Genomic DNA, 71,180 nt, shown 5'->3' with positions numbered 1-71,180 from the left:
TCATTAATAAAAAAAATATGATAATTAAACAAGAATCCTGATTCACCCACTTTAATCATGGGCGAGTCTCGATTACACAAATATCTTCGCCTTTAAAACTTGCCGTGGCCACACCAGTGTCGCTTTCCCTTTCCTCTTATCTGCTGGTTTTGTTGTCTTTACAGTCTCAGATCCTCGCAACAGGAAATGAAAAAATGGCTCTCCTGCGCATCCCATTTTCCAAGATTTTAGCTTCAGAACCCATCTCCGCGAATGACAAACAGAGCTTCATCCCCAACATGGCCGAAATAATGGAGTCCTCAAAAGCACAAAACCTCCACCTGCAGCTCCATACCTTGGGACCCTTTTTCAGAATTAGTGCGAAAAGCTTGGAAACGAAACAGGAGCTCGGACGTGCTGAAGGTCTGATAAGGGTCTGGCTTGGAGGAAGAATTCTACATTTGGACTCCATTAGAATGACAAAAGAGAGTTTGGGTATGGACAGATCGATCTTTGGACTCGGTTTATTCGTCGGAGCCGTCGCGATTCGGCACGGGTTGGATTCCGGATGCAGGAAAGCAGAACTTCTGGCCATCAATGACACCAATGTCTACCACTCCAAGGTCTTCTTTTTCTCTCTTCTCCGTATTTCATTCTTATTCTGTTTCTGTGAAAAAAAAATCTGATAGGAAATTGGTATTAGCTGGTGCGATTTTACGCGAGGATGGGATTCAAGGCCGTCCATGAAGTCGATGGTTCGTCAATGGGGGACCTTGCCCACATGCTGGTCTGGGGAGGCAAAGGGACTCGAATGGATGCTGACATAGAAGAACTTCTGGTTAAGTGGGGCAGAAGGTTTAAAGCGAGCGAATAAATCAAATTTGATTCCTGATCACTTCCACATGACGAACAACAGAAATCCAAGATGCCCCTCCAGCCTCCAGGTGACCAATTCTTACCTGAGTCCCATATACCTACAGAGGAAAGATATTTCAGATGCTGAAAAATTGGACTATAGCACCTGTGGAAGTTGGAAAATTCGGAGATAGACATAAGGATCAAAATACAAGTACTAGACCAAAAACTCAAACTCTGAAGAGTTGTAATCTTTTAGTCTTTGTTTTAAACTCTATATATAAATACTTCATTCTTCAATGAAAACCACGGCAAATAACCATTCATTCACTTCGAAATAGAGAAAGAACAAAATAAAAACAGAGATTAGCCTTTGGTTAGTCGACAAAAAGAAGGAAAATCTGGCCTCTTTCCCTTTCTCACAACTCTGTTTTGTGGAGTATTCATATTCTCTCCCTCTTCCTCTCCTTTCTAAGAAAGTATAAAAAATGCTCCCCTCGCTTTAGCTGTAAGGAGGCTGCTTCCTTTCACTATAATTTACTTTTAGGAATTAAAAAACTAACAAGCTTCATTAACTTCAATTCAAGTTATATGATATAATGTTTGACAGTACACTTGTCTAATTGGCCAAGATCATGAGTATTACGAGCAAAAGTGTTATTAGTGTTTTTTTCTTCTAAAACATCATCAGTGCCATAATAATACTCTCGGCCGCTGTCCATCAGATTTCTTTTAAATGTTGTACATACCCAAACAAGATACTATCCTACCACAAAAAAGTGAGCGAAAATCACAGAAAGTAGGAGAAGGGTTATCAATGCCCTAAATCAACCATCCACAGAACTGCAGAGCTTTAGGCAAAAATTTATCTGTGGCCATTTTATTGCCTTGTATGAAACCCAAGGGCAGAAGAAAAAATAAAAATAACGAGGTATGCCAATCTCTGGTTCCATTTAAACCATGAAAAAGAAACGAGTTCAAGACTTGAGAGCAAGGGCCAAGCCAAACCTGGGTTTTTTATCCAGGGCCAGGGTATCAAACTCACCTGAGATGGTGAGGATGGAATTTGGTTTCACCTCATGCTGGAGGAGGGCTCCTAACTGTCCATGATTATTAAGCCTTCCCTTCACGGTAGTAAAAGACTCTAGGGCATGGCATCCTCCCACTGTGATTGTGTTCTCATTTGTAGAGAATCTCCGGGTGAATTCTGCCACGATTGCACTCTTCTTTTCCTCACCCAAGTCATGCACGAATGACAATTTTAGCATGTCTGCTTTCTCAGCCCTGAGTGATGAGGGAATAGTAAAATGCTCAACCAAAAGGAACACAAACATCACTTCTGAGTATGGTCAACACAGCCTTCAGACAGATATAGCACTTATATTACTAGAATATAACCCAATAAAGGTAAACCTTGACTTTGCCTCACAAATAAAACAGTCAATGGTGAAGTTGGAAAGAGAACATACAGCACAATATCTGTAGTTGAATCAGGCATTTTGACACTAATCCCAGCATTATATTTTGTGAAAGAACTAGCAGTAGAGTCAAAAGCTGCCTCTCCACCAGCTGAAAAACTCGGAGTACCAAGAGTCAAAGAAAGGTCAACCACTGGAGACTGATTGTTCAGAGTAGTAGCTACTGTTGCTGCTGCTATGTCACGGAAATACTGCACCTCAACCTGTGAAAGAAAAGGTTTAAAAGAAAAGTTTATGAATAGCAACAATCAGGACTAATACCACCTACCATAGGCTGCTGTCATATTGAAGTAGATCATTGTATGCTACACGATTATGCACCAAAGTACCTTGCCAGAAGTATAATCAGGCAGCCTCAAGCTAGCAATGAATTTTGTAGACGGCAGAACATCAGAGAAAGTGAGAGTAGTCAAAATCTGCAAAAGGAGCAAACGGGAAGTTGCTCAGAAAGTTTTTCCTATTCTACCTCTTCTATAGAAATTAAAAATATCAAATCTGTTTCGACTCCAAAAAGTGAAAAATTTATAACACACTTTCGATTCTGTATCAACTTTGACATCAATGTTAGTGTTGTGGTACTTGTATGCAGCAGTGACATCACCTGTTGATAATCCACCCTTCTTTATCACAGCAGAAGTGAGGACCTGAAAAATGAGAAAGAGGTCAACAATTGTGTGTTAGCAAATGATTATGCACATTTAAAACACAAGGATAACTTATTGACCAAAAAGTGCCATGCACAAATTAATAAGATGATGATCAGACTGACCCAAAAAGTCCAAGTTGAGATATCCTACAGAGTAACAAATATCTATATTGGAAACATCACACAAATACTTCACAATATCGAAAAATTCAATAGAACCCTTTTCAAGCCATACTCATCTATTCTTTGTCCTGGAAAAAGAAGGACAATTTATGAGGCTATTAACTTATGCTTCGTTAAGTGCACTGGTCTCTTTGTGACAAAAGCCAGCTCTGGTAACCAGAGATGCGTACCTCCTTTCATTAGAAAACAATTCATGAACAGATAAACTGTGTTAGGCTGAACAAAATGAAAATTACCTTTCTCTTGATCCATTGAAAAAGTAAATTCTTTTCTTTTCACTGACTTTATCTCCAACCAAATGGGACCTTAAGGCAGGTCAAAGTACAAAAACAACAACACCTTTTTTAGCAGAAAACAAATTCAATATCTTCACACCTTAGAGATGTAGTTAACGGCCACATGTTATCTACATGACCCATTGCTTTGCCATATTAATAAAAACAGCCTATTTAATCAGGAGCAGAATTCTCACTTATGACCACCTATCCAAAACGGGAACCAATGTAACAGACTCTTTTTTCTGTCTTTGTGGATGAAAGAGTGGATTATCTTTTACCTCGCTGCCCATACTCTTCCAAGTTCTGTTCTGCATTCACTGAACTTTTCAACATTTATGTTTCCCAGCCACATGCTGAAATCATCACCAGATGCAGCTTCTGGCCCATATCAAATATGGTGCACCATGTTTGCTGTTACCCCATGGTGAACAGCCATGTGTTTCACAGCAAGTATGAGGAAGCTGGATTAGTGGTTGACTGGAATACACGGATCACACTTTCATGGCTTCACACACGTGAGGGCTTCTCTCACGTCCTAGTGCTTTTTTTCTTTGAGAAAATCAGTCTTAGCGTTTTTATTCCAGGAAAAACTGGGTCTCGATTGCCTCCTCTTAGTCATATTTGTCAAGACCATATTACTCCATAGACCCCACCACTTAGGTCTCTCAAGCTGAGTGAACAACAATCCAGATGTCAGAAACTGAGAGAAGAAATCTGCAAGAAAGGGTTTCTTCAAATTCCTGTCAAGGTAAACTAGGTTACTAGCTCTCTCAAGAGTTTTAAACCATGCAGTTTTCCAATTGAAAATGTACCACTGGCACCTGATCAGGTAGGATCATACATGGGCTAGAATCATCATTCCACTGGAAATATTTTGAAAAGGTCATAAAAAAGTTAAATTCTACAATAAATGATGAACATAAAATACATTTGATGCTTTGAAGATCTTTCCTAAAATTTTACATCAAGATGACAGGAGAAGGTCTAAATTGCAGAAATCAGAGATCTATCACTTCCACTGAAAGTCGTAAACATGCTATAACCAGCCAGGAAACTAACAGGTATCATCCCACATAATCTGATTAAAAGTGTTAAAATGGCAAAATGTACATATTTACAAAATCATACTGCAAAAACATCTGATAATGGAGCACTAACACATAAACACTCATCAGCCAGATCCTAACTCCATTTCACATTTAATCAAATACTCCAACTGAGCATAGAGTGCAAATATTCAGATAGCTCAACATACAATATTAACAGTTGAATGTCAACTGCTATTTATTTATTAATTATGTCTGCCACCATAGAGTTATTAAGTCGGAGAGTTTTGCATGGCATTTGGATGGACCATATAATCTGGACAAAATACAGCCCAAAGACTGAAAACTATTGCCACAAATAGACAATACAACCAAATGAATAGCCTAATTTTACAGTTCTAGTTTATTATATGCTCTGTAAGTGTGTGTGTGTGTGTGTGTGTGTGTGCATGCTGCACTTGAAAGAGAGAAAGAGACAATGCATCATACACTGTTAATGACAAAAACGAAATAAAAGCCATCCCAACATATTTCTTCAACCCATTAAGAACATATAATCATTTAAAAACACAAATCTTGTTCAAAGCATGGACACATGGACTTGAAAGGTACATACACAACAAGTCTACAGGAACTACTACATCACACATAGGGCTCTTAATAAACACAATGACCATACTCTTCAACAAAGAGTCAAGGACAGTTCCATATAGGACATTTCCATCACACCAAAGATGACTAGTGATACATGCCACCCATTGTATTCTCAGGAAGCTACCCCAAATCCATCACCTCCAAAAAAAAAGTAACAGATTGACAAAATAAAAACGAAAACATTATGAAACACTTTCAAGGAATATCTACTTTGCTCTAACCAAAGTGTAACAATAAGAAAAATCCTATTGAAGTCAGGAATTTATATTGCAAACAGCTCTCGAGAAGATCACAGATACTGAATGTGGTATCACGATACAAGTGTCATCAACCTTTTGTCTTGGAGAGTTCTTAATGGTTCACCTATGATCACAGTGAATGCATACTCTCACAAATTTAAACAAATGTTTGAACGGCAATAATATGCTGAGTAATTCCATTTCATGTATTTCCCAGAATTAAATAACGAACACAGGCTAAACGACCAGAAAAATTCAATAGATGAAAGTCAGGACAAATCTCAGGCGTCGAAAAAAAAAGAAGAAGCAATCAACAAAACACCTGCATCAATTCAGTATCAACCAATAAAAGTCAATGAGCATAAACGAAAGATTCCCAAGCAAAAATAGCTGCATATAGCTGCAAAATCAAGCAGCGGAGAATGCGGGGGAGAAGACAAAAAAGTAAATGAACAAGTACGTTAACGCAGAGAGCATCATGAATTTTACCACTCCGACATTGCTGTTGGTGGAAACGGTGAACTTCTGGTCGTAGCTATAGTCCTTGGTCAAGAGATCTGAAAAAACAATGACAGGAGATTAATGAAGAGCACATGAAAACTAGAAGAGCAGAATAATAAGTGTCATTGACGAAAAGAGGAGATTCAACCTCTGGCCTTTTTGCCAATATCGGTGAAGAGGCATGGACCCTTGCCCATGGTTAAGGAAATAGGGGTGAGAAATGGAGAAATGGAGACAGATATTCTCGTGGAAGCCCGAGAGGGTTTCAGAGAGCAACTAGGGCTTTCTGAAAGACTGAAAATTGAAAGAAAAGAAAAAGATGAAACAGGTGTAAGAGTGGGAGGAGGTCGATGCTACCTGGTGCTACCTGGTGCCCAGGAAATAGGAAGAGTACATTTCTTCTTTATATTTCTTAAAAAAAATACCATATTTTTATACTAACATCTGTCTATAACAGAGCAAACAAGTAAAATCTGATTACAATTAAACAACTTTTGTCTTAGTTACACCCAAATCAAACACCAAAAGATTTATGTCTTAGAATAATTAAACGATTTAATATAAATAGAAGACTAATATAATTAAAATTCATTTCAATTGAGACTCTTTTGTGAGGCATCTTTCTATGAAACTCTTCTTAGACTCTACTGTATTAATTTTGGTTTTATGAAACCTCTTGTTGTGAAGATCAAGTAAGATTTTTTTTATACCTGCTCTTCAACAATTCAATCAAATAGTTATGGATTTTTTTCCTCCGTATTGAATGCACAATGTCACGAGTGACCTAGTCATACAATAAATTGACATCAATTTTTTTCCCTCACAAATTGAACATTGTTAGAGATTGTCACGTAAATACAAAGGAAGTGGCACATAGGCCATGACACCTTTAAAAGCACACGAATAAAATGACATATGGACGGCAAACCCGGCCGTGACCCAGACGGTATGGTATGACCCGCCTGTCACTCACGCGAATTGGAGGATCCTTGGGCGTGCCCTAATTCCTGCCCTTCCACCCTTTTTCCTGTCTATCACTGAGGAAATTCGTGAGAGGGGCTGCCAATGTCTCATCGAGAAGGCCGCGATTCTCACAGCAAGCGCTCGCATCCGAAGACCGAAAAGGATCCCAGGTTTGCCCAACCCCGGACTCTGTCCTTCACGGCCTGCTACTTGTTCTTTTTATCGTTTTAACTATCGTCGTAGTAATTTTTTTCCCTGCGAAGAATTTGGCTGTTTCTTCTTTCTTTTAGGTCTTGCCAAATGAGTATTGTGAGGTCATACTGCATTCGCTTTAATAATGCAGGTCATATGATACACTGATGTGGATTAAGCTCATGGAGGCATTGATATATGTTATTCCTTTTCGTGGTGTTTGTGGCTTCTTTCATTGAGGTTTCAGGTTCTTGGTCAAAATTGGGTTTATATGGAACCTAGTTGAAGGGTTCAAATTCACTATGAAATCAAACTTCTTAACAGACTCCTGTAGCTGCATCATGATTCTTGAGGTCGGCAAAGATTGCATACGTCAGGGTTTCTACTTTTTTATCCTTTTTTTTGGGAAACGGAAGTTGCTGTGTACTGACACTAAAAACAATTTACTGCGGTTACGTGGATAGAAGCTCTTTCTCTTTCTGGTCGCCCCCTCACTGGATGCAAAATTACCTCCGAGGTGGCTGACCTTGGAAATGAAATCAGGGACATCTTTTTTTTTTTAATTAAACCGGTTTTCTGTAAGAAATAAGATACAAACTTAGCAATAAGAATGGAAATTTTTGTCTTCCATGTATCTTCCAGCATTTTTCTTCTACATGGTTAGATAGACCACAACTACGTGCATGATTTGAAGGGAACTGATTCATCACTACCATGATCTCTGCCACGGCCACCTCATCCTCCCCATTTCTGCTACTCCCCCTCCCTTGGGAAAGCATGGAAGAACTTTTGGATTGTCCATGCTGCGATTTTTTTTTTTTTTTTTTGGAATTCTAAGAATGTCAAAACAAATATTATCAAAAGAAGGTTTAGCTGTGGTGCTAAGAACCTGTGAATTTGCTTCAAAGTTGCGAGATAGATGACTAAAACAAGTGTTTCTCTTTGTTTTTCTTGTATTAAAGAGTCTGTAGAATAGGGCTGAGTTTTCTTTCTTGTAGAAGTCCCCTAAGCGGAGCAAAGCATTCATTGAAGTAGTCGCCTTGCTTAGGTATGTACATCTCCTGGAAAACATCATAGAGCTTTTGAAGATTGTCAAGAGAAAAATATAATTCAGGACAAGTTTTTCAAACATCTGAAGTTGTGACTAGATGAATAACATTATTAGCAATAGACTCTTCAATACTATTGATTAACCAGCTTATCACTAGTGTATCCTCCTCATCACTTTTGGTAGGAGGTGTCTTCTTCATTGGTAGATGGAGGTGGTTTTGTCAGGTGTCCAGCAAGATCTCTTGGAATAAAAAAAGTTTGATGACTGAGACCATGAAAGATAATTAGAGAGACCTTTGAGACCTCCAAGGATATTGACAAAATACCTTAAAAGAAGATTGCTTGTTGTTGTGAATCTGATGGAGCTTCAGGCTAATTGAGATTCAGGGCATGAGGAGCATGATTCGAGTTTTTCTTTGCTCACAAGCAGAGTTTCGACGCACTTGAAATTTGGAGAAGTTTATCCAGCAATTCTCCCCCAAACTTCTTCCAAAGGGTATGTCTCAAAGTTCTCCCCTAAAGAATACCTTTTATTTATAGGGTGGCTGGGGTAGTTTGTCTTTGACCATTGATCAATTGGCGATCAGGCTTTTCCAATCTCGACCGTTGATAGATGTCGATGATTTGAACTATTGATTGAGGTCCTAATTTTGGCCATTGAATTTTCCTATCAACAATACGAAAATCAAAAATCTCTTTACAAGGGTTTAAACTCAAGTATAGAATATGGGAACACCCTAAATTAGACTTTCAAGCAACATAAACTCAGATTTATAAAGAGATTCAATAAGCATGAATTAAGCAAGAAAGAGAGTTTCCAAACAAACTCAAAAAAAAAAAACAACTTGTAATATAGAGATGAGAATGGATTAAAATTTTGGATTTTCTCATCTCTAATCCTTGTTTGGCATGAAAAAACAATACATAACAAGGACTGAGTGAGTGTCTTGAATTCTGAACTCAAAAACTGAATATTTTTCTAAGAAATACCAAAGAAATTTTGCTGGAACTTAGCTAGCTAAGATTTGCAAAAATAAAAAATAAAAATTGCTGCTTGTTGGCTTCCATGCAGCCCCTTCTTTCAAGGTTGACATCCCTTCTTTTTTTTAAAGCAGCTTATTTGAAACCCTAGAACATCTGCTTTGATACCATGTTAGATTCTAGGTTTCATGATTTTAGTGAGGTTGTAGTGGAGAAGAGGAAAAAGGAAGAAGAGTAGAAGAAAATTTGAGGAATTGAGCTTGTAGTAGAGAAGAGGAAAAAGGAAGAAGAGCAGAAGAAAGTTAGAGGAAACTAGAAGAAGAAGTGGACGAGCGGAAAGAGGAGAAAGCTAGGGCAACCAAAGAGAGAAAGAGTTCTCCTTGAGAGGGTCGAGCCTTCTCTCGTTCTTTATTTATATTGATTTAAAAGATTTTAAAGGGACTAAAATACCCTTATACAACCATGTATGATTGAAGGCTGAAAATAACTATAAATTACAAGGTACACCATGTATGATTATATAAGGTTGTTTCATCTTCTTCATTATAGTTGCAGGAATCATTGGGAAACAATAGAGCTAAGTTTACACGTACAACTATTGACTATCGAAGAACAAGTTAAGATATTTTTGCATTATATTCTTAACCGATGTTAGAAAGGGTTTTCAAAAGCATGCAAGATGAGTTGTAATGAAATGAATAAAACTTAGATAATTTTATTAGTTGTCATCCTACAAGAGAAGATACATGTCCAGGTCTTGGTGAGGAATTTTTATAGCTTCTTCAACAATGAGGGGGCCGTGGTGATGGTCTCTGAAAGTGGCTAAACCATGATATAAGGCCCGGAGCTCTACAATTGTGGAGTTAGAAATTCCCATTGGCCCTGCGTATGAGAAGAGGATGTTACCCAGGGCATCCATGATCACTCCCCCAAAGCCGGCAAGTCCCGGACTGCCCGCCGCGCTACCATCGAAATTCAGTTTGAAGACTCCATGGGTAGGGGGGACCATGCAATGCATGCAGGAGGCCTCCGGCTTCCCTGCATATGGACAATACATCATCAGTTGGTCCGCAGAGAGGAGCCACTAAAAGAGCCGAAGTCCTTCTTGGTGTGAAGCCAAGCTGAGATCTGACCCACAATTATTTCCGTGATGGCCTCAATAGAGAGAAGTTTAGAGTTGAAACGTCTATTGTTTCTCTCCTGCCAAATCAGCCATGGGATGTACCCAAGGCAAGCCGACACAATCGTACACGCCAACTTGGGTATGGGGAGGTGCAGGAGAAACAGACTAGATTGTGAAACTTCTAAGAATAAAAAGAGACGAAATTAAGAAACTCTATGGAGGCTATGGCTGCATGTATCTACTCTTTTTGATAACTAAAGTTACATCCTGGAACCTGTTGGCAAAAAAATTATATATAATCTTGGAAGAAATGCCATTTCTTTCAAATTGTGGATCAGCCAACTCTCTGTCTTCAAAAAATTTGAATTGACACATTTCATTTGGGAAACAGAAGTATCTATTGTATGATTCCAGAATATAACTCAAGTATCACATCTTGTCATTAATAAAAATCTAAGGTATCAAATCTGCAGAAGATCAATTATAGTTTGGAGCAGGTGCTGGGTGGCCAATCTGTGCTGCTTTGTTGGAGGCATAAAGCATCAGACATCACTGGTGCCTTCTTCCTGTAGGCTAAGCTCATCAGAGCTACTTATAGTGTAGCTGTCTGAGCTATTTTTTATTAAGCCCTTGGTCATTCTAATGTGTTTGTCTTTTCTCCTTGGGGACTTCTCTTGGAGCTTTGTAGGAAATAATTATGGCCGATGAGAAATGAAAGGGCTGTTATTGTTATGTGAGAAATAGAAGCATCAAGTCAAATTTTGTGAGGGACGGTGTAAGTGAGATACAACACTTTCAAGTTTCCTGAGACTGAAAAACTTTCATGCAACTTTCTCTGTGATTCTGAAAAGTTGAAAAACTGCCATCTAAAAGAAAAAGAATAAAAAGGAGTTTTAAAAGTTTCTGAGATGTAAACATTTTTTTCTTTTGTGAAAGTATGACTCTTAACATTGGTGTTTTGAATTTTGTATTCAGTCAAATTGCAAGATGATGAAAAATTAGTTTGAGCTTTTTTTGTATTAGTGCCTAGCATGAACACCCTACTTATAAGTTGCTTTTAGTTAACTGTTCTAATTAGAGTGATTTTGCTTTAGAGTGATTAAAATGAATTATATTGTGATAGTAGTGGTGGCATAGAAATCTACAGTCTGAATGAGCCAGCCTGATATATTCCATCCCTTTGTGGTAGCCCGAAGAGACCAAGAAGAGATGGGAAACCAACTGAGAGAATATCTTCCACCAATCATGATATGGAAATCACAAATCCCACAAGTGAGGACCAAAAGCATCAGAGGCAATTACAAGATCCTTTGCTGCTAGAGCCTTCAGCGGCAATCGAATCTAAGGTAGAGAGAGATTTTGCAGAAAAAGGAGTGGATTTGAAGACCAATGGACCACTTGGCGACAACAAACATTCTTCAGATCTAACTGAAGTTACTCATTCTCGATCTTATTATCAGGTTTCGTATCTTTGTAAGCTAATAATTGAATCACTTTGTTTCTTGGATCCTTCTGTTCGGTTTACCTTTTACCATAGTCTCTAGTACCTGATAAAATGGTCCCTTCTTATTTTGCATTCCTACTGTACTAGTCCTCCTTCAAGCGTTTTAGTGTGTATAGTTATTAAATCTTTATGTTGTATTTAATTGATCAAAGGTTTCCATTTTACAGATCGATATTTTCTGGGTTGGGTGTACTCCCCCTATATTCTACCTGAACTATGAACTGCTTTCTAGGAATGCACTATGATTTATTCTCTAGACACCAGTGCTCTTGTTGAGTTTTAAAATTTTCTATTCAGCGGATACTAAAAGCCCTTTCTTTACCTGATGTTGTGGGACCTGTGCCATTCAAGTGTGCCTCAATGTATATAACAATCTTAGGCTACCTATGCATGTCTTGTACAGCACGATGAACGTGGAAGTGCTGGCCAAGGTGGTCAAAGCTTTGGACGTAGAGACACAGGTGAATTTTTTGTTTCTCCTGTAATTTTGCATTTCTTTTACTCATTCGTTGGGTTAGCTCCTTTAGTACTTGCCTTCTAATCTGTTTAGTTCCAGATCGTGGAAGATGGAGTGATCTGAAGGAGAGATCTGATGGCCGAGGAGACAGAGTGGGTCAGCGTGATTTACATAAGAAGGATGAGAGAGTTCGAGGTCAGCCAAATGACAAGAGTGCTTGGCACCATGATGGGTTCTTTGAATTGGATGCTGAGGTGCACCGTGCTAGAAAACGACTAGCATTTAGGGAGAAGAAGGACCCGCCAGAACAGGGAAATGCAGGGGCCAGGAGAGAGGAAAGAGGTGAATACGGCCAGATCGGTAATGACAAAGCCAAAGGTGATAGACCAGACGATAGACGTGTCAAAACTGTAGACCGGCCTTTGCGAAGACGAGATACTAATAGTGTTGGCTTTGCATCAAGGGATAGGCTTGGCAATGGAGGTGGCTTTAGGGGAAGAGACCGCTTCAGTGGGAGGTATGGTGAAAGAAACCAAAATCAGAGGGTAGGTTTTCAGGTGGAAAAATGGAAGCACGATCTGTTTGATGAGGCAAACAGGAGCTCCCCTCCGAAGAATGAAGAGGATCAGATTGCAAAGGTTGAAGCTTTATTAGCTTTGTGAGGCAACTGTCATTGTAATGGGTTTCATGTAATCTTCATGGTGATGGACTGTGTATGTTCATGGTCTAACCTATCTAGAGTGTGGCAAGAGATTTCTTTGAATAACTGAATAACAATGTTACAAGTTACCACTCTAATAAGCAATGGGTATACAGCCTTCCGTTTGTTCTTTAATTCCAAAGATTTGTACACCATTTTCCAACTTCAACCCAGCTACACCCTGGTGGCTCTTTCTTCATCTCTCTTTTTTTCTTATTTCACTTCGCAGCCTCCAGTCCTCTCATCGACTTACAAGTAACGCATCCTCATCCATGATTACCTCAATCAAATTTCCTAGATCCTGCTAAGAGATGCACCAAGCGGATATAGTGTTCTACTGTTCTTCCTGAGGTTTAATTTCGAAAGAATCAAACAAATTCTTCCCATATAGTATACCATTCCTGTAGTTTAATAATCACGGAGTGGCCATTGTTGTACATAAGTTGCTTGAAGTAGGTTCTGGATCTGGTCTGTGATTTTCCATTCTTCTGGAATTTGATTGTCATGATTAGAATGGGCAAGTCGGAGTTCAAATCTATGAAAATTCCAGTAGCACCCACTGTGGTTATTTTCATGAGTAGTGCGAGACATCAAACTGTTGCAGAAGAATCGCCACCCGCCAACCACCCACATTAGACGACTTAGTTTGTCGAGTTATATTCACATTTTCGGCATGGCCGCATATATTTGGTGGGAACCAGCTTGGGCCAGGAAGCCGACGAGCCCGCTACGGGTGTGCGAGTCGGGCCAGTCTACTCATCTCATCGTTTCGGCCGCTGTTTTGATTTTTTCGTCTCCGAAATATCGGGACCGTTACTTGCAGAACAAGGTTTTAGCTTTCCGCGGAGAGAAGATTAAAGATAACGTGTTTGGACTGGATGACAACGCGGGTCCACCATTTTATCACCAGTAAAAAACGTGGAAAAGGGAAGCTTCTCCGCACGCGTCATAAAGAAAGGTCATCCAGCACGTGTCTTCTAACCGGCTCGGCGACTCCGGTCCACTCCATACGTGCCGTCTCGAACCCCAACCCTCCTTTACTTTACTCGCCCGCTCTCTCTCTCTGCTTCCAAAACTTCTAAATCCCGAACAGAGGAGGCCAAGTACAACCTTCGCCACTTCGCTCTTCCCCGCTCCCTTTCCCGGAAGGAAATCGCGATTCGTGGTGGCACTTCTGGCCATGGGAATGGATGCTCCGGCGAGTTATAGCTACATGGGCCGAAACTTCTCCGATCTCAGCAACGGCGACTCTTCGTCATCGGCTTTCAGCGACTGCAACAGCGATCGATCCGGCGAGTTCAGTAATACCTCCTCGCAGACGCGCCGTCTTCTTCTCTCCTGCACGTCTGACAATTCAGATGAGTTGATTCAGCGGCTTGTCTCCGATCTCGAATCCTGCTCCATTGAGTCGCAGAGGCAGGCGGCTCTGGAGCTCCGCCTCCTCGCGAAGAACAAGCAGGAGAGCCGAATCAAGATTGCGCAATCCGGCGCCGTCAGGCCTCTCATCTCGCTTATCTCTTCATCCGATTTGCAGCTGCAGGAGTACGGCGTGACAGCGATCTTGAACCTCTCCCTCTGCGACGAAAATAAGGACCTCATCGCGGCCTCCGGCGCGATCAAGCCTTTGGTGAAGGCGTTAAGGACTGGCACGGCGACCGCGAAGGAGAACGCGGCCTGCGCGTTGCTGCGCCTCTCGCTGGTCGAGAACCACAAGATGGCGATCGGCCGGTCCGGTGCTATCTCCTGCCTCGTGAATTTGCTCGAGAACGGAGGATCCCGCGGGCAGAAAGATGCCTCCACCGCGCTCTACTCCATATGCTCCGTCAGGGAGAACAAAATCCGGGCGATTCAGGCAGAAATCATGAAGCCTCTAGTGGAGCTGATGGCCGATTTTCGATCTGGAATGGTGGACAAGGCGGCGACTGTAGTGAGCATCCTCGTCCCTGTACCGGAGGGCAAAACCTCTCTCGTTGAGGAAGGTGGTATTCCGGTACTGGTGGAAATCGTGGAGGTCGGGTCCCAGCGACAGAAGGAGATCGCCGTCGCGATTCTGCTGCAGATCTGCGAGGACAGCGTTACCTACCGGACCATGGTCGCCAGAGAAGGCGCCATCCCGCCGTTGGTTGCCCTTTCCCAATCCGGCACGACACGTGCCAAGCAGAAGGCAAGTATTTTTTTTCCCTAAATTATCTAGAAATCCCGGTTTCCAGTCGTGGCTTTGCGGTTTGCCGGTGGCATTCGTGGTTTTCAGTTTTAGCCGTTAATTTGGATATAAATCAATTTTTAATTGGGAAAAGCAAAGGTTCCTCCCTGTGGGTCCCGAAATGACGTGTATTCCTCTGGGCCTCCATTTTCCTCCCTGAGACTCGTACGATCACAAACTGTCAGTGGACCCCCGATAGAAATAAATGTCTGCTGTCACCACCTTTGGCCACACGTGTTTTCTGTGGGCATGTTCATGGCTCTATATTTCTTGCCAAGAACGCAAAATGGTTAAAGAGGAGAACTGACCCCTTGTTAATCCATTTTCTTGGCACATAAATTTTAATTTCACTAGTTTTAAAATATTATTTTTTGTTCTTCAAATTTATTTTTATTTACATCTCGTGCTAGACTGCAATGTAAGCTTGTAACGTAAGAACTGGAATTATACCCAACAGCGCTGGGCCCATGTTGGAATAATGTCCACGCCCAACAGTACTGGGCCCATTTTGGAATAATATCCACCCGACACGTGGTGCATTATGACGAAAAGATTCTTTTTGGCTTTCCTGCTTTTGCTTACGAGTTGAAAAACTATCATTTTAGCCTACATCTGTCGCTTTCATTGCCCCAAACGGCTCTGTTTTGATTGTTCTTTTGATGGGTTTTTCAGGCGGAGGCACTAATCAAGCTTCTACGGCAGCCGAGACAGGCGCCGATGTAGGGATGCCTGCCGTCGGATACCCAAATCGAGATAGAGGAAAAAACAAAAAACAAAAAAACAGAAAAAGAATAGAAAGACTTGCGCAGAAATCAACGGAGGGGGAGAGGGCGCAGGAAATGTAAATATGTAAAAGAGATTGTTGTAAATTCCGGTGATAACAGCCTCTTTCTTTCGGTTCCAGTTTTTTTTTTTTTTTGTTTATCTAAATCTGTTGGTCACCGGGTATTTGCCACATGAAAGCGAATTTTGAGATGTGATCTGTGATGAAGCTCAGTGGGACTGGATATTTTACTGAAGTCCACCCAGAACAGGGGATAACTCCATTGACGTGGACTCGGTGGCTCTACCATATTTTACTGACACTTTTGGCATTTCCATTTGGAGACCGGGATAAAAATCTGTAAACGCAATGCAATTCAGGAGAAAGTGATTGACAAACCTCCAACACTCTGGATGGTCTCTTTTTTCCTGAAAGGAGAAAAATCAGAGGGCCCTCCCTCATATAAGGACGAGGACTGGAGCATCAAATTCCAATTACCCCAAGCGCTTGCTGATTTCAGCTAATTGCCAGAATTGGATTGTAGCGAGCTCCAATAATCTTTGAGTCAAGTAAACGAATGGAAGATTGCCGGCCCGTTATTCAAAGAGGTCAATCTTTCTTTTATTTCTCCTTTTTCCAGTCAAGATTATTTGCTAAAAAACTAAACAAAGTTCGTGCCGTATTATTTCAGTCAATTAAAAATGAAACTACTACCATTTCATATATCCCGGATAGATCAAATCATCCACAAGACGTTTCTGCTTATAATTGACTTGACTTTTGTCCCACTCATTCTTATGGTTGGGTCTTTTTGGATCTAATCAAGTAGATCAATTTTTTAGTGTTTCTATACCATTTTTAGGGATCTATCAAACATTTTAGGCCCTCATGGCATGACCTTTAAAATTGAGATTATGCCCTTATTAAGGACATAAAAGGAGAATTTCATGAGATTGAGATGCCCCCCTTATAACCCAAGAAATGAATGTAAGCACTTAACCAATACAACCCAAAAAGACTAGTCGATTAAGGTGTAGAAAGCTAAGTCTTAACCCAGACCACAAACACTAACACCCATCCGCCAAATGCAAATGCAAAGTTCCCTCGCCAAACATGCGAACGCGGGACGTGGGACAAACCTGCTCTGATACCATGTAATCACCTAATCAATACAACCCAAAAAGACTAGTCGATTAAGGTGCGGAAAGCTAAATCTTAACACAGACCACAAACACTAACAATGAAAAGAATAATTAATAAAAATGAGATAATAATTAAATTCTTTTTTTTACCGATTATTTTTTGGAATAATAATGATCAAAATTCTCATTTACTTTTCCTTTTCATATCTTTTCATAGCAAATAACATAGTCTCAATTCCAACGTCGTAATGCCCACGTAGTGACAATTACCCCTGTGTAATAGCATGACCCACACACTAAAGCCCTTCCATGGTTCAAACACAAAAACAAAAGGCCATTAACATTGAATTAACGCCCATAGTGTGGTTGACTGAAGCAATAAATAGAGTTATGGGCAAGTCATATATGGTGTTGGATTGCTGTAGCATCATATCAAAGAGGTCAATTTTTGGGTCCTCCAATGTGGATAAGAGGGAGGGGATAGGATGGGACCTAAATTGGAACAGCTTTTGCATCGATGGTCTAACGCGTTTGGATGCCACTTTTATGATGGGGAACAAAAGATTAAAAGTGATAAAGCGTGCTAGAGACATACATGTGGTACAGATTAATTTAGATTCTTGAACTAGTTTGTCATTGAATTGACAAAATCTTAGAACTTGTAAATCACAAATTCGATGGAGAAATTCACAATAACACATCACCCATCTCCATAATCAGAGGAGGAAAAGCAGACAAAAGGGTTCAATCCTCAAGCAAGCAGTGGATCTAAGGATCGTTCAGTGGATGTGGAAGTGGAAAGTGTTTACTTTCTGGGCATGGATCTAAAGTGCTGTTAGTCAAAGTTATCCGCTCCTTATCATCCTTAAATCTTTCCGTAATGAAATGAGAACTGTCACCAACTTAATTGACGGAAACTGGGAGGAATTAACACCTGTATCAGCCCAACAAAAAAGGAGTGAAAGTGAAATCATCTTCGTGAATCATGAAACCTTTCTTAGTTCACACGTAAGTACACATTGTGAGTCAAAATATGAATTTCTACATCATTATGAAATTCATGAAAATAAAAGTAAACAAAAGCCTGAAAGAACGTATAATTGGTCATCCTTAACCTAAAAATCAGGAACTGCTAACTCCTCGCGACCCAAAACCTCCAGATTCATATCCAATGCTCCAATTCAATCCCGACAAGTCATCCAGAGAAACGTAGAGTTGGGTGGGAAGGAAAGTTAAGGATTCATCCAAGTAAAAGCATTGCACTCACTGTGTTCCATGTATGGAGACAAAGCGTGCAATTTTCCGACGAGCTGTCACTCCAACTTAAATGCCTTTTGCCGGGTTAATCTTTAGAGGAAGACAAAGCGATGAAATGAAAGTGTTGGAGAATCAAAGCACGGGAACCCATCATGGCAAATCAAGTCCTAAATCCCAATGAACGTTCTGGAAGAGAGAAAAAGGAGTAAAAAACCTGTGAAAGGTGCTGCTATTGTCAAAGGAGAAGAGAGACGAGAATGAAAATCCCAGCCCTTTTGGGCCATGGTAGAGGTGAAACAGGTGTTAACATGAGAGGTGACAAGAGGAAGTAATGGCAAAGTCGTATGTGACCAAGCATGCCTGCTTCAGCCGTCCAAGGAAAAGTTGTGGCTCTCCACCTCTTCCGTAAAGGACTAATCAGTGTTATCTTTGACTCACATTGTACCGATAAATCAGATTTTGCAAAGATAATTGATATGTGATAATACGTACCGATCATATCATATTTTTTTAAGGATAACCCTTTTAAGAGTGAGACAATGGACCTCTGAAATGAAAAATATGAGCCGTGACATGCTTCTTTTCTCTGAAGTACAATCTTCACATCTTGTCTGAAAGAGTCATAGGACTGATGATACTGTCAGAGCTAGGTGGTTCCGTCCACCACTGATAGGTTAGGTGTTTGGCTTTTCGCACTTAACAGACCGGTCTTTTGGGTTGTATTGGCTAGACATTTGACATGGTATTAGAACTGCGCACTATGTTCCACGTCCGAATCCTGGGTGAAGCGGTAAGGAACGGGAATGGTGGGAATCAGAGCTATGTGGTTCCGTCCACCTGGGTGGTTACGTCTACCACTGATGGGTTAGGTACTTGGCTTTCCGCATCGAAAATGACCTAATGTAGAAGAAGTAGAGTGAGAAGTGTTTATTGCTATCAGGTGCTATGCGTGAAGGAAAACATTATCGATCAGCCATTGGGTTCTTCTTTCAGGTCTCCAAATCAACCTATTATAGCATTTCTATGCTTTGGTCTTTTACCTTCACTTTTCCCTTTGTTCTCACCCACATTTTTTTGAATAATACCTCCTGGAGAGACCAAACAAAGCTAACAAGTGTGGGAGTGCAGATTAAGAATCGCACAGAGAGCAGAACCAACTTAAGAACCCATTTAGGTGACGTCGTCCATGACGAGTCATTGCACAGGTAAAAATTTGGAGACTCCCAGAAATGCATCGATCAATTGGTCCAAGAATTGAAACCCAGTTTCGAGTAATCATTCTCAAGAAACCGCTCATGTAATCTTTGACTTGATTCCAACATAAACTTTTTCTTATAAGCCATTGATAGATCGAGGGAATCATTTGGAACAATCTGTCTTGTAAGCTTTCACCAGAGAAGGCTTTTTTTTTTTTAATTCATGTATCATACGTTTACAACATTCTTATTTATACATAGAATTACAACCGAATTTCCTCTGATTTCTCGAATCAAATTTCAGCTCTGATTCTACAACCGCTCGAATCTTTGACTTCCTCGTCTTGATTTTATGGAAGACTTCCTCTTCTTGAACATCTCATGTCAACAGTCTCCCTCAAGTTAGTGCGTATAGATCTCTAATACCCAACTTGCCAAGTGAGTTGTAGAAGTTTTGGCTGCATACTGCTTTTGTAAGTATGTCTGCCAACTAGTCTTCAGATTTAACAAACGAAAATCGAATTATCTTGGCCTCAAGGTTTTGTTTGATGAAGTCTCAATCTATTTCCACATGTTTAGTCCGATCATGATGAACCGGATTATGCGAAATATCAATAGCTGCCTTGTTATTGCAGAATAAGTCCATCTCATAGCTTGGACCAAAGCAAATTTCGGTTAATAATCTTCAAAGATACAGAAGCTCACAAAGACCCTTAGCCATCCCACGAAACTCGGTTTCAAACTTGGTAATGCCACCACTTTTTGCTTTGTTACTTCTTCATGTAACTAGGTTCCCTCCAACAAATGTAAAATAGCTTGAGGTGGATCTTTTATTTGATATATTCCCTACCCAGTCAACATTTGTATAACCTTCAACCCTCAGGTTATGGTTTCTTGAAAACATGAGTCCTTTCTCGAGGGAGGACATTAGGTATCGAAGAATTTGACTCACAACATTCATATGATCTTCACTCGGACAATGCATGAATTGGTTTACTACACTTATAGCGAAGGCGATGTTAGGTCATATATGGGAGAGATAAATAAGTTTCCTAACCAACCTCTTGATATCTTCTTTTTTTGTTGGCACTTGGTTTGGGTATTCTCTAAGCTTGTGATTTGGGATTATTGGAATATTTGTAGGCTTACACTCCAGTAGTCCAACTTCTGATAATAAATCTAGGATATATTTTCATTGGGAAAGGAATATGCCTTACTTAGAGTTAGCAACTTCGATTTTCAAAAAATATTTGAGTCTTCCCATATTTTTTTATCTCAAATTATGTTGCCAATTACTTTTGAAGTCTTGCTATTTCATCTCCTGTAATGATCATATGGTCTACATACACTATCAAAGTTGTTATTTTACCCCGTTGGTGCTTTAAGAATAGCGTATGATATAAGTTACTTTGTTTAAAACCATATTTTTGCATTGCAAAACTCAATCGCCCACACCATGCTCTAAGAGATTGCTTCAAGCCATATAGAGTTCGATGGAGTTTGCACACCGTCCTAGCTTCAAAATTTGCCATATATCCTGGAGGAACATCTATGTAGATTTCTTCTTCAAGATCTCTATTGAGAAAAATATTTTTAACGTCAAATTGGTGCAGTGGCCAATCAAGGTTTGCTGCAAGAGATAGCAAAACTCTAATAGTAATCAACTTGGCCACTAGTGAGAATGTCTCTTGATAATCTACACCATATGTTTGTGTATATCCTTTTGCTACAAGCCTTGCCTTGTACCGTTCAACTGCACCATCAGATTTGTACTTGTTGGAGAATACCCATTTACACCCACAAGACTCTAGGTCTCATTTTTCATTAATGTCTCCGTTTCTTCCTTCATGGCTTGAGCCCACCTAGGATCTTTTAGAGTTTCATCAACACTTATGGGAACATGGTGAGAAGAGGGTTCATTTACAAACTTCTTGAGGGGGTTCAGATAGTTTTTTGTAGACATAGTTGACAATGGGATATTTCGATCTTTGTTCCTCCGCTTCAGGGGAATATCTGTTTGGTGCTTTGCTCAGATTGCGCCTGATAGGTAATTTATAGCCAATAGGAGTAGCCACATCATTAGAATTTTGGGGTGTGACAATACTTACCTCAATGATATTCTCAGGAGATGGGTTGCCAACAGAAATATTCACATAATTAGAATTTTGAGGCATAACAGGAGTACTTACCTCAATGATATTCTCAAGAGATGGGTCGCTGGATAATGAGGGGAGGAGGAGTACTGCTTCATCAACTTCAACTTCTAAAGATGTCTTCTCTGGATTCGGTTCAACAATGGTCGTTAATATCAGTGCCCTTGAACTAGTCAAATTTCTGCCAATTCAGCTCTTCTTCTCTTGTCTCCTCCTAAAGATAAGAATTGGATGCAGAAGACGAGTAGAAAGTATCAGATTAAAGGAATGTGATATCCATAGTTGCATATGTGATCCGAGTAGATGGATCATAGCAACGGTAAACTTTTTTATGGACCACATATCCCCAAAACAGACATTGAATGGCACATGGATCAAGCTTTGAGTGCTGGTTCTTGTGGAGATTAACGAACACAACACAACAAAAAAATTGAGGGGGGGGGGGAGAGCATCAACTCCGTGGGTAATAAAACGTAGTTTGACAAGGCCTATAGTGGAGTCTTAAACTCTAGAATTTTGAAAGACATGCGGTTGTAGTATCAACATTCGTCCAATGATGGCTAAGCACGTGTGCCCCAAGTAAAAGAGTTCGAGCTATTTCAAGAATATGGGGATTTTTCTCCTCTGCAATACCATTTTGCCGAGGAGTTTAGGGCATGAGGTTTCATGAATCAGTCCATGGTACTGGAAATAATCATGGAACTGATGATTCACATATTCTCCACCATTATCAGATCGAAGAATTCAAATGTTAGCAAAGAACAAAGTTTGGATCATCTTATGAAAGCATTGAAAGGTATGAAAGACCTCATCCTTGTGTTTCAACAAGTAAATCCAACTCATTCGTGTGCAATCATCAACAAATACGACAAACCAACGGATACCAAACCTAGCATCTTTGGGGAAGGACCTCACACAACAGAGTGAATCAAAGCAAAAGGATCCTCACTCTTATTCATACTTAACGAATAATTGACCTGATGACTTGTAGCTAGAATGCAAGTCTCAAAGCTAAAATCCATAACTGACAAATTCGAAAATAAATCGGGAAACATATGTTTCAAATACCCAAATAAACGATGGCCTAACCGACGGTGCCACGGCCAAATCTGTTCCACTTTGAGATCACTCGGGTGCTGCATATGATATGCACAACCTATGTTGAAATCTTCCGTGTAATAGAGCCCCCTCTTCTTAGTACCACTCCCAATGATCTCCTTGGTGAGAATATACACAAAATGTAGGGTAAATAAGAACAACACAATTCAAGTCATCGGTAACTTTAACTCACCGATAGTAACTTGTGATGAAGAGAAGGTATGAGTAACGTATTAGATAATGGTAGGGTTGGTGATAAAATCATTGTTCCAACCCCTGTTACCGAAGAGATAAGTCCATTAGCATTGGTAATGCTAGTCGACCAAGGAGCAGAGTGCTAAGAAAAATCATTTGTATCAAATGTCTTATGGTTCGGATCTCCAGAATCAAGTATCCATGCATTGCAATCAGCCTCTCTAGTTCTCTAGTAGATCCTAAGGAGAGCATTACCTGGAGTAGATTTTGAATTATCAACTAAAATGAGAAAAAATTGTGGTTCTCCTGTAGCCACCGTAGCCTTGCCTGTGCCTTTGTTATTCTCAACCACATCACGACGCTTTTTAGCTTGGAGTTCATGCCACCACTCAGGGTACCTGTGTAGCTTGAAGCAAGTCTCACTGGTATGCTTTGCATTCCCACGGTGAGAGCATCTAGTTCCATCAGAAGTGGTTCGTGATTTAGAGTTGGAACTGGATTTACCACAATGCAGAGAGATAGACCTAGATTGTGTTGGAGATTGTGATCCATGTTTGAAGTTCTTAGATGCCTGAACTGTTCCTGTTGTATCATCAGAGCTACCAGTCGTCATCACTACTTGACAAAGAACTTATCTGCATACATGAGCATAGGCTTGTTCCACGGTTGGGAAAGGTTGTATCTGGAGAACATCACTTCGGATATGATCTAGCTAACCATCGAGACCATCCAAGAACACATATACACGTTCTTCTTGAAATAAGGTATTATACTGTTGAATATCAATTGAGTACTCCATCGCGTTTGGTCGGTGGAAGTCTATTTCACACCAAAGGCCCTGGACAATATTGTAGAATTTTTCAAGAGAGCCACCGGACTATTTGAGGCATGTCACACGTCGCTAGAGATCATACACCTAGGAGGTATCACAACCATCAAAATACGTAGTAACATTGGCATCTCAAACCATTTTGGTTGTCGGGAATCGAATAAAGTTGCTAACGAGGGAAAAGTCCATGGAATTAATCAACCATCATTTGACAATAGTGTTGTTTGTGAGTCATCGTCAAAAGATAGGATTTGTCTAAGGAGGTTGAGGGAGATCGTCATTCAAATACCCCAACTTATCTTTGCTTGAGATATACATCTCGACAACCTGAGACCAGAGTGCATAGTTGGTGTCAACTTGATTCCAATCGGTGGCCTTGGTCAAGATTGAAGCTTTGCTCAAAGCTTATATCATTCTCTTGGTTAACTTGACCAGAATAGAAGAAGGCGGAGATTCACTAGACTGAAAGTCTGTATTGGTCATCGATAAAGACACGAATACAAGGGGGTCATGATTAGCAGAGAACCCACGATGAACGTAAGAGATATTCCAGCTCATTCGCTGGGTTGACTCGATTGGGTCGAGTTGTTGGGTTGACGCGGCTTTGAGTCGTTGGGCTTCAAAATTAAAATCCGCAAACGAGATTTAATTTTGGGCTTGCGCGCGGGATGGCTGTGGGAGTTCTCACGCTTGGAGACCACGGTCCGTCGTCTTCGGAACGGCTTTCCGTACGTCGGAGGCTCAGCCAGAGTCGTTGCACAAGCAGCAGTCTTGGTCTCTAGTCGAGACTTGATCGCTCCAGAAGGCATTCTTTTTCTGCCGCTTACAGAGAAGATGACTCCCCATGGCGGGAGCTTCCGAAAATCGGTTCGCGAGACGGGTCCGCCGCCCGAGTTACGACGGTCAATTAAGGAAAAGAGACGTGAATTTTTCTCCATGCGTCGTCGTCGAACGACCTCAAGTTATTCCCGATTTGATACCAATGTAAGCTTTCACTGGATAAAGCTTTCTGTTCATTTTTTATTTCATGTATCATACATATACAACATTCTTATTTATACATAGAATTACAACCTGATTTCCTCTGATTTCTCAAATCTCCTCTGATTTCTCGGATCAGATTTTAGCTCTGATTTTCCGGAGTACTTCTTCCTCTTAATTTTACAGGAGACTTCCTCATCTGGAATAGCTCATACCAATGTCTTTCTCGCGTCAAATCTGCTTCAAATGATCAATCGCTAACAGGGAATAATTGTTGCCTCAAAATGTTTTACTTGTACTGTTTTAAATGATCAATTGCTAATGAGGAATTATTGTACAAAAGCATGTTTACTCCTACTGTTATTCAAATGCCTGCATAAACCTGTAGAACTCCACCTACCCCATCACTTTGACGGCCATGCATGCAGTTGGTTATCAAGTAAAACCTACGAGCAACCAACTGGTTAAGCATTTTGTGGCAGATCCACAAAGCCATAAAAATTCTGAAACTGGAGCTCGAAAAGTGAAATCAAACTTTTGACTCTAATTACATATTCATAATGTTTGCTTCAGAGTCTAGTTTCTACTTCATTTGTCATTTCTGTAGCAACCCATCTCTTCTTTTCTTTGGACTATGGCGTTGAGTTGTTTCTACTGACTTTCCTTTGCTTTGCACAAGTGAAAGGGGGAGATCACCTTCTCTTCCTAAGAGTAGGCAAGAGTGAGCCTCCACTTTTTGCTTTGAGTAGGCGAGAGGAGAGGAAGGCACCCCCCCTCCTGTCTCAATGGTCATTAGAATCCAATTCTAGTAAGATTTTTCAATAAGTTTCTTGAAATCATAATATTAAAAGTTTTGGAGATGAGAGAGAGAGAGCCAATGAAAGTGAATTCAGAGGGTAAACCTTAGGAATTAATTCACTTTCACTTTCCATTAGCATGCACTAACAGGTCAGTTAATTACATTTTATAATCTCTGAGGAGGCAAGGTGTAATTACTGCCTATCGGCTCATCCCCGGGTCGCATTTGGGGCCTTAAACCCTATCCCTCCTTCCCTCCAGCTCTGAACTCCTGAACTCCGCTCTGTCTCCACTCGAGCTCTGGCTGGCCTCATGGCGTCGCAGTGTGCCGGACTCTCTATCGTCTTCGCTATATGCAAGGTACGCTCGCCGACCACATCTCTATTTCTTCTGCGGTCTCGTAAAACCCTAAACTTCACTGCTTTTGCCCCTCGAAACCTCACCGTGAAATGTCTCAGCACTTCCCCTGTCCCGAATAGCTATCAGCAACCTCATCCGTCTGATTCTAGGGTTTTCCAACGCGATGGCGTTGGTGGTGGTCATCAGGGTAATCCAAACCAGTGGAACCCTCAAAATCCAAACTGGAGCTCGCCCATACCCGATAACCGAAACTGGAATGCGGCCCAAGACGCGAGTGGAAGGTCACTTCCTCACAACCAGAACCAGTGGGATGCTACTCAAAACCCAAATGGGAGGCCCTTTCCTGACAATCGGAACCAACGGTATGCTTCTCAAGACCCCAACAGAGGGCCCTTTCCTGGTAACCCAAACCAATGGACTCCTTCTCAAGATCCCAGTGGAAGACCATTTCCAGATAGCCGAAACCAGTGGAATCCTCCTCATCAGGACATGAATAGAAGACCTGTTGCTAATGCCCAAAACCAGTGGAATCAGGGAAATCCTGCTGATACTCGGGGACCTAGTGCCCCAGCCCCAGCCCCAGCCCCAGCCCCGACCGCCGACCTGATGACATTAATAAAAGAGCGGAAAATCAAAGAAGCAGTTGACGTTTTGTTCAGTGGTGCTTCCCCGGATCCACCAACCCTCTTTTCGCTCTTGAATGCTTGTGACGGTTCGGGGTTTGTGGAAGAAGTGAAAAGGATTCAAGATTTTGTTTTCCGTTCGCCCTTCAGGGCTGATGTTCAAATCAACAATGAACTGATACAGGCATATTCAAGGTGCGGGGGCATGGTATTAGCTCGACAACTGTTTGACAGAATGCCTGACAGAAATTTGGATTCTTGGCACTTGATGATCGATGGATATGCTACAAATGCACTTGGAGACGATGGTTTACAGTTATTTCAACAGATGCGAAAATTAGGATTGCCACTAAACGGTGCCACCTTTACTGCGGTCTTGTCAACTTGTGCTAGTGCTGAAGCTGTCGAAGAGGGTTTCATTTATTTTGATTCTATGGAAAAGGAATATGGAATTGTCCCACAAGTAGAACATTACTTAGGAATGATAGATGTTTTAGGAAAATCAGGGCATGTAACAGAAGCAGAAGAATTCATTGAGAAACTACTATTTGAGCCAACTCCAGCAATTTGGGAATCACTAATGAATTTTGCTCGAATTCATGGTGATCTTGACCTTGAAGTCAGAGCTGAAGAGTTGTTGGTTTCATCAGACCCATCCAAGACAGTCTCTAAGATCCCAGCTCCCCCACCTAAAATTCAGTTGAGGATCAATATGCTGGAGGGGAAGAACAAAGTGAATGAATACAGGGCTCCCCCTGTTAAACCAAAGAAAGAAGCAGGTTATGTCCCTGACACAAGATATGTGCTCCATGATATTGATCAAGAGGCAAAAGAGCAAGCTTTGCTCTACCACAGTGAGCGACTGGCCATAGCTTATGGTTTAATCAGCACTCCAGCGAGAATGCCACTGAGGATCATCAAGAATCTTAGGATATGTGGGGATTGCCATAATGCAATCAAGATTATGTCCAGAATTGTTGGTCGGGAGCTTATTGTTAGGGATAACAAACGGTTTCATCATTTCAAAGATGGCAAATGCTCTTGCAATGATTATTGGTGAAGTAGATTACACTTGTCTAGATTTCTTGTCCTGAAATGTGACCTTGGGGCCATGGAAGGTAGGAATTGTAACATTCTTCTCTAACGAACTCTTATATCAGATGTGTCTTTTGCTTTATCCTTGTGATAAAAAGTGACCTTTGTTTAATTCAATGTAGTTTTTATTATGCAAAGTATATTGCCTTCAATCTTCATTCTTATTTCTTTTTGGAAGACATTGTAAGCTTTGATAGTGGTAAGAGCTAAAACATGTGGTGGCAAAAGAGAGAATTTATCATTGGAAATCCTTTAGTGAGTTTGTTTCTTTTGACGGAAAGAATATCTTTGCAGGCCTTGATTCACCTTTTTATCTTTTCCAATCATTCCAAGATTCACCTTTGCAACAGCATCGGGATGTTAGTGGTTGTATAATTGGTTTTCTTGAAGCTCTGTGACTTCTTTGAGGGGGAGCCGAGAGGGCAAAACTTGAGGTGAAACATCACTATAGGAGAGAATCACCTTCCCAACGTACCCGGATGATAGAGCTTGGGAGGTGAGGCAGCTCTCCATGAACCTCTGATTATATCCCTTTTGCTTTGAGCCCCCAAACCTCTTCCTGGATATAATTTTCATTTGGGTAAAATTGTTTTTATTTTATAGTTCATTGATCTATGTAAGTGGTGCTTTGAATAGGTTGTTACCAAGAATTTATGAAGCTACCCTAGAAGAATTTCTTTCACTCTTGTGACTCTGGCATCTGGACTGTCCTCACTGTTTTCTTGATTTTCTGTGCTTTCAAATCTTTTCAGTTTGCTCTGCTGCATCAATGGATACATTGCGGTTTGGATTGCTATATATGCCTTGTATATATATCTCAGGGTGATATCCGACCTTCCTATTGCAATTCACTGTCCTGCATTAGACCATTAAAGCCTCTGAATCCACCTCGATTACTTCTCCAATTAGGCCAGCTCTTTGCTTGAAAATGGCTCCAAGCAGAGACGATTCGAATTGTCACCAGTTGATGTCTCCTCCCATGCTTCATGGGGGTATTCGGACTGAATCACAAAATCTGCACTTCTGCTTATCGAAGGGATTTCAATGGTTTCCCGGCGGTTTAGTAAAGACACCATAAAGAGGCATTTTCCACATAAAAGGCTCCACACTATAGCAGTAAGAGAAAAAAAAGCCGTAACTAGTTAGAAAAATGGTGACGATGCTCTTACTGCTGCCTTTTTTGTTTAGAATACCTGAAGGAAGATTTTTTCCCTTGTCCAATGTCTACTCGTTTCAACAGACGAAAAAAGAAAGGGAGGGAAAGCTAAGAGGAAGACGAGCTGGTCTTCATATCATTGGGATCATCCTTGAGCTCGGTAACTTTTTCGCCTGTTTAGCTGAATAAACAAATTTCATCTTCCAGTGTTTAGTTGCAAGTTAGTTCACGGAGTTCCAACTTCAAATGTGCCACATTCAAATCAGAGTGGAGAATTATGAGTGGGTCATGGCAACTATAAGTCGAACTTAATGCCTGTTTGTTTTTCATCCTGTCACAATTTTATGACAATGCTAAAGCAAACTGGGACTTACCATTAACATATTTGAACAAAAGGGGAACCAAAACGTGCACATTTAATGAAAAATTTACTCTAAAGAACAGTTAAATCTAAAGGAACCCATAGAGACATCACTGTATGGTAGGCATGCGATGAAAACTGATTTCCACAAACTGATTGTGTTACCGCGGCATGTTCTACAAACCCAGTGAATTAGGACATCTCAACTAGAATATTATCTCCTTTACCTTCGGTAATGAGCAAACACTTCATGCATATGAAGAGCATCCCATCAGAAAGTGACTAATTTAACTGCATGTTCCTGGTGATGTATACAAACTACATAGGTTCAGTAACAAAATTTGATGGATACCAGGACATTCAATATCTAAGAACGCAAAGAGAACATAACTTACATGAGGTATCTCGATCTTATTTCATTTGTAGACCCAACCACAGTGGTGGTCACAAAATTTGATTGCAGGGAATAGCCAAAGCATTTCTGCAGTATCATTTATGAAGATCCTCAATATCGGTGACGGGAGTTGTGCCCCTTGCGGTTTGTGGTTTTGATTGGTTCACTACCAGTTGACCACAAGCTCCACTTATATCTTGACCCATTTCCTTACGAATTGTTGTCCGAATATTATAGACACCTCTAAGGATTTTCTGAAATGACTTAACATTCTGCTCAGTGCTGGTGGTGAAACGGCTCAAACTACCAATTGGATTAAATGGAATCAGATTTACAACCTAATAACAACAAACATTGAATAGGTTAGGATTAAAGTACATTGCAGTGTAATACTTGCGTGAGTTCAGCAGTCATAGCGACCAGGCTAGCATAGGATAAAAAATCATGAGATTGCCCCCAATGACGAGTGCTTATATAAAGCACCATTAAGAGTCATAAATTTAATTGATATAATATGCATAATCTAGGCAGCTAAGAAGAGCTCACAACTTTTATGCTGATGGTAGAAGACTTTTACCGTCTTTTCAACAAGAATCCATTTCTCTGACCATCTGATGTCATTCCTACTTCCAACAACAAATATTTCCTTCAGAGGGATTGGTGTGTTAGAGATTGTCATACTAGAATACATGTTTTGAATTCCACCATCCGTACATAGATTTCTGATTTAAATTTTTCCTGATTACAGGATGCTGAGTTAGTTTACATTCTACAATTTGAAGGGAAGACAACAGAGCAAAGAAGTTTTCCTCTCCACCCAAACTTGATTTCCTCTGATGACTTTTCAACTACTACAATAATTAGCATGCAATATAATGAAATTCTAAGGATCCTAACAATTCATATAATGCCCTGTTACCTTCTCCAGAAAGAACTTAACTTACCACTTGAAATGTCCCTAGCAAATCTCCAAGCAGGTGCGCATGCTTTTCTTCATCATTCACTCCGTTGAGCATGATATACTCTATCAATATTTTCTGTTGGCTATAAAGATCCAAATGTAACATGATTAAATAACTCTTTAATTTGACAAGGGAAGATACCTTTTTTTTATTTGAAATGAGATTACTTTTTGGAGCGTTTATTATCCATTTATACATAAAAATACACATTCTCTCTACTCCAGAGACATTAATGAGTTATTTGGAACTTCACCTGTTTCGCTGATAAGCTTTCAAGGAATCCAAGAGCTTTTCTAGAGGAAAGGCTCTTGCAGCAGGCATTATCTGACAGCGTATATCTTGAACCGGAGCATGAAGTGAGACTGCTAAGTTTACAGTTGGCAGGTCAGTTGGAAGCTTGTTGATGGCATGGATAATCCCTACCTGCATCAGAAGCCCTACATAAACACATTTCTAATTGCAAACTCAAATCATGTATAAAAATAGTAGCCTGCTGCATATAACCATTGACATTGACAATCCAATTTTTGCCCAAGAGATTTTGAGAAGCTCAGGGTCATTCTCTACAAATAGAACTCAGAGATCTATGGCAAAAAAAGCTTAAGCTAATTTATCAGTCTTTAAAACCTTGAATTCCATGTTTCCTAGGTTTTTTTTTTTTAAAATCGTGAGTAGCTTTTATTGAATTAGCACAGATAGCTTAAAGTACAACATATCATAGAACATAAAACACAATCAAGGCCAAATCTAACTAGAGTGCTAGAGATGGCCAAATGGAAAGGGAGACTTGGGGTACACCAGGTTTAGCAAGAAGTTCAGCCACTGTTGGCTGATCTTGGAACCATGCTCCATGAAATACGCCATTCAGAAGTTAGGTCTGAGATTTCATCAAATACCTGTCCAAGACTCCATCCAGCTTGTCAAACGCCTAGCCAATACAACCCAAAAGACCGGTCTGTTAGGTGCTGAAAGCAAAGTACTTAACCTAGGACCACCTCTGACACCCACCGTTCCCCCCGGTTGACATCCACGATGGCCCACGCTAGCGGTCCACACTAGTCTGGAAACTAGGTCGCCCTTTCCGGGATTCAAACACGGAATGTGGTGCCCAGCTCTGATACCATGTCAAACACCTAACCAATACAACCTAAAAGACCGGTCTGTTAGGTGCGGAAAGCAGAGCACTTAACCCAGGACCACCTCTGACACAGCTAATAACCAAAGCTAAGACACCTTCTACTACTAATAATTAACCCCTTGAAGTTCTGCTTAAAAGTTTGATTCCAGCTAGAGAGTTTTTTATTCAGCCTAATTTGAACCACAATAGCCAGGTGAACCAGAATAGGCAAGAAGTACCTAACCAGAGCTATCCCAAAAGACCCCATCAATGCCTGCTGGGCCTGGGTCGCCAAAGGAGGAAATGTCAACATTCAGTTTGATCCAGTTTGATGTGGCCAGCTGCCATTCAACTACAATGAGGGGCTTGCAAGCATTGAAGAGCATGACTTTTCTCCAGAATTTTTCAACAACAGATCATGGAAAAGGGCATGCAAGCTACTTGTCCATAGCATGACTAGTATTTTCAGTGACTCCTCCAAGTGAATTGATTTCAATTCTCTTGTCCACAAAAGTGCCAAGGAATCGCTGTTATCGAAGCTTTCCATAAGCCTTTTCCGTAATATGGCAAGAGGCATGAGTGCCACAGCTGGAGAAACTGGTTAAAGGTGTTGAGCATGCATGCTGGATTGTCAAACTTCAAAAGCACTGCATTTTATACTGATTTGCTGAAACTACAATGGAGCAAGATGTGGTTACTGCTTTCTTCTACATCCCCACATAAGCTTACACATGGTGTTGATAAGCGGCTGTCCCCTTTTAGATAGTTCATCACAAGTGAGAATTTTCTCTTGTGCAGCTGTCCATTGGAATTGTAAAACCTTCTTCGGAGCAACCAGTTTCCACAACCAGTTCAGTAGCTTCCTTCCATAAGCGTCAATAAAATTCCTCTCCCTCCATTCCCTGATTAGGTGCAAGCTTCTACCCGATCCAGCAATCCGTCCAAACTCTAACTACAGATTAAATAGTGTCCTGGACAAGCTAAATAGAGGGGGCTTCTCCCCAATCCAGCAATCCGTCCAAAATCTGACTAGAGATCCCAACCTGGTATGATATCAGATATGTTCTTCAAGTTTTGGCTTTTGCAATGGAATTGATTTCCACAAGCTAGACAGCTTGTTAGGGAGCCTAGATCTAGTAGCCAGATAATAAGAATCAGCACCATATTTTGCATCTATCACCTTTCCCCAAAATGATTCTTCCCCTAGTGTACCTCCATACCCACCACTTGGCAAGGAAGTCATCAATTTGACATTTTTATTCCAAGCCCCCCTTCCTCCTTGGACTTGCATACATGATCCCACTTAACTAGGGAATACTTTCTTTTTTTTTTTAATGATGCTGGACTAGGGAATACTTAAAACTGACTTGAAGTTCCACACCAAAGAAATCTGTGTTTGAGAGCTTCTAATTTTGCTGCAATGTTTGCTGGACATGCAAGGAAAAAAATAATTAGGAATACCAGCCAAGGTGGCTTTTATCAGTGTGGTTCTACCTGCCTGTGAAAGTAGCTGCCCTTTCCAAGAGTCCAGTCTTCTTTGGTATCTTTCTATCACCGGTTTGCCATTACAGCCTTGTCACACTTCCATGGAATAGTAGAGGCCCATGTATGATGATGGGAACTCAATAAGCTGCAGTGAAGTATACGGGCCATCTGATGTTTTATAGGGCTGCTCATGTTGATTCCTAATAAGCCTGAATAGTTCCAATTAATGGTCTGCCAGGACGTGATTTATATAGGATCAGTAAAGCCTTTAAGTCAGTATTCCTGCATGCTGTCCTTCACATAGGACCACTGTATCATCTGCAAACTGTAGAATTGGTACCTTTAGCAGCATTCAACGATGGTGAGTCCTGCAATCCAGCCTCAATTTTGCCCAGTGTAGATTAGAAAGCATAGAGCTTCACTAATCACGTTAAATAGTAAAGGTGACGGTCACCTCAGGAACTCTGAAATAGCCTTTAGTCATACCATTTATCAGTATAGAGAAACTAGCTCATGAGAACAGCTTGTAATCCATCCTCTCCATCTTTCGAGGAACCCTGTCTTCTCTCACAACGTGTCTAGGAAACCAGTTCACCTTATCAAAAGCCTTCGTGAAATCCAGCTCAAGTACCACACCTTGCAGACCTTTCTTCTTATAATGATGCAGAAGCTCATGCACCATGAGAGCTGAATCTAGTATTTGCTTTCCCTTCAAGAAGGCTGACTGATTGTTGCTTATTACTGTTGGCAGGACTTTTCTAAATGCTAATACTTTCTCAAAAAAAAAAAAACCAAGATAAGCTTGTAATGGCTTGATATGAGGCTGATAAGTCTGTAGTCAACCAGATGGCATATTCCCACCTTTTTGGGGGACTAGGGCAATAAAGGTCGAGCCCATACTTTTTGCTGTTATACTCCTTAAACATATTCAATATGACCCTTTCAAGAAATCCCAGCCTGCCTTGTAGAATTCTGCAGTAAACCCGTCTGGGCACAGAGCCTTGTCATTGGGCATGGCCTTTAAAGCTTCCTCAATTTCTTCAAGTGTAAAGGAAGATTCCAGACTTCAGGCAGCTTCAGCTAAGATGGTCAGCTGGTTTGAAGATGGAGGTCCTTGGGGAAAGGCCAATTCACCCCCTCATCCAAGTATAGTTGTGAGTAAAAATGTATGAACTACCAATTATTTCCTCCTGGTTTGATAAGGTCGAGTGGTTGATAATCAAGGATGTGAATTTGTTTCTTCTTCTATGAGCTGAGGCTAAAGGAATGAAAGAATTTTAAATTTCTGTCCCCCTCTTTCACCCACTTATATCTCTCCCTTTGTTTCCAATATATTCTTCCCTGCGCTATGACGTTCTCATAATCTTGTATGCTGCTCAAAATGTGGTTTCTTTCCTTTCCGAAGTTCAGCTTCCTTTCAGCGGTCATTGATTTTATCTTCATTTACAGAGCCTTTAACTTTTGGCTGGACTGATAGTCTACCATTCCTTCATTTTCTCCTTGATGCCTTCTTCAAACAGCCATGCTGCTCCAAATCTGAAGGGTGAGAAAACCCACTAGTTAGGACCAGTTTCCAGAAGAAATAGGGTTGTGATATGAGGCTGTGGGAGGGAGCATCTTCCTGTTGAGGATCAGTTTAGGTCTAACCAGGACTGGTTGACCAAGAACTTTTCTAACTTCAACATGATGGGAGGGTTTCTGCCATTCAACCATGTGAAATCAGCGCCAGATAAGTTCAGCTCAATCAGAGAATAGTCATTAATGAAATCTGAGAAATTTTGAATTGATGGGGTGACTCTGTTCCTGCCTCCCTGTTTCTCGAAGCGATATCTGATTATATTGAAATCACCTCCTATAACCCATGGAAAGGCCATAGTGATATGAACCTGCCTAACTCTGCCCCAAAAGCTAGCTCTTAGGGAGAGGTTTGCAAACCCTCTCATATAACATCCAAGACCGTCCTTGCTAACCAATGTGGGACTAACCGGGACTCATCATAATCACATAGGTTCATGATAGAGAATTCATCCCAGAGTTTCTTGCAATGTGAATTGCGGGTGGGATGACAAACACACAATGCTGCCAAGTCGGCTCCATTTTTTATTGACTTGAAGTGTACCGCAATTGTAAATTGTCCATCTTCTATTTTACTACTTCGACCTCTCCATGGTCCTAGAATAAATTTATTCCTCCCGAAGAACCACCCACACTTTTTTTAACCCAGCTTGGCAGCTTTGTACATGTTAAAGTTGTAAGCGTCAAGAGTATTTTGGGTATTTTACATACTTGGTTTTCCCCTCTAAGGTTATGAGAGTATTCATCTATTTATGATGTACTTTGGGTTCAATTAGGTTTATATGATGAATATACTACGAGATGTAAGTAATAGAGTGTAGAGGGTCATTCAAAAAAAATAGTGTAGCGGAGTGTTTATGTCATTGTACTAAGTTTCACCTAACGGACCTATTTAATAAAGAGGGAGGCTGAATTTTGACCTCTGAGAAGGGTGTTGCACACTGCAGCACTTCTGAATTCTCTTCTCCTCTTCTCTCTTACCTCCTTCTTCTCTATTTTATCTATTCCACTCAATTTTACATAGTATCAAAGCCAGGTTCCAATCCTATCTCTTCTCAGTCAGTTGAGTCTGCTGCTCTACCTATGGATATTAATATTGTTGCTCCACTTCTTGTGGACATTTATGTTCCAAGGGTTGTGTCACCCTATAGTTGTTCAAGAATCACCAAAGCCATTATTGGTATACAAGTGATGAACACCTTCCAAAGAACTTCTACAATGCCTCCTCCTCCACCCATACTAGCGCCTTCCTCATCCATTGCTCCTGAGGTAAGTGATTTAGATCTTCCCATTTCTCTTTGCAAGGATATTTGTTTGTTTTTTTTTTTATGAAATGTGAATTTTATTAAGAGAAACAAAAGGAGCTAACTCCTGACAACAAGAGATTGCAAGGAGGCTCCTTGTTTGGCTAGAGCATCAGCCACAGAATTTGCTGATCTCGGAATTTGCAAGGATATTTGTGCTTGTACCAAAAAGGTACTAAACATCTAATTTCCAAATTTGTGTCCTTCGGTAAATTGTCAGTCTCCTTTAAAACCTTTGTATTATCCTTGTCCGCCTACTCCATTCCTTCTCAATGCAAGAAGCATTGGAAACAAGCCATGGATATTGAGACGAAAGCTTTGATTAATAGAGGACATTGGACTTTGTGCGAGCCACCACCTGACGTAACTATAATAGGATGTTGTTTGGTGGATATGGTCAAATATAAGGTTGATTCATTGAGTGGTATGAAGCCAGACTTATTATAGCCAAAGGTTACATGCAAACTTATGGAGTGGATGTCTTCAAGACCCTTCTCTCTTGTTACCAAGTAATCTTCTATTTGAATTTTGAATATGTTGTGGTTAATCAGGGCTGGCCCTTATACCAACTTGATATAAAAAATGTCTTTTTGTATGGAGAGTTGCTTGAGGAGGTGTATATGGCATAACCTCATGAATACGTAGCTCAGGGGCAGACTAGAAAAGTATGTTGATTGCACAAAGCTATCTATGGCCTTAAGCTAAGTCCCAAAGTGTGGTTCGAGAAATTCAATAGTGGGGTGATGTCCTTGGGATTTTAAAAAAGTTATTGTGATCACTCATTGTTTGTGTTGAAGAGGGTCCTCTGGAATTGTGGTATTGATTGTGTACATTGATGATATAGTACTATCTAGTAGTGGCAAAAAGGGTATTGACGAGGCAAAAGAACATCTTAAAAATCACTTTCAGACCCAAGATTTAGGGACGCTTAAATACTTCCTCGAGATCGAAATACCAAGAAGCAATGTAGTTATTGTTTTTACTTAAAGGAAGTGTGTGATTGATATGCTACATGAATATGAGTTGCTAGGAGCTAAACCTGACAAAACTCCTATAAACGTTGGTCATAATCTTCAAAAGGAAAACAATGATGAGCTCAAAGATAAGACTATGTACAAGAGGTCGGCATGCAAACTTATTTGTATCACATTGACCAGACCTAATATAACCTTTGCAGTGAGTGTGGTTAGCCAGTTTATGAAGCACCCAAGAAAGAGTCAACTACAAGCTACATTGAGAATAATGTGATACTTGAAGAGTGCACCAAGAAAAGAGTTGTTATATGAACCACAAACATTTTCATATTGTAAGATATTTCGATGCTAACTATGTTAGTTTTAAACAGGATAGAAAATCTACTTCGGGATATTATATGTTTGTTGAAGGCAAAAAGTAGGTTGTAGTTGCCCGTTCCAATGCAGGGGCCGAGTATAGAGCAACGGCTCATACAATTAATGAGATTTTGTGGGTGAAATTTGTGTTATAAAAATTGGGTTTCCTTGTTAAAGAGGTTATGATTATGTATTGTGACAATCATGCTGCCATATTTATTACAAGTAATCTTGTATTTCATGAAAGGACTAAACATGTGGAGGTTCACTGTCACTTTATCAAAGATGTTGTCATGAGTGGAGCGGCGGTTACTCCCTATGTCAAGTCTACTGATCAACTTAGTTATGTGTTTACCAAAGCTCTAGGAAAATGAGATCATGGGATTCTTTGTAACAAGTCGGGGCTTTTAGATATACAACTCTAGCTTGAGGAGGTGTAAGAGTATTTTGGATATTTTCTATACTTGGTTTATCTTCTAATGTTAGAAGAGTATTCAACTATTATGATGTATAATGGGTTCAATTTTCAGGTTTATATGAGGTATATACAAGGAGATATAAGTAATTGAGTCTAGAGGGATATGTCTATCATTGTACTAAATTTTCATTTAAGTGACCTATTTAATAAATAGGGAGGTCGAATTTTGATCTCTGAGAAGAGAGAGTGGGGCACACTGCAACACTTCTGAATTCTCTTTCTCCTCTTCTTTGTTTCCTCTTTCTTCTCTATTCTATCTCTTCCTCTCGATGTCATAGTACACCAGATGTCTCTAGCTAAACTATTTGTGATTTCTGTTAATTTTGTTTCCTATAGGAGAGCCACTAAGGGTCTCTTGAAGAATTGCATGCTTGCTCTGTAAACCCAGTCCTCTTATGTTCCATGAGAGGTATTCATTAAGTAATGGCCCTGTTGTTACTCTCTTCTTTAAGTTGTTTGATTCTCTCAAGGCATGTCTCTATATCTTCTTTCTACATCTTTAGAGAAGCTCTAAATTCATACACTGCTTTCACAAAGTCATCTACTTTTTTGGAAGGCTCCCCTTTCCTTAGCTGCTTCCATGGTCCCATGGTCATTCTTGACTTGAGATGGTTTCAGCATGTGAATCTCTACTCCCTATAGTCAATTTTTTTATTTATTCTTCCGTATCATTTTCAAAGCTTTCACCAACTGAGTAGACATTTTTCTCTCTTAGGGGATCTGCCAGGGCATGTTTTGAGCTCTCCCATGGCATGGTTCGCACTATTTGAAAGGGCAATCAGGGAGCAATAGGAACTTCGTTGAGCCCTTGGGCTAATTGGGCAATGAGCTATCAAGCCTTGCAATGTGACTCGCTTCATCTGGGATCGGCGGGTCGGGGCTGGACTCATCAGAAGACTGGCCACGTGCACATCAAGTTCTCCTGTGATAGTTTCATTTCCCCCATTCAGATCTTCTGTCAGATTGCAAGGTGGGACAAGGGTTTGGGTTCACAAGCAAATCACAAACTAGCACTGAATCATATCTGCATTTGCCGTTTCAGCATCACTTCCTAGATCCACTTCTGCTTCCACTATTTTGAAGGTTCTCCCATGATCTACAAATTTGAATTCAAGGCAATTGGATAGTCAAATTCATTAGGCTTTCTACTGGGTAAACCATTGCCACCCTCTGTACAGCTTCCATCAACTGATTTCAAAGTCTCCCTCATCTCACCTTTCTAGCATCATCTCAGCTACTGAACCCTCTCTATTTTTGGCACCTCCCATCTCTGGGTCCCCGATATAACTCTAGCTCTCAGCCTATCAATCCTTTTTTTCCTAGGTCACTTCCACATCAGAATCTGTGGCAGTTCCAGTTATTCCAATAAGATCTTGGAAGATTTCCATGCACCAGAGGTGGGTTGGTATTCCCTTGATTGTCACCCAGATAGTTTGCACCTCAAAAGCCCCTTAAGACTCAATTCCTTCAACTCCATTGAGTATCTCCTTTATTTCATCTTTCAAGGCTGATATCTTTTTTTTCCATCTTTGGATTCAATGAAGAAACGCCAAGAGTCGGACCCCATGTAGTGCATTTGAAGTGGTTTGATTAGCCTCTAGGAGTTCCTCGTCCATTGTTTAAGCGATTAGTGATCATGATAGCTGCCATGTGTATGTGCAACAACACACTTTTCCAGTTCTCTTCTACATGGTAGAGTAAAAGTAGGATACACCACCAACATCGTCATGTTATCCGTCTATGATACCATGATTAGCTTCTAAAATGTTCGATTTGGCTGCATTGGTATTTCACCTATTTGATTTGCCATTCACCTGTCAGGGTTGTAATGCATCACGGTAGGAGCCCGTTGCAGAGGCCATGTAACTTGCAGCCACTTGTAGTCTCGGATCCTCCCTTTGCAATGAGGAGTTACTCCTAGGAGCATCATTGTCAATCTTTGTCATGAATAGCTTTGAGCCACCCCCATCCAAAGCCCAATTTAAGGTCTTCAATATAGCAACTGAGCCGACGACTGTCATACTCCTTAGTTCAGCCACCTAACAGGTGAGTATGACATTTTATCCATAAATGCCAACTCTAAACTTTGCATTTGGTGTGGCAGCTATTCTTCTTGGTAAGCTTCTCTTGTGATTTTTGTGATTGCTTCCAATAGTTCTCACACCTAATCAACCCGTTCTCTTGATTGCCAGCAGCAAGGGAATCTCTTAAGGCAATGACATCCGAGAAGTAACGTGTACTTCCCTCAATCACAAAGTATGAAGCCTTGTCATCCTTTGGAAAACCAAACCAACTAGGGTGCCAGCCCCCCATGGCCGATGAGTGCTTCCCCTTGCTGTCCCTCACACGTCTCGTCCTCGTTCTCCTCACTCTCCTCACTCCATCCTCCCCCTCTCCCATAATAGATTCAGCCAAGACTATACTTTTTTTAAGCAATGGTTTCCTAGCCCTTAGGCCATTGAGGACAATGCCTCGGGACTTATCAACTGGTGCTCCCCAGTTTGTTTGCGAAGTAGCTTTGTTACAAATTTGTGTCTTCCTTGAGAAGTAACGATTCTCCTATGCAATTGTAAATGTATTTTACCAGTGTACTTATTTTTCATCAACAGAAACAACATCACCATTTCAAAAATAAAAATAAAAAGTGTGCCTTCAGAATAACGAGGAAGATCTCACTGAAATATATGAAACACATTATTTAAACATAATATCTCTAAGCAAATGGCCTTTAGATTTAATCAAGTATTCCTCTATTAGAGCAATGATATATTCAAGTGACTTTCAATACAAAGACCATCTCACAGCGGCATGTTGACTGTCCATTGTTAACTATTATTTTGCTTCTAATGCAAGTCATCCCACTGGAGGATCAAGGTTCAAAGTCGATCAGCTCAAACATTTCAAAGTGTTTAGAAATACTAGAGGACAATTGGAGATTGGATTTGATATCTTAGACATCCACCAATCAGAAATATATATCTGGAAAATCATGATTCAAAGTCAATCAGCTCAAGCCTTTCAAAGGATTTAGGAATACTAGAGGATAACTTGAGGCTAGATTTGATATCTTAGACATCCAGTAGTCAGAAATATATAAAGTAAAATGAACAAATGATTAGAGAACCACTAGGAGAAGCTTGATTGACAATACAAAAAAAAAAGAATCCTTTCAAATGATTTGGCATGTATAACAGAAGCTGGAGAACAAAGAGCAGAAGGATAATGTAGCTTAATTCAACATAGATTGGATAGGGCTTGAAACAATCATGTTGGGTGGAATACCCACAGTGGACACTGTGATTCTCCTTGGTGATAACTGAAATGGACTTCCTGTCATAATCCGAATAGCTTCAACGACAGCAGAATAATTATTCAGTGGTTCTCCCATTCCCTGCACATTTTAAAGAAAGTATGACATTAGAATTCAATTCTTAGCAAAGAAGCAAAAAACAGTGACTCTGTGGCAAGCATATATAATTGCATCACCTGGATTAGATAAGAGAGTAATCTCATAAATGGCAATTGCATAAATAGCCAAAAGGCCGAAACAGCTTACAAAGCTAAATAAGGAGGGGAGATCAGAACAAAGAGAGTGTAATGATATACCCCATTCTTAGCTAATTAGTTAGCAAGATCATTTGCACTTCTGCTAACATGAGACTGTTTACGAATAACTCTAGCAGCAAGATCACATGTCCAATAAAAAACTGATCAGAGCCTCCACAGTGTCCTACGAGAATTTAAGCACCAACTGATGACAGCCTTGGAGTCACCATCCACTTCCAGTGAATCAGAGAAATGATCGTGATAAAGCTTTAACCCCTAAAAAACAGCACTATTTTCAGCTGATACGGAGTCAGATTGCTCTAAAGAACCTCAATAGGGGGTGGCTTCGAACCGAGCCGGCTCGCGAGCGGCTCGATTCAATTCGGTATACCCGAATCTCGAGCCGAGTTCGAGATCCGGGATCGGCTCGTTTAAATTAATGAGCCAAACTCGACCGAATCAAGGTTCAGCTCGAAAGGTCGCGAGCCGGCTCGTTAATTTAACGAGTCGGGACCGGAGCGCCGAGCGGAGCTGGAGCAAGAGCGACGGGGGATAAATTCTTCCTCCCCCTTGTCACCATCGAGCCCCTCCGGCCGCTGCTGTGGCCGCCTCTGTCGCCGTCGGCAGCTGCCTCGCTGGTCACCTTCTGCCTTTCCGTCGCCGCCGCTCTATTTCTTCCCCCTCTTTTGCCGTCACTTTTGTTTCCGTCACAGCCGTTATCCCCAACGAAAGTTCCTCATCTCGGCAGAAAACCAGAACAAGCAGAAGCAGAGATAGGGAGAAATAATTTCTGCCCCCACCCCCCTGGCGCAAAGATGATTTCGCACGTGCGAGATCATAAAGTGAAAAAGAGGCAATAAGAGGTCCATTTAACTTTCCTAAGAAAATTTTAAAATATTTCTTGTAATTTTCTAATAAGTCACTAATAGTAATAGGGTTTTATTTAAAGGTTTTTTTGGAAATATGTATCATAGGAAAAACATTTCTAGTATTTCCTAGAACATAAATTTTCAACTAGGGGCACTAAGGAGACAATTGTAAATTTATGGCTAGATTCAAAAATTACAAAATAAGCTAGACAACATTTGGAGTAAAAAAGATTAATATTGGTGCGTTCTAATCCATTATTGAAATTCAATCCTGAACCTCCCCTATCATTCCTTTTTTTTTAAATGTATGCATAATTTTATATATAATTTATTTGACATATATTTTATATAGAGTATTAAATGTAGGTTAAGCTCGAACTCAGCTAGAGCTCGAACTCAAACTCGGTTAAAATTATTAGGCTCGAGTTCGATTACAATTTTAGGTTCGAGGCTACGGTCAATCGAGCTCAAATTCAAAATATTTAAATCAAGTTCGGCTTGAACAAGGTTCGGACTCAGCTGGATTCGATGCCACCCTTATGCCCAATTTTATGTAAAATGTATGTATAATTTTATATGCAATTTATTTGACATATTTTTTGAAAAGTTTTAAATGTATGTTAGAGCATGAACTCGAGACTTGTATTTTTTGAAAAATTTTAAATGATTGTTGAAGCTCGAGCTCGGCTCGAACTCGGTTAAAATTATTAGGCTTGAACTCGAAAACGATTTTAGGCTCGAGCCTAGGCTCGGCTCGAGCTCGAACTCAAAATATTTAAATCAAGCTCGGCTCGAACATAGACAGGTTCGGGCTCGGCTCGGCTCGATGCCACCCTTAAACCTCAATAAGTGAGGGCAATTGAACCATCAGGTCTTCTTAAAGTGCCTTCAATGCCAAATGCTCCAGAATTACCCTTGAAGCAACCATCAAACATCAAATTTTAATTTGATATTGCTAATCAGCAGGTTACATTGGGAAATTTGAATTTTTGCCGGAGCGGGCATACTAGCAACTAAGCACTAATTAATCCAGAACAGCACCCTGGGATTTCCTCAAAGCAGGAGGAGTGCAAGCCCAGGTCATGATTTGCTGAGTGGCAATTTCAATCCAACAATACAATTAGCATGCATGTCTTTCTTTTTGAAAAGTTCAGTGTCCAGTACATTCAAAAGCACCCCAGAAAGAAGATAATAAGTTGATTTTAAAAATAAGGCAGACTATAATCCCCTATTCTGTTTTGAAACTAATATGCTTATTTTCTCAGACAACACTTAAAGTTACCATCATTTTTTAGCACATCTGATAGTAAAGATATTTTTATAAGCTATTTACTCTATGCAAAACACACTAAGTTAAAAACAAAAAAAATTAAGTGATTAACTAACATGATTGAATTTAGTTAGTCAAGATCGATTTTGCAAAAGACCACCCAGGCCCAGGCTGAATCCAAACAGGATATGGCAAAGCAGGTGTCAATTTGGATTGGACTTGGGCTGGGTTTTGCAAAATCCATCCTGAGTAATAATTTATATGATATTAATTAAATTACTCTAGAATTTGTTATTCCATAACTAAGACTGATTTTATAAAATATCTATCGATAAACATTAAGGTTATCAAACCCAGACCTTTCTGGTCCATTGGACCAGGTTCAAAAAGTCTGCAAACCCATGAGACTGGGATGACCGCCCCAGTTTGACCAGCTCAACCAAACAAGTATAAAAAAAAAAAAAACAAATACAGAAAGGAAGGAATGGACACAGTTGAGCCCCCTTCACCCTTTATTTTCTATATTCTCTCTCTCTCTCTCTCTCTCTCTCTCTCTCTCTCTCCGAAATATTCGGATAAAGACTCCTTAATTGAGTTTTGAACGTGCCAAATAAATTGTGGAAATTTTTCCACCAACGAACATGTAATATCCGTAATAATATTGGAAGGCCTTTATCATTAAAGCCTGTAGTGCAATCCCATCTCTGAATCCATGGTATCGAACATACCATAAAGAAAATGAAGACATCACTATAATCAGGGAGTTTGTTAAACCCCAGAGCTTTCAGCTCAGGACTGGATTTAGTCCATTTTGTAAAATGAACCTTTATTGGTTCTGGTAATGAGATTCAAGTATTTGAATGCTTTTGAGAATCTCGGCAGCTTTAGCTTCTTTGGCTTGTTTCAGTTGATCTTCAAAAAGATTTAATTTGCCAAGCCTGAATAATAATTCATCAACAACTTCAGAATTATTATCCAATTTAAAGTTCCTAATAGGAACAGGTGGTTTGATGAGCGGTTTATTGTTCATCAATAAAGGTAATTTTCGAGAAGACAAGTCATAAGGATTTTGAAAAATATTTCTCTGGATTACCATTATCCAACAAATCTTCAATACGAATTAGTTGTTGGCCAATTGTTTTGTCTCCTGATTTGACCCATAGGATTAAGAGTGGATTCAGGATTGACAAAAAGCAACTACTTCAACATAATCAGGGAATTTTCCTGAGGAGCTTGGAAATTCAAGTTTTATCGGATTAGTTGGAGGATGTACTGATCTGATGGTTGTGCCAGATTGAAGCTGTCATTCTTTCGTTAGGATTGAAAGAGTGGAATCTGGGGAAGAAATTAATGGTCGTTTCTCCGTTTGTTTCAATCTAAAACGCATAAACCAATCAACAAAAGACATAATTACCCTATTTGTTTCCAAATAAAGATAAAAGTCCTTTGAGAATTCCATGCGTTCTGCGTCCCCATAGGTTTCATAAAACCATCTTTTGAAACCTAGATTATTGGGGTGAAAGAATTCAGCTTTAATGGCTGCTCGGTCCACCACAAAAGGGGGTGGATCCCAGTCAATCTGTTGTGGTGTAAAAATCATAATCACAGATTGAAACCAGTCATTTCACTGAGAGTGGGAGAAGTTCGCTCATGCTCCCTTTCCGTATAGACACCATGAGGAATTTGGGTGTCTGATATGTGGATTCCTTTTAATGAGGAATCATCCTTACAGGATTGTAGTTCATCCACCTCATGTAGGCGTTAGGTATGGCCTACATCCAAGACTCTGGATGACGGTGGTAAAGAGACTCGGTAGGGAGTCTTAGGTTTAAAATTAATAACCACATCTCCATCTGTAGATTGAAGAACCTGATCAATATCCTGATTAATCAGGAGTCGTGGAGGAACGGCCTGGGGAATTGTCCAGTTGGCTAGGAAATGAATTTCCTCCCAATTGATCATTCTTGGAGTGGCAACATTTGCACTCATGAGATCTGTCTCGATCAAAACTGTCTTACCCTGATCTGGTAAGTGTAATACCTTAGGGACTAAGGTATTCATAATTTTGAAATGAATCCTTGCAATTACTGCAATGGTTTCAGTTTCAAGAATAAAATTGTATCCCTGTGTTAGAATCCTCAACTTGATAGATTCTAACAAATTCCTATCTGTTAACGATAGGGTGAGGTTTGGATGGACATTAAAATAAACGGGTCCCCTACTGAGACTCGTTTCCACAATACCCATCAAAGAGGGTTTCCAATCCAAACAGCGACCATCTCGGAGAATGGCTTGTAAACATGTGTTCATCCCTAATAAGGTCAAGGGTTTGAACGCAATCTGTATGCACCCAATATGCATATATTTTTTCTCAGTATCTTGCATATACTTGTTGAGATCTGTGAACTCTAATAATTTAAGAGTTGAATCTTGATTTTCAAGATTAATTGTTTGTTCCATGGTTTTAATTCCCATGGTACTAGAAAGGGTGAAAGTTTCTTTCTTGTAAATTAAAGTTGGTTTAATGGACGGAATTGTCCAATCATTCAATTGTTGTTGAACTTTATACTCAACAAGAGAAGCATTTTTTACTGATCCAGTAATCCTACTACTGGATGCCATTGTTGGAAAAATTAAAAATTAAAACACAATGAAACTAACAGTATAAACTAAAAGTATACTACAGCTAAAAGTGGTAAAAGAAAACCAGAAGGAGGAATATCCTAGTATGAATTAAACATATTATAAACTGATTATATGGTAATCATGAACGAAGCAAACTATGGTTCATAATATCATAATTAATTTACTGTTCATCATCTTCTTGATTAGATACACGTCTGTCAACGACTTATGAGTATAGCGGCCTTCAACGCCTTCCCCGGCTACACGGCCTTGACTTAACGCGACTTGGGTGACGTCCCATATCGTTACAAAAACGAAGATGAATAGTAAAATCATTATAACATTGTGAAGTAAGTTAACTCCCCTGATGATTAAGATATAAAAAATTTATAATAGCTTACTCCATACCTGGATATTCACGAGTTAGCCTTCCATGGCTCTGGTACCAATTTACAGCGGGAAGTAGGAAATTGACAGAAGGCAAATAAACAGAAAGCGAGCAGAGAATAACTTTAAACTCTTACTATCTTATTCACAATATCATACAACTTACAATAAAACTCCAAGCACGCAAGTACAACATGGCAACCTCGAGTACAATGGAGAAAGCTCCGAAAACAAGTGATGCCTTAACAAAATAAAACAACTCCTTATATAGAAGGAGGAAATTAAAGTGGATTTTAACAAATTTGAAATCCACCACTAAGAAAGAGATAAGCCTCTATGATTGAGGCGGCTGAGCTGAGTCATCTCTATTATTGAGATTGCTTTGAATGTTATCTCCATAATTGAGATGATCTTGATTTTGGTCCATTATCTCCATGATTGAGATGTGAAAGAGACCTTTGATGGGCTTGGTCCCAAAGAATCTTTCTTTATCTCAGAGTTTTAACTCTTATCCGATGAAGGCGGCTACATTCGGCATCCCATGATTGTGACTTTATGGAATATGGCCGACCAAAGATATTGTAGGTGCCTTGATTGATGTGACAAATAGGCCAGCTGTGGGCCCGAGGATAAGATTTCCTCTGTTGATTTTGGACGGATTTGGCCGACGAATCTGCAATGGATGTGTCTGTTATATCCTTAAACATATTATTTGCATTTAGACTTTGCTTCAAAGATACGAAACATCGCAACAATATATTCGTCATCATCCAGAGGTTGACTGTCTGGTAATGACTCCGCAGCATTATGATCATGCTCTTCGATATTTTCTTCTTCTTCTTCTTCTTCTTCTTCTTCTTCTTCTGCAGCAGATGGTTCTGAGATCGACATATTGTCGTTGATGTGCCTTTATTGCATTGAGTAACCATTGAATCCTTCATTGATTCAAATAATTTTTTCATAATATCTTTCTCCGAAATATTCGGATAAATACTCCTTAATTGAGTTTTGAATGTGCCAAATAAATTGATGGAGTCATAATGGACTTCTGGGATTCTATGTAATCCAAGATTATTCCCATTCTGAATAATGGCAGACGTAATTTCTACAACTTTAGAATCAATATTGGGGAAATTTTTCCACCAACGAACATGGAATGTCCGTAATAATATTGGAAGGCCTTTATCATTAAAGCTTGTAGTGCATTCCCATCTCTGAATCTATGGTATCGAAAATACCATAAAGAAGATGAAGACATCACTATGATCAGGGAGTTTGTTAAACCCCAGAGCTTTCAGCTTAGAACTGGATTTAGTCCATTTTGTAAAATGAACCTTTATTGGTTCTGGTAGTATTGCAAAGGATGGCCCAAATTTGATCCAGTAGGCATAAACCCAACTGGGTAGAGGTAATGACCTCTTGTAGACATCCTTTTCCCACTGGAAAAACCAGGAATGTCTATGGGAGGGATTTTGGTAATAAAAGGTATTATACCAAGAATCCATATAGTCCCAATAATTGAATTCCTTATCATTAGGAAGATTAGCTGCTTTAGCCAAATCAAATTTTCCCCAAGTTGAAGGATGCACGAATCTTTGAATCGTACACTTACTATACGCTCTTGGGCTATCCCATTTAGCCACATTAGACAGTGTATGATGCACTGCTATAGAATTGAGATGAACCAAAATAGATTCAAATGAATACCAACGTTTTCCAGCACGGATAGGACAGTAGGCTTCTCCAAGCCATTTCTATAACATCTCCCAGGAATCCAAGTTACCATCCAAGTCCTCTTTATTGAGGATCAAAATTGTGTCCTTTTCAGGAAGAGTAATATACTCTGGTTCAGCTTCAAGTGTCTCTTTATACGACACTGGGGCTTTGCCCTTCTTCTCTGAGGAATTTCCTCGATAATGATTTTTCGGCCTCGGCCTCGGCCTCTGGATTGATTTCCACGACCTCTGATTGGAAGTGGATTGACCCTTTCGGGGTTATACATGATTTTGACCCTGGAGAAATTCACGGGTTAGAAAATCAGGTAAGGAGTTTAATTCTCCTTTGATATGTTCAATATCAAAATCAAAGGCGCTAAATTCCGCCTGCCATCTGGCAAAGATTTGATTTTTACACCACAACAGATTGACCAGGATCCACCTCCTTTTGTGGCGAACCAAGCAACCATTAAAGCTGAATTCCTTCACCCCAATAATCTAGGTTTCAAAAGATGGTTTTATGAAACCTATGGGGACGCAGAGCGCATGGAATTCACAAAGGACTTTTATCTTTATTTGGAAACAAATAGGGTAATTATGTCTTTTGTTGATTGGTTTATGCGTTTTAAATTGAAGCAAGCGGAGAAACGACCATTAGTTTCTTCCACAGATTCCACTCTTTCAACCCTAATGAAAGAATGGCAGCTTCAATCTGGCATACCCATCAAATCAGTACATCCTCCAACTGATCCGATAAAGCTTGAATTTCCAAGCTCCTCAAGAAAAGTCCCTAATTATGTTGAAGCAGCTGCTTTTGTCAATCCTGAATCCACTCTTATCCTACGAGTCAAATCAGGAGACAAAACAATTTTACCAATTTAAATCTCAAAACAATTGGCCAACAGCTAATTCGTATTGAAGATTTGTTGGATAAAGGTAATCCAGAGAAATATTGTCAAAATCCTTATGACTTATCTTCTCGAAAATTACCTTTATTGATGAACAATAAACCGTTCATCAAACCACCCGTTCCAATTAGGAACTTTAAATTGGATAATAATTTTGAAGTTGTTGGTGAATTATTATTCAGGCTTGGAAAATTGAATCTTTCTGAAGATCAATTAAAACAGGCCAAAGAAGCAAAAGCTGTTGAGATTCTCAAAAGCATCCAAGTGCTAGAGTCTCAAGAAGATTCTTCTTTATCTACAAATTCTGAGGATTTAACTCCTTCAACATATTCTGATTCTGATATTGGTCAAAACTCTAATCTCAAAGATTTAGGATTAACCAATGTCAATCAGACTGAAGAAATTCTTCAGGAGATGATTCAGGACCCGAGTATACAAAAATTAGATTATGATAAAAAATCTACTCGGCGTTGGGATCTAAATCACAAACTTTATTACCATAGGGCTACACCTCAGGACCTATTGTATGAAGAGAATGTGTATTTAGATAAAAAAGCTTATGATGGTAAATCCATTTATGAATGGAATATAGAAGGATTATCTGAATATCAGATATTGGAACATTGTCGCCAAATGCTTATGTATTGTACAATCTGTCGGCAACATAAGAATTCCGATCAAGGAATTGCAGAAATGCTTACTGCAGGGTTTTCTAGAACCCTCAAAGGTTGGTGGGATAATATCCTAACCCCTGAACAACATCAGGAAATTTATAATTCAAAGACGGTTATCAAAACTGAATCTAGCCAAGCCTATCTAGGTGAGGATGATGCAGTTTATACCTTGATTTCCTGTATTGTTCATCATTTTATTGGAAATTTGACTTCCCAATCAGACAAGGTAAGAGAGGTTTACAAAATTTTAGGTGTCGAACACTTAGCCAGTTTCGCTGGTACATGGCTAAGGTTATGCAAAGACCAGATGCCAATAATGAATATTGGAAAGCTAAATTCATTGATGGATTACCAACTCTTTTTGCCAGCAAGGTAAGAAAAATGTTAGGTAATGAGGTAGGAATTATAAACTACCATCAATATACATATGGTCTCCTTACCAGTGCTATCATCCAAGAAGGACTGACCTTATGTAATGATTTAAAGCTTCAAGCTCAGCTTAAAAAACAAAATCTTACTGGTAAGCGTGAGCTTGGTGAATTTTGTGAACAATTTGCTTGTGACACAGGACCACCACCTTCCAATCAAAGGAAGGGAAAAGGTAAAGTCTCTCATTCTAAGAGACAGGAACCCTATTCACACCAGAGTAGGAGATATCCAAAAAGACAGTCTCATCATAAGACTCGTCATGAATCTAGGAGACCTCCTCCTCCTCAGAGACTACCTCCTAGAAGAAATCCTCCAGACAAAAAGAAAATTGTCTGTTACAAATGTGGTAAATTAGGCCACTATTCAAATAGATGCAAAACTAAAGAGAAACTTAACCAACTTCAGATTGATGAAGGATTAAGAATTCAGTTGGCTAAAATTCTCAAACTCTAATTCTGGGGAAGATATTGATTATGCCTCATCCAGCCAATCAGAAGAAGACCAAGATTGTAGTCGTTCTCATCTACAATCTGTGGCACAAATACATCAAATTAATGTTCTTACTAATGAACAACAACATATGCTTAAGAACATTGATCAAGAGGAAGATCCTCTTACCAAAAGATATTTAATCAAAGAATATCTTGAACAAATTCAAAGTACTTCAAAGATACCTCCCATTCAAGGAGCTAAACCTTATTCTTTGAAGGAAATTATTGGTCTTTATGAAGAAACCAATTCTTCAAAACAACCAGTATCCATCTCCTCATTACAAGGAGAAATTAAAGAAATCAAGCTTGAATTAAAAGAATTAAAATCCCTTTATAAAAAGCTTGAACAAAAATGTGAACAAAATGGTTTGCATCAAGAAAAGAAATTTGATGATTCTTTCCTTAATCTTTCCTTAATCAAATAACCAAAGTCATCCATCCAAGATGGCATACTATCATTAATTTGGTTATTGATCAGACCTTTGTCATTCCTAAATTGACAGCTCTGATTGATAGTGGAGCAAATTTGAACTGCATCCAGGAAGGGTTAATTCCAACCCAATACTTTGAGAAAACCACTCAAACATTGGCCAATGCCAATGGAGAAAAAATGAAAATTAAGTATAAATTAAACAATGCTTCCATATGCACTAATTATCAGAGCATCATTACTGACTTTTTGTTAGTCAAAAATATGACTCAACAGGTCATATTAGGCACTCCATTTTTGGAGAAAATTATGCCAATCAAAGGCATTCACAACCATGGGAAAAGGATGTCTACAAGAGGTCATTACCTCTACCCAGTTGAGTTTATGTCTGGTGGATCAAATTTGGGCCACCCCTTGCAATATTACCAGAACCAATAAAGGTTCATTTTACAAAATGGACTAAATCCAGTCCTGAGCTGAAAGCTCTGGGGTTTAACAAACTCCCTGATCATAGTGATGTCTTCATCTTCTTTATGGTATTTTCAATACCATGGATTTGGAGATGAGAATGCACTACAGGCTTTAATGTAAAGGCCTTCCAATATTATTACAGACATTCCATGTTCGTTGGTGGAAAAATTTCCCCAATATTGATACTAAAATTGCAGAAATTACGTCTGCCATTATTCAGAATGAGAATAATCTTGGATTACATAGAATCCCGGAAGTCCATTATGACTCCAATTTATTTGGCACATTCAAAACTCAATTAAGGAGTATTTATCCGAATATTTCGCAGAAAGATATTATGAAAAAATTATTTGAATCAATGAAGGATTCAATGGTTACTTAGTGCAATAAAGGCACATCCTCTCACCCAGCAGACGACAATATGTCGATCTCAGAACCATCTGTTGCAGAAGAAGAAGTAGAAGAAGAAGAAGAAAATATCGAAGAGCATGATCATAATGCTGCAGAGTCATTACTAGACAGTCAACCTCTGGATGATGACGAATATATTGCAGCGATGTTTCGTATCTTTGAAGCAAAGTCTAAATGCAAATAATATGTTTCAGGATATGACAGACACATCCATTGCAGATTTGTTGGCCAAGTCCGTCCAAAAGCAACAGAGAAAATCTTATCCTCCGGCCCACAGTTGGCCTATTTGTCACATCAATCAAGGCACCTACAGTATCTTTGGTCGGTCATATTCCATAAAGTCACAACCATGGCATGCCGAATGTAGCCGCCTTCATCAGATAAGAGTTAAAACTCTTAGACAAAGAAAGATTCTTTGGGACCAAGCCCATCAAAGGTCTCTTTCACATCTCAATCATGGAGATAATGGACAACAAAGTCAAGATCATCTCAATTATGGAGACAACATTCAAAGCAATCTCAATAATAGAGATGACTCAGCTCAGCCGCCTCAATCATAGAGGCTGATCTTTTTCTTAGTGGTGGATTTCAAAATTGTTAGAATCCACTTTAGTTTCCTCCTTCTATATAAGGAGTTGTTTTATTTTGTTAAGGCATCACTTGTTTTCGGAGCTTTCTCCATTGTACTCAAGGTTGTCTGCTTGTACTTGCCTGCTTGGAGTTTTATTGTAAGTTGTATGATATTGTGAATAAGATAGTAAGAGTTTAAAGTTATTTTCTGCTCGCTTTCTGTTTATTTGCCTTCTGTCAATTTCCTACTTCCCGCTGTAAATTGGTATCAGAGCCATGGAAGGCTAACTCGTGAATATCCAGGTATGGAGTAAGCTATTATAAATTTTTTATATCTTAATCATCAGAAGAGTTAACTTACTTCGCAAAGTTATAATGATTTTACTATTCATCTTCGTTCTTGTTACGATATGGGATGTCACCCAAGTCGCGTTGAGTCAAGGCCGTGTAGCCGGGGAAAGCGTTGAAGGCCGCTATACTCATAAGTCGTTGACAGACGTGTATCTGATCAAGAAGATGATGAACAGTAAATTAATTATGATATTATGAACAATAGTTTGCTTCGTTCATGATTACCATATAATCAGTTTATATAATTTTTACTTCATACTAGGATATTCCTCCTTCTGGTTTCTTTTACCACTCTTAGCTGTAGTGTAATTTTAGTTTACTTTCCTTGTAATTTAATTGTGTTTTAATTTTTAATTTGTCAAAACACGGCATCCAGTAGTAGGATTACTGGATCAATTAAAAATGCTTCTCTTGTTTAATATAAAGTTCAACAACAATTGAATGATTGGACAATTCCGTCCATTAAACCAACTTCAATTTACAAGAAAGGAACTTCCACCATTTCTAGTACCATGGGAATTAAAACCATAGAACAAACAATTAATCTTGAAAATCAAGATTCAACTCCTAAATTATTAGAGTTCACAGATCTCAACAAGTATCTGCAAGATACTGAGAAAAAATATATGCATATTGGATGCATACAGATTGCGTTCAAACCCTTGAGCTTACTAGGGATGAACACTTGTCTGCAGGCCATTCTCCGAAATGGTTGCTGTTTGGATTGGAAACCCTCATTGATGGGTATTGTGGAAACGAGTCTCAGTAGGGGACCCGTTTATTTTAATGTCCATCCAAACCTCACCCTATCTTTAACAGATAGGAATCTGTTAGAATCTCTCCAGTTGAGGATTCTAACATAGGGATATAATTTCATTCCTAGAAGTGAAACCATTGCAGTTATTGCAAGGATTCATTTCAAAATTATGAATACCTTAGTCCCTAAGGTATTATACTTACCAGATCAGGGTAAGACAGTGTTGATCGAGATAGATCTCATGAGTGCAAATGTTGCCACTCCAAGAATGATCAATTGGGAGGAAATTCATTTCCCAGCCAACTGGAAAATTCCTCAAGTTGTTCCTCCACAACTCCTGATTAATCAAGTTATTGATCAGGTTCTTCAATCCACAAATGGAGACGTGGTTATTAATTTTAAACCTAAGACTCCCTACCGAGTCTCTTTACCACCGTCATCCAAATTTTCTGATGTAGGCCAAACCTCACGCCTACATGAGGTGGATGAACAACAATCCTGTAAGGATGATTCCTCATTAAAAGGAATCCACATATCAGGCACCCAAATTCCCCATGGTGTCTATACGGAAAGGGAGCATGAGTGAACTTCTCCCACTCCTAGTGAAATGACTGGTTTCAATCTGTGATTATGATTTTTACACCACAACAGATTGACCAGGATCCACCCCCTTTTGTGGTGGACCGAGCAGCCATTAAAGCTGAATTCTTTCACCCCAATAATCTAGGTTTCAAAAGATGGTTTTATGAAACCTATGGGGATGCAGACCGCATGGAATTCACAAAGGACTTTTATCTTTATTTGGAAACAAATAGGGTAATTATGTCTTTTGTTGATTGGTTTATGCATTTTAAATTGAAGCAAGCAGAGAAACGACCATTAGTTTCTTCCCCAGATTCCACTCTTTCAACCCTAACGAAAGCATGGCAGCTTCAATCTGGCACAACCATCAGATCAGTACATCCTCCAACTGATCCAATAAAGCTTGAATTTCCAAGCTCCTCCGGCAAATTCCCTGATTATGTTGAAGCAGTTGCTTTTGTCAATCCTGAATCCACTCTTAATCCTATGGGTCAAATCAGGAGACAAAACAATTTTACCAATTTAAATCTCAAAACAATTGGTCAACAGCTAATTCGTATTGAAGATTTGTTGGATAAAGGTAATCCAGAGAAATATTTTCAAAATCTTTATGACTTATCTTCTCGAAAATTACCTTTATTGATGAACAATAAACCGCTCATCAAACCACCCGTTCCTATTAGGAACTTTAAATTGGGTAATAATTTTGAAGTTGTTGATGAATTATTATTCAGGCTAGGAAAATTGAATCTTTCTGAAGATCAATTAAAACAGGCCAAAGAAGCAAAAGCTGCTGAGATTCTCAAAAGCATTCAAGTGCTCATCATAATCACAGATGAGGTAACTTAAGAAATTGATGCCAGATTAAGCGGAATTAAAATCCTTGTTGAGATCATAGCTTTGATACCAATTTACAGCGGGAAGTAGGAAATTGACAGAAGGCAAATAAACAGAAAGCGAGCAGAGAATAACTTTAAACTCTTACTATCTTATTCACAATATCATACAACTTACAATAAAACTCCAAGCACGCAAGTACAATATGGCAACCTCGAGTACAATGGAGAAAGCTTCGAAAACAAGTGATGCCTTAACAAAATAAAACAACTCCTTATATAGAAGGAGGAAATTAAAGTGGATTTTAACAAATTTGAAATCCACCACTAATAAAGAGATCAGCCTCTCTGATTGAGGCGGCTGAGCTGAGTCATCTCTATTATTGAGATTGCTTTGAATGTTGCCTCCATAATTGAGATGATTTTTACTTTGTTGTCCATTATCTCCATGATTGAGATGTGAAAAAGACCTTTGATGGGCTTGGTCCCAAAGAATTTTTCTTTGTCTAAGAGTTTTAACTCTTATCCGATGAAGGCGGCTACATTCGGCATCCCATGGTTGTGACTTTATGGAATATGGCCGACCAAAGATACTGTAGGTGCCTTGATTGATGTGACAAATAGGCCAACTGTGGGCCGGAGGATAAGATTTCCTCTGTTGCTTTTGGACCGACTTGGCCCACGAATCTGCAATGGATGTGTCTGTCATATCCTGAAACATATTATTTGAATTTAGACTTTGCTTCAAAGATACGAAACATCGCAGCAATATATTCGTCATCATCCAGAGGTTGACTGTCTGGTAATGACTCCGCAACATTATGATCATGCTCTTCGATATTTTCTTCTTCTTCTTCTACTTCTTCTTCTGCAGCAGATGGTTCTGAGATCGACATATTGTCGTCTGCTGGGTGAGAGGATGTGCCTTCATTGCACTGAGTAACCATTGAATCCTTCATTGATTCAAATATTTTTTTCATAATATCTTTCTCCGAAATATTCGAATAAATACTCCTTAATTGAGTTTTGAATGTGCCAACTAAATTGGTGGAGTCATAATGGACTTCCGGGATTCTATGTAATCCAAGATTATTCTCATTCTGAATAATGGCAGACGTAATTTCTGCAACTTTAGAATCAATATTCGGGAAATTTTTCCACCAACGAACATGGAATGTCCGTAATAATATTGGAAGGCCTTTATCATTAAAGCTTGTAGTGCAATCACATCTCCAAATCCATGGTATCGAAAATACCATAAAGAAGATGAAGACATCACAATGATTAGGGAATTTGTTAAAACCCAGAGCTTTCAGCTCAGGATTGGATTTAATCCATTTTGTAAAATGAACCTTTATTGGTTCTGGTAATATTGCAAGGGGTGGCCCAAATTTGATCCACTAGGCATAAACCCAACTGGGTAGAGGTAATGACCTCTTGTAGACATCCTTTTCCCATTGGAAAAGCCAAGAATGTCTATGGGAAGGATTTTGGTAATAAAAGGTATTATACCAAGAATCCATATAGTCCCAATAATTGAATTCCTTATCATTAGGAAGATTAGTTGCTTTAGCCAAATCAAATTTTCCCCAAGTTGAGGGATGCATGAATCTTTAAATCGTACACTTACTGTACGCTCTTGGGCTATCCCATTTAGCCACATTAGACAGTATATGATGCACTGCCATGGAATTAAGATGAACCAAAATAGATTCAAATGAATACCATCGTTTTCCTGCACGGATGGGACAGTAGGCGTCTCCAAGCCATTTCTGTAACATCTCCCAGGAATCCAAGGTACCATCCAAGTCCTCTTTATTGAGGATCAAAATTGTGTCCTTTTTAAGAAGAGTAATATACTCTGGTTCAGCTTCAAGTGTCTCTTTATACGACACTGGAACTTTGCCCTTCTTCTCTGAGGAATTTCCTCGATCTTGATTTTTTCGGCCTCGGCCTCTTGATTGATTTCCACGACCTCTGATTGGAAGTGGATTGCCCCTGTCGGAGTTATACATGATTTTGACCCTGGAGAAATTCCAGGGTTAGAAAATCAGGTAAGGAGTTTAATTCTCCTTTGATATGTTCAATATCATAATCAAAGGCGCTTAATTCCGCTTGCCATCTGGCAAAGATTTGTTTGGAAGTAAGATTTTTCACATCCTTCTTAAGAATTGATTTTGCAGCAGAACAATCAACTCTTAAAAGAAATTTCTGATTTAAGAGATCATCTTGAAATTTATGAATGCACTTAATTATTGCCAAAATTTCTTGTTTAATAGTGGAATAATTAATTTGTGCATCATGCCAGTTACCCAGAGGTAAATCATACAAGTTCTTCTTTACCGGTTGGATTAACTTGTTTTAATATGCCACCATAGCCTATATGGGAGGCATCTGCTACAACCTTCGGATAGGAAGAATTTGTCACGTTAAGACAATAGAGTTGTCTTACCTTACGCTTTATGAATTGGACTGTCTGTGTATGTTTAGGAGTCCATGGCTGAGGGTTCTTTCTGAGTCGTTTGTGTAATATTGCTGAGTCTTGAGCAAAGTTAGGATAATAATCAGCAATATAATTGAGACTTCCTAGAAATCTCTAAAGTTGAGTTTTTTCCAATAATTCAACTGGAAATTTGGAAGCAAACTCAATACTTCGTGCGATGGGAACTATCTTTCCCTTGTGAATATTGTGACCTAAGAATCTCACAGAGGTCTGTAACAATTTTATTTTTGGTGTCGATATCACCAACCCATGTTTTCTAAAAACTGTTTTGAAAACATTTAAATGCTTAAAATGAGCATCAATAGATTCTGAATAAACAAGTATATCATCAATGTAAAAATCATTATTAACTCACCAAGAATTCCATGGTTGTCAATGCCTTTGATTGGCATAATTTTCTCCAAAAATGAAGTGCCTAATATGACATATTGAGTCATATTTTTTACTAACAAAAAGTCAGTAATGATGCACTGATCATTAGTGCATATAGAGACATTGTTTAATATACTTAATTTTCATTTTTTCTCCATTGGCATTGGCCAATGTTTGAGTGGTTTTCTCAAAGTATTGGGTTGGAATTAACCCTTCCTGGATGCAGTTTGGCCAAAAGCTAATTCGTATTGAAGATTTGTTTGATAAAGGTAATCCAGAGGAACATTGTCAAAATCCTTATGACTTATCTTCTCGAAAATTACCTTTATTGATGAACAATAAACCGCTCATCAAACCACCCGTTCCAATTAGGAACTTTGAATTGGATAATAATTTGAAGTTGTTGATGAATTATTATTCAGGCTTGGAAAATTGAATCTTTCTGAAGATCAATTAAAACAGGCCAAAGAAGCAAAAGCTGCCTCAAAAGCATTCAAGTGCTAGAATCTCATGAAGATTCTTCTTCATCTACAAATTCTGAGGATTTAACTCCTTCAGCATATTCTAATTCTGATATTGGTCAAAACTCTAATCTCAAAGATTTAGGATTAACCAATGTCAATCAAACTGAAGAAGTTCTTCAGGAGATGATTCAGGACCCGAGTATACAAAAATTAGATTATGATAAAAAATCTACTCGGCGTTGGGATCTAAATCACAAACTTTATTACCATAGGCCTACACCTCAGGACCTATTGTACGAAGAGAATGTGTATTTAGATCAAAAGGCTTATGATGGCAAATCCATTTATGAATGGAATATAGATTGATTATCTGAATATCAGATATTGGAACATTGTCGCCAAATGCTTTTGTATTGTACAATCTGTCGGCAACATAAGAATTTCGATCAAGGAATTGCAGAAATGCTTACTGCAGGGTTTTCTAGAACCCTCAAAGGTTGGTGGGATAATATCCTAACCCCTGAACAACATCAGGAAATTTATAATTCAAAGAAGGTTATCAAAACTGAATCTGGCCAAGCCTATCTAAGTGAGGACAATGCAGTTTATACCTTGATTTCCTGTATTGTTCATCATTTTATTGGAAATTTGACTTCCCAATCAGACAAGGGAAGAGAGGTTTTGCAAAATCTTAGGTGTTGAACACTTAGCCAGTTTCGCTGGTACATGGATGTTTGCCTCACTAAGGTTATGCAAAGACCAGATGCCAATAATGAATATTGGAAAGCTAAATTCATTGATGGATTACCAACTCTTTTTGCTAGTAAGGTAAGAAAAAGGTTAGGTAATGAGGTAGGAATTATAAACTACCATCAATATACATATGGTCTCCTTACCAGTGCTATCATCCAAGAAGGACTGACCTTATGTAATGATTTAAAGCTTCAAGCTCAGCTTAAAAAACAAAATCTTACTGGTGAGCGTGAGCTTGGTGAATTCTGTGAACAATTTACTTGTGACACAGGACCACCATCTTCCAATCAAAGGAAGGGAAAAGGTAAAGTCTCTCATTCTAAGAGACAGGAACCCTATTCACACCAGGGTAGGAGATATCCAAAAAGATAGTCTCATCATAAGACTTGTCATGAATCTAGGAGACCTCCTCCTCCTCAGAGACTACCTCCTAGAAGAAATCCTCCAGACAAAAAGAAAATTGTCTGTTACAAATGTGGTAAATTAGGCCACTATTCAAATAGATGCAAAACTAAAGAGAAACTTAACCAACTTCAGATTGATGAAGGATTAAGAATTCAGTTGGCTAAAATTCTCTTAAACTCTGATTCTGATTCTGATTCTGATTCTGAGGATGATATTGATTATGCCTCATCCAGCCAATCAGAAGAAGACCAAGATTGTAGCTGTTCTCATCTACAATCTGTAGCACAAATGCATCAAATTAATGTTCTTACTAATGAACAACAACATATGCTTAAGAACATTGATCAAGAGGAAGATCCTCTTACCAAAAGATATTTAATCAAAGAATATCTTGAACAAATTCAAAGTACTTCAAAGATACCTCCCATTCAAGGAGTTAAACCTTATTCTTTGAAGGAAATTATTGGTCGTTATGAAGAAACCAATTCTTCAAAACAACCAATATCCATCTCCTCATTACAAAGAGAAATTAAAGAAATCAAGCTTGAATTAAAAGAATTAAAATCCCTTTATAAAAAGCTTGAACAAAAATGTGAACAAAATGGTTTGCATCAAGAAAAGAAATCTAATGATTCTTTCCTTAATCTTTCCTTAATCAAATAACCAAAGTCATCCATCAAATATGGCATACTGTCATTAATTTGGTTATTGATCAAACTTTTGTCATTCCTAAATTGATAGCTCTGATTGATAGTGGAGCAGATTTGAACTGCTTCCAGGAAGGGTTAATTCCAACCCAATACTTTGAGAAAACCACTCAAACATTGGCCAATGCCAATGGAGAAAAAATGAAAATTAAGTATAAATTAAACAATGCCTCCATATGCACTAATGATCAATGCATCATTACTGATTTTTTGTTAGTCAAAAATATGACTCAACAGGTCATATTAGGCACTCCATTTTTGGAGAAAATTATGCCAATCAAAGGCATTGACAACCATGGAATTCTTGGTGAGGTTAATAATAAACCCATATATTTTTCTTTCAAATCTCCACCTCAAATTAGTTTTATCAATGAGATTTCATAATAGAGACACGTCAAGGAACATCATCTTAAAGAAATTCAATTTTTAACGCTTGAACAACAGTTGGAAACTACAGCGATGAAAGAGAAAATTAGTTCTCTTCAAAAATTATTTTCTCAAGAAATTTGTAGTGACATTCCTACAACTTTTTGGGATAGACATAAATATATTGTGTCTTTACCATATATTGATGGGTTCAATGAAAGAACCATTCCGACAAAAGCAAGGCCTAGTCAAATGAAACATGTCTTACCTCTGCAAAAAGGAAATCCAAAATCTTTTGGATAAGAAATTAATTCGAAAATCTTACTCCCCATGGAGTTGTACTGTTTTTTATGTCAATAAAAATGCAGAGAAGGAACGAGGTGTTCCCAAATTAGTGGTTAATTATAAACCACTCAATGATTGTTTGAGATGGATTCGATATTCTATCCTCAACAAAAAAGATTTATTAGACAAATTATTTTATGCTAAAATCTTTTCTAAATTTGATTTGAAATCTGGATATTGGCAAATTCAAATCAATGAAAAGGATAAATATAAGACTGCATTCACTGTCCCATTTGGTCACTTTGAATGGAATGTTATGCCTTTGGTTTAAAAAATACTCCATCTGAATTTCAGAATATCGTGAATGACATCTTTGTTGCTTATCCTGAATTTACAATTGTTTACATTGATGATATACTTGTTTATTCAGAATCTATTGATGCTCATTTTAAACATTTAAATGCTTTCAAAACAGTTATTAGAAAACATGGGTTGGTGATATCAGCACCAAAAATGAAATTGTTTCAAACCTCTGTGAGATTTTTAGGTCACAATATTCATAAGGGAAAAGTAGTTCCCATTGCACGAAGTATTGAGTTTGCGTCCAAATTTCCAGATGAATTATTGGAAAAAACTCAACTTCAGAGATTTCTAGGAAGTCTCAATTATATTGTTGATTATTATCCTAACCTTGCTCAAGACTCAGCAATATTACACAAACGACTCAAAAAGAACCCTAAACCATGGACTCCTAAACATACACAGGCAGTCCAACTCATAAAGCATAAGGTAAGACAACTCCCTTGTCTTAACCTGACAAATCCTTCCTATCCGAAGGTTGTAGAGACAGATGCCTCCCATATAGGCTATGGTGGCATATTAAAACAAGTTAATTCAGCTGGTAAAGAAGAACTTGTACGATTTACCTCTGAGTAACTGGCATGATGCGCAGATTAATTATTCCACTGTCAAACAAAAAATTTTGGCAATAATTAAGTGCATTCATAAATTTCAAGATGATCTCTTAAATCAGAAATTTCTTTTTAAGTGTTGATTGTTCTGCTGCAAAATCAATTCTTAAGAAGGATGTGAAGAATCTTATTTCCAAACAAATCTTTGCCATATGGCAGGCGGAATTAAACGCCTTTGATTATGATATTGAACATATCAAAGGAGAATTAAACTCCTTATCTGATTTTCTAACCCGTGAATTTCTCCAGGGTCAAAATGATGTATAACCCCAGAAGGGGCAATCCACTTCCAATCAGAGGTCGTGGAAATCAATCCAGAGGCCGAGGCCGAAAAAATCAAAATCGAGGAAATTCCTCAGAGAAGAAGGGCAAGCCCCAGTGTCGTATAAAGAGACACTGGAAGCTGAACCAAAGTATATTACTCTTCCTGAAAAGGACACAATTTTGATCCTCGATAAAGAGGACTTGGATGGTACTTTGGATTCCTAGGAGATGTTACAGAAATGGCTTGGAGAAGCCTACTGTCCCATCCGTGCAGGAAAACGTTAGTATTCATTTGAATCTATTTTGGTTCATCTCAATTCAATAGCAGTGCCTCATACACTGTCTAATGTGGCTAAATGGGATAGCCCAAGAGCGTACAGTAAGTGTACGATTCAAAAATTCGTGCATCCCTCAACTTGGGAAAAATTTGATTTGGCTAAAGCAGCTAATCTTCCTAATGATAACGAATTCAATTATTGGGACTATATAGATTCTAAATCCCTCCCATAGACATTCTTGGTTTTTCTAGTGGGAAAAGGATGTCTACAAGAGGTCATTACCTCTACCCAGTTGGGTTTATGCCTGGTGGATCAAATTTGGGCCACCCCTTGCAATATTACCAGAACCAATAAAGGTTCATTTTACAAAATGGACTAAATCCAGTCCTGAGCTGAAATCTTTGGGGTTTAACAAACTCCCTAATCATAGTGATGTCTTCATCTTCTTTATGGTATTTTCAATACCATGGATTTGGAGATGGGAATGCACTACAGGCTTTAATGATAAAGGTCTTCCAATATTATTACAGACATTCCATGTTCGTTGGTGGAAAAATTTCCCCAATATTGATACTAAAGTTGCAGAAATTACGTCTGCCATTATTCAGAATGATAATAATCTTGGATTACATAGAATCCCGGAAATCCATTATGACTCCACCAATTTATTTGGCACATTCAAAACTCAATTAAGGAGTATTTATCCGAATATTTCGGAGAAAGATATTATGAAAAAAATTATTTGAATCAATGAAAGATTCAATGGTTACTCAGTGCAATAAAGGCACATCCTCTCACGCAGCAGACGACAATATGTCGTTCTCAGAACCATATGTTGCAGAAGAAGAAGAAGAAAATATCGAAGAGCATGATCATAACGCTACGGAGTCATTACCAGACAGTCAACCTCTGGATGATGACAAATATATTGCTGCGATGTTTCGTATCTTTGAAGCAAAGTCTAAATGCAAATAATATATTTCAGGATATGACATACACATCCATTGCAGATTCGTCAGCCAAGTCCGTCCAAAAGCAACAGAGGAAATCTTATCCTCCGGCCCACAGCTGGCCTATTTGTCACATCAATCAAGGCACCTACAGTATCTTTGGTCGGTCATATTCCATAAAGTCACAACCATGGGATGCCGAATGTAGCCGCCTTCATCGGATAAGAGTTAAAGCTCTTAGACAAAGAAAGATTTTTTGGGACCAAGCCCATCAAAGGTCTTTTTCACATCTCAATCATGGAGATAATGGACAACAAAGTCAAGATCATCTCAAAACAATCTCAATAATAGAGATGACTCAGCTCAGCCGCCTCAATCATAGACGCTTATCTCTTTATTAGTGGTGGATTTCAAAATTGTTAAAATCCACTTTAGTTTCCTCCGTCTATATAAGGAGTTGTTTTATTTTGTTAAGGCATCACTTGTTTTCGGAGCTTTCTCCATTGTACTCAAGGTTGCCTGCTTGTACTTGCCTGCTTGGAGTTTTATTGTAAGTTGTATGATATTGTGAATAAGTTGTATGATTTTGTGAATAAGATAGTAAGAATTTAAAGTTATTCTCTGCTCGCTTTCTGTTTATTTGCCTTCTGTCAATTTCCTACTTACCGTTGTTCTCAATTTAAAACAGGGAGGACAGGGAGAGGGGGTCTTCCCCCCCCCCCCCCCCCCCCCGCTCTCTCTCTCTCTCTCTCTCTCTCTCTCTCTATCTATCTCTCTTTAAAAGTTGTTCTAAATGCTTATTTTTATTATGATGCCATAGTGACATCATCCTAGTACCATTGCTGGCTTTTACTGTTGAACTGGACCCAACCATCTTTCTCAATCAAGCACCATTTTGGAAGTGACAACATGGATAAAAATGTGATAAAAACTACAATTATTTGTATCATTAAACAATAGAACATAAAAGGGACACAGATGTAATCCAGCTAGAGAAAAGTGGTCCTGCAGACACAAGCATAAGGAAACAGGAATACCAGCGGCCAGAAAGAAAAAGGACATACCATGAAGACAATGTTACGTATCTGAGACAACTGAGAAGCATGGACCAGTTGTTCAACTATCTCTCCTGACGATAGGTTGCTTTTGAAGCCCATGGTCCCAGTAGCACAGAAATTGCATCCCATTTTGCAACCCACCTGAAAAACCAAAAGGGAAAAAACAGATAAACCAATTGGCCACAGAGTAGTTCACTGCAAAGTTAAGAGAAAAAAAGAATGAGGAACATTATTCACTAGATAGAGTGGCAGTAGCGCGAAAAGCAAAAAGAATGAGAATTGAGAAGAGTTATTCACTCGATGAGACAATACCTGAGAAGACAAGCAGAGTGTAGCTCTTGGACCTCCAGGTCGAGGTTTTCCGCCGTATTTTCCGAGGCGTGTGTCATATCTCATGATAACAGCTTCTACAAAAGATCCATTCTAGTAACAGGAAAGATAGATAATGCGTTGATCCATTAGATGCTATAATGGAGACGAAGTTTATTATAAGAACATGTCAAATCCTTTAGAAGTACGGTGCATGCGACTCAAAGTAAGCTCTTCAAAGTGTCAGTAATAACTAGTCCTTAACTTGGCAATGAAGTTAAAACCTATAAAAAAACTCATTCCAGGGCCGAATTTGTTAAAAATGCTAACCCAATACACAAGCAAGCTTAATTTCGACATGGTCAAAAGACAGAGAAGAAACTGAATGACTAATTCGGATTGTAGACAAAAAGGGTCAAACCAAAAAATCAATTACCTGCAATTTAATAAGGAGTTTGGTCGTCACCCCATCAACCGATTCGACCACTGATGCAACAGTCGACGTCGTCGACCGGAACTTTGAACGAAGCAAAGGATACGCAGAAGCAGGCAACGATGGAACTTGGTGAGGTTGGGAATTAGGGTTCTGAAGAACATGCCTTCAACAGGGAACTTCGTTATTTAGGGACGGAAAAGCATTGGAGATGCAGAAAGGAAAAATGTATATGCAAAGACGAGAAGGTACCTCCATATTGAAGGGATGAACTGGGCGCTGATGGCGGCATTCTCAAATTCGGTCCGTAGTGATCCGAGATCAAAAACGGAGCGAAAAGACATCGAGACCTTGTACGAATCTTATGCTTTTGACTTTTCCCGTCTTCACTATGAAATATGTTTCTTTCGCGGCATCTCACTGTGAAATATGTTTCAGTACGAAACTGTCTTCGATCTGTAGTTAAAACCCTCGTGTCTCCTAGACGAAAGCCGTAGAGGATACGGAAAACCAAATATTTCGGTATTCTCTTTTCTGATCTTCATTTCAGAAGAACTCGGTCGGACTGAATCCAGAGAGTGAAATTGAATTGAATTATTAAGTAAAAATTAAATTAAATTATTTAATAAGCATAAAAATAAATTACTTTTTTATGTATTTGAGCGTAATGAAAAGTATATTTTTTGTGTTAATATGTATAATAAAAAATATAGTAGCAAATGTAGAATTAATTTGTTAATAAAATATATATGTTACATAATAATAAAATTTTGAATTAAATGAATAACAAATTATATCTTCGTAAACGTAATTTTTAAAAAAATAGAAAATTAAATATAAATAAAGCAAAAAATGAATAAATAAATTGAATAATATAAGACTGAATAATAATAAATTATAATTAAATACAATTTAAGATACTTGACTATTAATATTAATCCGGACATTATAAATTATATGAATAAAAAATTTATTTTAAACAATTGAAAATAAAATTAAATAATATTAAATTAATGAATGACTAATTATCTTCTGTATTTAAATTAATTTAAAAAATTAATTAAAAATTAATAAATAAAAACAATGGTTACTGGGTTAAATAACAGAAATTAAATCATAATAAATTATAAATAGGATTAAAAATATGATTAAATACAATTTAAATATATAATTGTGAATATTAATTTAGAAATTATATACTATATGAATGAAAATAATAATTTTAGACAGTTAAAAATTAGAAAAAATCATATTGAATTATAAAATTTATGAATATAGATATTATGTTTAAATATAAATAAAATTTTAAAATAATATTATAATTAAATAAACTTTTTTAATAGTAATGCAAAAATTATAAAATTTATGAACATAAAAAATGGATTAAAACATAAATAACAATTATATAGTAATCATAATATAATTAATATTATAAGTTAACATTAAAACTTTAATTGTGAACTGTAAATCATAAATGAACTTTATAAATATAAATAATTATTTTAAAAAAATTGGTTAAGTCATAATAAATGAGGAATGCCATTATTTGTTATCGTTTTTTTATTTGTGATCCATAATCAAATAGTTTATGTTAATATTGTGAACTATTATGACTTTTTCTTAGCAAAAGAGTAGATACCAGTGAAAATGTGGTAAGATGATCATAGAGCTCATCCACCGCAATCCTTTCACCAATAAGCAACGGAAATATTACTGAAAAAGTTCAACTCTTGTTGTCATAGTATATAATATAGATTTTTGCAAGTCATCTCGCATACAAACTGGTTTTATTAATATAATTAAGATTTCAAAATAAAATATATTTTTTAATCATTGCTAGGAGGGTAAGGTTCCTCCCTTGTTAGTGAGACAGATAAGAAAGGGTCCTAAGCTTCCCCTTATTGCTATATGAAACCAGGGGTAAGGGGTTTGGTTGATTGACCATACTTGTTTAATAGTTTGATACTTGAATTTTAGAGGGGTTAGTGTGCTTTGTAAGTATGGGGGAAAGTTAGAGGGAAGGTTTAAGTATTTTACCTAGTGAAAGTGAGAGAGAAAGTAAAGTACTTGTTTGTATTAGTGTGCGCAATGGAAAGTGTAGTGTAAAGTACTTATTTGTGATAGTATGCACAATGTAAAGTGCAGTATAAAGTACTTGTTTGTGTTAGTGTGCATATTGAAAAGTGTGGTGTAAAGTGCAGAAAGATTATTTCTTAAATAAAATATTTTGATATATCTAACTTTCAGAAAATTAAATTAATATTAGTTAATAAATAAAATATATTAAACATAATTATTAAACAAATACTTACTTTTATACTATTAAAATTGTAATCAAATTTTAATTTTGTAACATCTAAATACGAAATAATTATATAAAAAGGATATTATAAAATATTTATTAACCTAATATATATTAGTAATATCAAAATAGTATTAATTTATTAACATAATTTATAAAAAGTAAAATTACTTACTTTTATAATATCCAAAAACTTTATGTAATTATTATATTTACAGTGTTTCAATTCTCACTCTTAAACTAACGTATATACGCAATTATATTTGTTTAAATTCATTACCCAACGTACTACTCAAACATCATAATAATAGAAATAAAAATAATACAAATATAACTCAATCACCTATTTAATATAAAATACCTACAACTGTATATACAAAATACAACAAAAAAATAGTTAATGTCATTAAAACATAATAGTCAATAATTTTGCCACATATGAATTGCTAATACATCTCGAAAATATGATGTTCTTGCAAATTACACTGTAAAATCCCTCTGAGTATTTTGAGTGTCTACATCATCCTCAAAATCATCACCACTATCATTGTCTTCATTTTCATTTGCATTCTTATCTTCACAATGTTCTCCACCATAATCATCACTTGAATAATCTTTTTCATCTTTTTCACTGGTGACAAAAACATTGATTTTGTACTGGTGACAAAAACCTTGATTTTACCTGCAGGTGAACAACTTCATAAACCAGCTTGTCTTTCCACATCAAAGCGGGATATTGAAGTTGTAACCCCATTTAAGGTTGTTGTTGTCATGAGTAAAAATGGTATTGTTGACCAAAATGGTAAGCAACAAAATAAAACCCCAAAAACACACAAAGAAAGAACTCAAACACTTCTAGAGTTGATTCAGGAACTCTCATTTCTGTGTTAGGATTGCAGAAGCTGATGATGAACCTGAGTCCAAAAGAAATTTGGCTGAATCTTCTCCATCTCTTTCAGAGATAAGAAAAGAGAAGTCTAAGACTAGCAATATCGAAAATATAAGATTTTCATAGAGGGATTCCCATTTCAATACAGTTATTGATAGAGGAAGTTTTGATGCAAGTGCTACTACTGCTGGGTAAGGGTGTTGTTCATGACTTTCTTGTGGTTATGGAATTGGAATTACTTAGTATAGTGTGTCCAGACTTGGACTCGTAGTTCATAACTAGGATATAAGTTCAGAAATAATGTAGATGGGCACTCTAGAAAAAAATTATAGAAATGTAATGCTGATCTCCTTAGAATAACTACATTTGCATCTTATATTTTCTTTCTTCTTCGGTGGTTTGCTTTTTGACTTTTGAGTTGAATTTGGATCATAACACCAAACACCAAACTAGTACAGAGAGTCTAGATGATCATAGCTTCTGTAAGTTTTCTTCCTACTAGATGATCACATCTAGGTGATCACAAGAAACCCTATGTGTACTAGATGATCAACAAGATCATTAGCTTCTCTAGTTTAATACACAAACACACTAGAAATAAGTATGTTGGATAATCTCCAACATCATTACTGGAAAAAGTGGACAAATACAAGTTCTGTAAGTTTTGTAAGTTCCAGTACATTGCCCGACACTCACCTCTGAAATTTGAGGATCATATGGCATACATCCCTTTATCTCACAATCCAGAGAATGAAATTTATGAAATTGGACTCAATGTGACATAAAACAAAGGTATAGGTTAGGAACAATTCCGAAGTTATAAAACTTATAGAACTACCAAATTTCTTGTCGAAAAGAATGAGAGGGGTTGCAGAGGCAGAGGAAATATTCCGAAAATGGAGTCGAAAATTAAAATGGAAATAGAGGAACGATTCAAAAACAACAGAAAGAATGAACCTTCGATTTTCGGGAAGAAACCCTAGTTTCTTTCGAATCGAGCCGGAGAAGTTGCAAAGGGAGAGAGAAGTCGCCAAAGGTCGTTGGTGCTAGGGACAACGAGAGAAAGAGAGGTTTAGTGAGCATCGGGGAGAGGTTGCAGAGGGGCCGATTGAAATCACCGAAGGTCGCGAGTGAGAGGAGCCAAATTTTTTTTCACCTAGCTTTTGTTCGATAACCCTCCTGATAGCCCGATGTAATTAACGGACATTAAGTGAATTCAGAGGGGTCGACCTCTGAATTCACTTTCCCTTACGTTATGCCTAAAATGGGGGAAAATGAATTACAATTGTAATTTACTTTCCCTTCCAACTTACAGAGGGCACTGATGGGTTTTAGTGCATTTTACCCAATGTAAGTAAAATACGTTTCACTTACGAGGGCACTACTAGGGCCTTAGTAAAGTGACCATTTTAAAACCCTAAGTGACCATTTTTTTTAGCAAACTCAGTTTAATTTTAACAATATTGCTCTAGATGCTATTAAAAATCATGATCAACCCCAAGATGAAGGAATTTGGGTAGGCGAAGCAACAAAGCAGACTTATTATCCTTAAACAATAGTTTTTGTAGATACGATTTGTCAAAGTTTTGATATAAATTTGTTTATATGTCAGGTTTTTCATTTCGACATGATCAATTTATATGTCATGGTTTTAAACTTTTACTACTTGATACATCTAAAATTTTACCTGATTTTAGTTCTAAAAATATTTATTATCCTATATTCATGTTGATGTTATTTTTATTTTTTATATTTATTAAAAATTGATATTAAAATAAAAATAAAAATGGTACTTTGGACTTCAATTTGAGTCTCGCCCGACCCACCCCTTTCATCCGAATGGACTAGACCGATCGCGGGTCGAGAAGCCCAGAGATAAAAAGCGAACCCTATGATAACCGACCCGAACTCGCTGAACTATAAAATGGTAGCAATCGAGGCGAAACCCTAGTTAGCCTTGCCGTTTATTCTCACTCCCCGGGGAGTTTAGCCGTAGCAGCGCGCACTGAGCAGCTTGGAGGGAGCAAAATGGTACTCTTCTATACCTTCTTTGCGTATGGTTTCTTACTTTTGAGAGTCCCTTCTTCTTGTTTTTACTCTCGTGTTCGTCGCAAGAGATGTTCCCTCTCGTTGATATTCTTTTTCGATTTTATTGTTTTGCGGTCGTTTCTGGATGAAAGATATGTTATTTCTTTGGACTTAAAGTTTTCTGTTTGTCAGGCTTCTGAATTCTTTAGTGCTTGTATTTGCCATATTTTTAAGCTTTGGCGAAGAAAATCTCATTTCGTACGCCAATGAATTGGCTTTACTTTTATGTTTTCTTTCTGTGTGGGGCTGAAATTTAGAATTGGGGCTAAGTTGATGGAAATTTTTAGTTCCTTAAACTTGAGGAGGTCTAGATACAAAGTGTTACAGCGCATATTATGAGAGGGGGGAAGGGGAACTCAAGTGTGCAATTTGCTTGTAGCCAAAATTTTGTCGCCAAATTATTACTGGAATTCCCAGAGTTTGAGGTTTCTGTAATAAACTTATTTACCCTGTTCTACATTTTTCTAAAAGAAGTCAGATGCTCACGGGGTTTGTGAATAAAAGCATTATACGACGTTTCCTCAAAGTTCGAGAAATTGTATTTGCAAGTGTCGTCGTGTTCTTAAAAAATTCTTATCAATTAAAAACCAAAGAAAGTTTCTTCATGATGCTATGTTTTCATTCTCTCATTTTTCTTTGCTTATTTGGGCAATATTAGTTCTTTCAACCTTTTCATTTATTATTTGTCATTTGCTTATAAAATTTTAATTTAGCACTGGTTACTACATTGTGGGTTCTCTTACTCTGGTACTTTTACGCTATATACCCAATTATAT

At 38.4% G+C, this 71,180-nt stretch overlaps 6 protein-coding genes and 1 long non-coding RNA gene across 10 annotated transcripts in view; 5 read left to right on the top strand and 2 right to left on the bottom strand.

Annotated features, from left to right (window-relative positions):
- The window catches only part of LOC137951899 (mitochondrial outer membrane protein porin 2-like), a 6,216-nt gene extending 16 nt beyond the window's left edge, over positions 1-6,200 (bottom strand). The window contains exons 1-7 of one of the 3 annotated variants that reach the window (XM_068798876.1): positions 6,008-6,200; positions 5,848-5,915; positions 2,846-2,956; positions 2,642-2,728; positions 2,304-2,515; positions 1,880-2,118; positions 1-953 (exon numbers count right to left, since the gene is read on the bottom strand). The exon at positions 1-953 is cut by the window's left edge and continues 16 nt beyond it. In XM_068798876.1, coding sequence (XP_068654977.1) covers positions 694-953; positions 1,880-2,118; positions 2,304-2,515; positions 2,642-2,728; positions 2,846-2,956; positions 5,848-5,915; positions 6,008-6,056 — 1,026 coding nt within the window. In that variant the 5' untranslated portion in view covers positions 6,057-6,200 and the 3' untranslated portion in view covers positions 1-693. Of the gene's footprint in view, positions 954-1,051; positions 2,119-2,303; positions 2,516-2,641; positions 2,729-2,845; positions 2,957-3,697; positions 3,948-5,847; positions 5,916-6,007 lie in introns of those variants that run through there. The other 2 variants (XM_068798877.1, XM_068798878.1) reach the window with 2 other exon arrangements.
- LOC137951901 (uncharacterized) lies at positions 129-1,140 on the top strand. The gene is made up of 2 exons (XR_011112170.1): positions 129-602; positions 683-1,140. It is a non-coding gene; the product is annotated as an uncharacterized lncRNA (long non-coding RNA).
- A 596-nt stretch (positions 6,201-6,796) lies between the features above and the next one.
- LOC137952010 (uncharacterized) lies at positions 6,797-12,964 on the top strand. Its single transcript, XM_068799050.1, has 4 exons — positions 6,797-6,992; positions 11,358-11,628; positions 12,076-12,133; positions 12,229-12,964. The coding sequence occupies exons 1-4, from the start codon at positions 6,925-6,927 to the stop codon at positions 12,789-12,791; spliced, it is 960 nt and encodes a 319-aa protein (XP_068655151.1). The 5' UTR covers positions 6,797-6,924; the 3' UTR covers positions 12,792-12,964.
- Positions 12,965-13,869: 905 nt separating this feature from the next.
- On the top strand, positions 13,870-16,051 carry LOC137951658 (U-box domain-containing protein 4-like). The gene is made up of 2 exons (XM_068798481.1): positions 13,870-14,993; positions 15,705-16,051. Exons 1-2 carry the CDS (start codon positions 14,010-14,012, stop codon positions 15,753-15,755), a joined length of 1,035 nt encoding a protein of 344 aa, XP_068654582.1. The 5' UTR covers positions 13,870-14,009; the 3' UTR covers positions 15,756-16,051.
- A 9,589-nt stretch (positions 16,052-25,640) lies between these two features.
- Positions 25,641-28,095, top strand: LOC137951594 (pentatricopeptide repeat-containing protein At2g15690, mitochondrial-like). 2 transcript variants are annotated; one of them, XR_011112143.1, is made up of 2 exons: positions 25,641-27,545; positions 27,817-28,095. XR_011112143.1 is itself a non-coding variant. In XM_068798358.1 (1 exon), exon 1 carries the CDS (start codon positions 25,757-25,759, stop codon positions 27,485-27,487), a length of 1,731 nt encoding a protein of 576 aa, XP_068654459.1. In that variant the 5' UTR covers positions 25,641-25,756; the 3' UTR covers positions 27,488-27,604. The 2 variants fall into 2 exon arrangements, 1 of the variants encoding a protein (XP_068654459.1); XM_068798358.1 differs by lacking the exon at positions 27,817-28,095 and having other exon boundaries at positions 25,641-27,604.
- An 858-nt stretch (positions 28,096-28,953) lies between these two features.
- On the bottom strand, positions 28,954-65,588 carry LOC137951911 (uncharacterized). The gene is made up of 9 exons (XM_068798893.1): positions 65,378-65,588; positions 65,129-65,291; positions 64,696-64,806; positions 64,390-64,524; positions 40,972-41,076; positions 30,649-30,818; positions 30,378-30,477; positions 29,435-29,771; positions 28,954-29,340 (listed from the first exon to the last, which is right to left on the bottom strand). Exons 1-8 carry the CDS (start codon positions 65,467-65,469, stop codon positions 29,529-29,531), a joined length of 1,119 nt encoding a protein of 372 aa, XP_068654994.1. The 5' UTR covers positions 65,470-65,588; the 3' UTR covers positions 28,954-29,340; positions 29,435-29,528.
- Positions 65,589-70,241: 4,653 nt separating this feature from the next.
- LOC137951734 (large ribosomal subunit protein eL42) overlaps positions 70,242-71,180 on the top strand; it is a 2,952-nt gene continuing 2,013 nt past the window's right edge. The window contains exon 1 of the mRNA XM_068798615.1: positions 70,242-70,347. Within this exon, the coding sequence (XP_068654716.1) occupies positions 70,345-70,347 (3 nt within the window). The 5' untranslated portion in view covers positions 70,242-70,344. The remainder of the gene's footprint in view (positions 70,348-71,180) is intronic.

The sequence above is a fragment of the Aristolochia californica genome, unplaced genomic scaffold (assembly GCF_029961685.1).
Source record: "Aristolochia californica isolate CCGP_79_NKW_82.1479 unplaced genomic scaffold, dmAriCali1.0.hap1 SCAF_15, whole genome shotgun sequence".
Classification (NCBI taxonomy): domain Eukaryota; kingdom Viridiplantae; phylum Streptophyta; class Magnoliopsida; order Piperales; family Aristolochiaceae; genus Aristolochia; species Aristolochia californica.
The sequence above is the reverse complement of the archived record's forward strand: the minus strand, read 5'-3'. Positions and strand labels throughout refer to the sequence as shown.

Bases quoted from the DNA above. Each gene is read 5' to 3' on its own strand.
- LOC137952010 (XM_068799050.1), top strand. From the start codon at position 6,925: ATGTCTCATCGAGAAGGCCGCGATTCTCACAGCAAGCGCTCGCATCCG. The intron at 6,993-11,357 runs GTTTGCCCAACC...CCTTTGTGGTAG, and splicing joins AAGACCGAAAAGGATCCCAG to CCCGAAGAGACCAAGAAGAG. The intron at 12,134-12,228 runs GTGAATTTTTTG...GTTTAGTTCCAG, and splicing joins CTTTGGACGTAGAGACACAG to ATCGTGGAAGATGGAGTGAT.
- LOC137951658 (XM_068798481.1), top strand. From the start codon at position 14,010: ATGGGAATGGATGCTCCGGCGAGTTATAGCTACATGGGCCGAAACTTC. The intron at 14,994-15,704 runs GCAAGTATTTTT...TGGGTTTTTCAG, and splicing joins CGACACGTGCCAAGCAGAAG to GCGGAGGCACTAATCAAGCT.
- LOC137951594 (XM_068798358.1), top strand. From the start codon at position 25,757: ATGGCGTCGCAGTGTGCCGGACTCTCTATCGTCTTCGCTATATGCAAG.
- LOC137951911 (XM_068798893.1), bottom strand. From the start codon at position 65,469: ATGTCTTTTCGCTCCGTTTTTGATCTCGGATCACTACGGACCGAATTT. The intron at 65,292-65,377 runs GTACCTTCTCGT...TCCCTGTTGAAG, and splicing joins TTCATCCCTTCAATATGGAG to GCATGTTCTTCAGAACCCTA. The intron at 64,807-65,128 runs GTAATTGATTTT...TCCTGTTACTAG, and splicing joins AACTCCTTATTAAATTGCAG to AATGGATCTTTTGTAGAAGC.